Source organism: Tachyglossus aculeatus, chromosome 23 (assembly GCF_015852505.1).
Source record: "Tachyglossus aculeatus isolate mTacAcu1 chromosome 23, mTacAcu1.pri, whole genome shotgun sequence".
NCBI classification, from domain to species: Eukaryota; Metazoa; Chordata; class Mammalia; order Monotremata; family Tachyglossidae; genus Tachyglossus; species Tachyglossus aculeatus.
This window is the reverse complement of record NC_052088.1, coordinates 26200981-26273069: the sequence shown is the minus strand read 5'-3', so window position 1 is coordinate 26273069 and position 72089 is coordinate 26200981. Positions and strand designations below refer to the sequence as shown.

Below are 72089 nucleotides of genomic sequence, written 5' to 3'. Positions count from 1 at the left end.
CTGTCACCCCAACCAGCTCTCTCTGGAGCTGAACACTTTTTCCTTTGGCAGAAGATGACTTTGGGAATCTTTTAATGGGATTACGCTGGAAAATTAATCTCCTTTAGGCTTGGCTCTAAGAGTGTCTTCTTCCCGTTGCCCTTCCCCTCCTTTCCTGTGGCCTGGCAGTACCCACAGACTCCTCTCGTCAGGGGCGAGTCTCTCCGGGGGTCCCCGCCCCTTCTTCCTCCCTAGCTCTGGTCCCACCCGACGGGCCCCGAAGTCCGTCGGCTTGGCAGATTCGATCCATCCCCGCCTTCAGGACTCGCTGAGAATTATCTCTCTCCCCTTAGCCCAGTCTTGCTCCGCCTTTTCCGTCCCTAGGTTTTGTCCGGTCCATCCCTGACCTCTCTCCCCAAGTTCTGCCCGACCCTACCCTGTCTCCCCGAGTCCCGCCTGGCCTGTCCCTGTCCTGTGTCCCCAAGACCAGCTCCGGCCCCACCCGGCCCTATCTTGTCTCCCCAAGTCTTGCCCTGCCCGGTCCCGCCCTATCCTGTTTCCCCAAGTTTTACCCTGTTCGATCTGGCCCTATCCCTTCTCCCCAAGTCCTGCTCTGAGGGCCCGAGCGCTCCAGGGACTTGGGGCAGAACTGGAATAGAAGATCTAACTGGCAGCCCAGGGAAGGACATAAAGAGCTGGGCAAGGCCCTTTCCCCCTCGTTTCCCCCCATACACACTCTCTCCGTCTCCCTGTCTTCCGCTAAACTGCGATTGTTTCTCAGAGGGACGCAGAGACTCATCCAGCTACCTAAAAAAACTCCCACAACTCTGGACTTAGATTTTCCACTTTTCTTCGGGCCCGTGTCTGTCTTCGTCTCTCTGGCTCCAAATGTCTCTGTTTCACTGTCTCTGTCCCCACCCCTTTACTTCCCCAACCGCCAACTCTCCTCTCTGGGGTATAATTTCCTCTCTGTCCCATCCCGCCTGACCTCCCGGCCCGGATTACAGAGGTCGGCAGAGGCAGCAGGCCGCCCAGCCCGGAGGCCGAGGGATCTCAAGGAGGCCTCATCAGGCTCCCTGGGCAATCTCTCGCCATCCCCCAGCTCAGAAACCGATTTCGATGCGGACTGGCTCTTTCAGAGAGAAGCATCTTGGCATAGTGGAAAGAGCACGGGCTTGGGATTCAGAGGTCGTGGGTTCTAATCCCGCTCCGCCGCTTGTCAGCTGTGTGTTTTTGGGCAAGTCACTTAACTTCTCTGTGCCTCATCTGTAAAATGGGGATTAAGACTGCGAGCCCCACGTGGGGCTCTACCTGATAACCTTGTATCTGCCCCCGCGCTTAGAACAGTGCTTGGCACATAGTAAGTGCTTAACAAATACCATCATCATCATTATTTCTCCACCTGTCTGCTCTCTTGGTCGCCTGGTGCCCGCCTGGAAAGGGCTTGGGGGTTTCTGGGCACTGCAGACCCCGGACCCTCGCTGGCTGAGGGCGACTTCCTTGGGGTGGGTATCTCGGGAGCCCTGGAACTAGACCTGCTCGCTGTCCACCTTCGGGGCCTAGTGGGTGGGCAGGGGAATCAGAAGTGCCTGATCTCGCTTTAGTCCCGGCCCCGCCTGGCTGCCCATCCACCAGCCCCCTCTCTGGATGACCTTCCACCTCCACTTGCCCTCCCACCTGTTCTTTCTGCCTCGCTGCCACCAGGACGGGGGGCTTCTTCCCACAACCTTTCCCAATTCGGAGCTCTCTCTCCTCTCCTCCTTCTTTTAATACTACTACTAAAAATGGCATTTGTTAAGCGTTTACTATGTGCCAAGCACCGTTCTAAGCGCTGGGGTAATAAACAATAATAATCATAACAATAATGATGGTATTTGTTAAGCGCTTACTATGTGCCAAGCACTGTTTTAAGCGCTAGGGATAATAATAATAATGACATTTATGATTAAGCGTTTACTATGTGCAAAGCACTGTTCTAAGCGCTGGGGAGCTTACAAGGTGATGAGGTTGCCCCACGGGGGGCTCACAGTCTTAATCACCATTTTACAGATGAGGTCACCGAGGCACAGAGAAGGTAAGCGACTTGCCCAAAGTCACACAGCCGACAAGTGGCGGAGCCGGGATTACAACCCACGATCCCTGACTCTCAAGCCCGGGCTCTTTCCACTAAGCCACGCTGTCCAAGGCTCAGAGGAACTAAAGGCTTTGAAGTCAGCCTCCTCCAGCTCCCTCTTCAGCCCCTCCAATCTTTTCCTTGGGCTCCATCACCTCCTTAGCCTTCCACTCCCTCCTTATCCCCACCACCCTTTCCTTAGCCCCCCTCCTTAGTCCCCCTCCATCCCCTCCTTAGCCCCCCGTCAATCCCCTCCTCATCCCTCTCCATCCCCTCAGTCTGGCCATCACCTCCTTAGTCCCCTTCTCTAGTCCCCCTCTTTAGCCTTCCGCCATCCCATTTTAGCCCCCTTTAGTGCCGCTCCATTCCCCTTCTTAGCCCCTTATCCCTTCGTTAGCCCCCCCTCCTTAGCCCGCCCTCCATCCCCTCCTTGGCCGTGAAGTTGGAGAGAGAGCAGGTGTTCCATTCAGGGGGCTGGACCCTGATGCAGGGGGAAGCCAAGAGGGAGATAGAGATAAGGAGGTCCAGGGATTAGGCAATGCCAACAGCCAAATGCCGGGATGGGGGGTTCGGGAAACAACAGGGAACCCTGGATTTAGGGTTAGGGGTAGATGAAGGCCCAGATAGATCAGGGTCCGCTCGGCGGGGTTGGGAGGAGTTGTGGAATGGGGTGACCGTCAGTAGGACTAGGAGGAATGCTCGGGGCAAGTTGCAGGCTGGGAGACGACCCCTTGGAGAGGTTTCCCAGTTGCTCCTACAGCTTCTTCCAGAAGGGCGGCTGGGAAGGACGCTGCACTCGGTCTGCAAATGTGCCCAGGTGTGGAGCGGAGCGGGCCAGGGAGGGCCAGGCCCCGTTCGGGAAGGGTCAGGGAGAGCTCGCCTTTTCTCTGCCCTCGGGGGGATCGGGGTTCCCGCTTGGGCCGGTTATAGCACGCGGCCGGCAAGGAGGAGGCGTCAATTCGGTTGGAAAAACCCATGGGCGAAGCGGCGACTCAGCTCTGCAACAGCAGCGGATTTCACGGGGAGAGGTTTTGGGAGACCCAAACTGAGGACTTTATCCAGGGACAGTTGTAATCCTCCCAAATCACAGAGACGGCATTTATCTCGCCACCATGAGCTGAATAGTATCGTCCTTCGGACAGGGATTGAGAGACGGAAATACTCCCCCCTTCCTTCCCCCACCTTGATCCCTATCCCTCTATTCCCATCCTTTTTCGACGCCCCCCCATTCCCATCCCCCACAGCCGAACTACTCTGAGGACTGATTGCCTTAAACTGCTGATCCAGATGTTGCCCCAGCGGCGCTGCAACGTGTGAGCAGGTAAAGCGCGGAAGAGTGACATTGTTAACAGAAAGAGTCTAATTAACAATGACTTCATTTGATTGGAAGGATGAAAAAGCTCTTTTAAATCAATCCAGATTCACGGGACTAAGCCTAGCCAATTTATGAATATGGAGGCCGAGAGGGGCCTGCTTTCTTTCACAGATGTCATCCGAGGAGTAATAGCATAGGTGAAGTCATTTGGTTACACTGTGGAAACTTTTATAGTGCCTTCCTTGGGAATTTGATTCAGGGCTTCTTCATTTTATTAGGACCAGACCAACTCCGTCAGCCGAGTACTCCCTGTTTAGAGACAGGGCTGCTTGAAGCAATTAGGCTCACCAATTAGCATAGTTTGACTGACCCCGGCAGCCGGATCGCTCCTTGGATTATCCATTTCTTCAAAGTTAGGGGAGAGCTGCATCAGACATGCTCTCCAGGTGTCCAGGGTGGGGAAACCAGGCCCAGACAGCGGCTCTGCAGAAGCGTCCTGGAGACCCCCAGGGTTGGGGGGTGGGGGCGGGGCAGGGATGAGGCCTTGTACTCCTTTTCCGGACTCTGGTTCTTCAGGGCACATGGATTTTTTTTTAAACTTTGGCAAACAGGCGGACAAGGAGAAGGTGAACATGCTAGATAGTAGGGCGCAGGGACTGAGCAGGTTGGGTCCTGGGGAGACACGGAAAGATTGAATGAATGAATGAATGAATGTCTGAAAAGAAGGAGAGAGAGATGGGCAATGACAGAGAGGGAGAGAAAGAATGGGAGAGTGAGAAAGAAAGAGATGGAGAGAGAGAAGTAAGAAGGAAGAGATGGAGATTGGGAGTAGGAGAGAGAGGAACAGAAGGAAAGAAACAGGAAGCACAGCCCAGAAAGATCTCCTAAAAGACTGTGGCAAGTATAGGATGAGACACTCTTTTTATCCCATCCACTACTCAGTGGTGGTTCATTCATTCATTCATTCAATCGTATTTATTGAGCGCTTACTGTGTGCAGAGCACTGTACTAAGCGCTTGGAAAGTACAGGTTGGCAACATAGAGACGGTCCCTACCCAACAGTGGGCTCACAGTCTAGACGGGGGAGACAGAGAACAAAACAAAACATATTAACAAAATAGAATAAGTACGTACAAATAAAATAAATACATAGAGTAATAAATGCGTACAAACATACATACATATATACAGGTGCTATGGGGAAGGGAAGGAGGTAAGGTGGGGGGAAATAATGATAATGGTAATAATGATAATGATAATAATAATAATTCATTCATTCAAACGTATTTATTGAGTGCTTACTGTGTGCAGAGCACTGTACTAAGCGCTTGGGAAGTACAAGTCGGCAACATATAGAGAGGGTCCCTACCCAAAAACGGGCTCACAGTCTAGAAGGGGGAGACAGACAACAAAACAAAACTCATAGACAGGTGTCAAAATCGATGCAGCGTGGCTCAGTGGAAAGAGCCCGGGCTTTGAAGTCAGAGGTCATGGGTTCAAATCCCAGCTCCGTCACTTGTCAGCTGTGTGACTTTGGGCAAGTCACTTCACTTCTCTGTGCCTCAGTTACCTCATCTGTAAAATGGGAATTAAGATTGTGAGCCCCACGTGGGACAACCTGATCACCTTGTATCCCCCCAGCGCTTAGAACAGCGCTTTGTACATAGTAAGCGCTTAACAATTATTATTATTATTATTATTATTATTTATAGCTATAATAATAATAATGGTATTTAAGTGCTTGCTGTGTGCCAAGCACTGTTCTAGCCACTGAGTGTGTAATGGACACTAGTATTAAGGGACACCAGATCACTTTAGCAGGGGGAAGTATCTGTAGTTCTAAGCCCCCTGGAAAATGAAACGTTCCTTCTCTTGTCTGACCTGTATGGAGGACATTATTACCTTAAACGTTTCAATCAATAATGAAAGTTGTAGGTCTTTGCTTCTTTTGCTTTTGAAGTTGACATTTGGGTCTCTTTCCAATGCCTCTTCAGCTAAAATGGGAGTTACTGTAGAAGCAGCGTTGCCTAATGGTTAGAGCACGGGCCTGGAAATCAGAAGGATCTGGGTTCTAATTCTGCCTTTGCCATTTGCCTGCCGTGTAAACTTGGGCAAGTCACTTAACTTCACTTTTCTTCTCTGTGTCTCAGTTCCCTCATCAGTAAAACGGGGATTAAAACTGTGAGCCCCATGTGGGACATGAACTGTTTCCAACCTGGTTACTTTGTGTCTACTCCTGCGCTTAGAACAGTGCCTGGCACAGAGTAAATGCGTAACACATACCATTAAAAACCAAAACACATACCATTAAAAAGGAAAAACCAAAAAAACCTCCCCACAAACCCATTACAGGCTAAGTAAAAGTAACTCAAGCAACTTGTTAATTGTGTCTCTTACATGCATCCTACTTAGATGAAAATTTCATTAAATCAAATTGCTGACAATTCATCATCATCATCATCAGCAACTGTAATTCTATTAACCTTATTAAATCAATAAATACCAGACCTATGCATTGAAATAAAAATGCATCAACGTGGCGAGGAATTGCAATTATGCAGCCACAGACCTGGGAATCAAATATGCCATTTATATGCTGGCCAGCCAGTGTTTATTTAAAGCCATCTCTCTTTCTTGCCCGGGGTCTGGACAGCAAATCTATTCTGAGGAAAAAAAAAAATTCAGAGATCTCCCCAGCAGCTTTTTGATATCTTCAAAATTCTTTCCAACAACTATTTAGATTAACATTTGGATTTAACATTAGCAATACTAGGTGGCTTGGATATTTATTTCTTCTCAGGTTTGCATTACATTGAAAAACAATATGTTCAGAACATACATGATTTCCAATTTAACAATATGTTTTAGAAACATGCTAGAATGAATGCTATTTCTTACACATTGATAATTGCACCACTATGCACATAAAATTACATTTTTAAATTTATTCTTTTAGCAAAAAAGTGTGCTAAAGTTTATTGAGCTAGATGTTAAAGGGCTATTTATCTTATAATTTTCCAGTTATTTATTGGCTTTGATTTACTTGCTAGAATTTTTACTGAAACTGGAAGAATTGAGTTTTTTGAAGACTTAAACTTCACAAGTTTATTAGGAAAGGACCTATTTGTTTTGTTTTGTTGTCTGTCTCCCCCTTCTAGACTGTGAGCCCATTGCTGGGTGGGGACCGTCTCTATACGTTGCCGATTTGTACTGCCCAAGTGCTTAGTACAGTGCTCTGCATACAGTAAGCACTCAATAAATACGATTGAATGAATGAAGGAGTGAATATTTGAATTGTTCCATTTTTTAAGTGGCTGGGCTTCAGGAAAATGGTCCGATTTAGACTAACTAATCAGTGATATTTACTGAGTGCTTACTGTGCATAGAGTACTGCACTAAGGTTTGGGAGAGTTCAGTATAATAAAGTAGGCATGATCCCTAACCACAAGAAGCTTACAGACTACAGAGGGAAATAGATATTAAAATAAATTACAGATGGCTATTTACATAAGTGCTGCGGGAGTGGAGTATATATCAAAGTGCTTGAGGGTTACAGACCCAAATGCATAGGCAACACAGAGGGGAGGGGAAATGGGAAGTGAGATTTGGTCAACAAACAGGTTATGGGAATAGGTTCAGTTATGCTATGTGCACTGAGTGCATTAACTGCCTCCAAACTGAATGAAAAAAAAATAACCAATCTTATTATGCAGACCGGATATCTGACCAGGGTGGCTAATGATGCTAATTCTTTCTTAAAATATTCACACCCTATTGATGTAAGCATATCCCAGAGTACTGGAGACATAGCTATTTACCCCTGGGTTCACAACAGTATGGAAGAAAAATCTTTATTCGGCAAAATAGGCAATCAACTGAAATCTATCCTCTTTAAATAAACTGATTCCTCAGTATTTTCCCAGTGTTAGTGTAAGTTGTTGTCTGTGATGTCCCCCAGGGCTTTTCTTCTGCTCTCTGATTTGGTGTATAAAAGCAGTGCTGAATGATGGATTACTGTGTCATTGCAGTCTGCGAAGGATTAATTTGTTTCATTGATTTCTCTTTAGGCAGATTGCCAGAATTTGCCGCTTCCCACTTTTCCCCAAGACTTCCAGCAGTAATAGACAGTAATAGCCTAAGACAAATCAGCCTGTTCTTGTAAAAATAGATTCACAAAACCGAAGAGTCCCCAGAAAGCCTCAGCAAACTTCTTTCTCATTTCATTGGAAGAGGGCAGGTTGCTGTGTTTACTTTATAACTGTTTGCTTCTCTTTAAAATAATATCAGCTGTTGCTTTATGGGGGTGCTGTTTGTATTTATGTTCACCACTTGCATAAACGTGTCTATTAAAGGTTTGTTAGCAATGGGTGCTATCAAACTATCTTTCAAAATTCAGATTCTGGTTAGCACAAAAATAGACGCTAATTCATTAGAAAAAAAATGATGATCCCTGCCTGCCTATCCCTTCATTATCTCTTCATTTCTTGCTTCCTTTCTTTGTATTTATGTTTTTCTTTCTTTCTTTCTTTCTTTCTTTCTTTCTTTCTTTCTTTCTTTCTTTCTTTCTTTCTTTCTCTTTCTCTCTCTCTCTCTCTTTCTCTCTCTCTCTCTCTCTCTCTCTCTCTCTCTTCCTCTTCCTTTCTTCCTGTTTTCTTCCTGTCTGGCTGTCTACCTGCACATCTGGCATGAATTCCTATTTTTTCAGTTAGGCTTTAGGCCTCAAATAATGTGTTGAGATAGTACTATTTCAAGTGCCTACTATAGTGCCAGGCACTTAGTACAGTTCTCAGTGCAATGTAAGCACTCAAACACCACTGATTCCAAGTCAATTTGTCTATAAGTATTAATAGGATCACTTTATTTCAAAGGGATTTTGAAAACTTTGGCAGGTCAAAGTGACATTGTAATTAATATTACAAGGCATAGAATAAAGAGTGCCCCTTTGTTTGGAAGTCAACAGTAGCTTTTTTGCATATTCTGAACTTCCAAAACCACTTTACCTGCTGCAGATGTGGAATAAGATGGCTCTACATACCTATGTGTTTCTTTTTTGTAGTGTTGAAAATGTGATTGATTTAAACTTATCTGGCTATTCTTTTAATGAAATTGGTAGGGCTTCAAAAATAATTTTGTCACATGCTAATTAATGCCTTTATTCCTGGATTGTTTTTTTCAGAATGAGCAATCCTATTCATAATCCATCACATTGCTAACGATTAGTTGCTATGTAAGTGTACAGTTAACACAGTTTATAGAATAAACTGTGGGAATGTATATGCAGAGTTTGGGAGGCTGATTTAGAGGAACTGTAGTTTTACTTAAAAGTTAAATCTGCCATTTAATGCCTCTGTATAGGAAGACTTCCACTGGTTTTAAGCATATTATAGTCATCTTTAAAGAAAAAAGTTGATTAAAACAGATTTTTCAGTGTGATTTAAGAAAATATTTCTTGTCAATTGCTAATCAAATGATCAAAATCAACTTTCAAATGATCTTAACTGCATTACTAACAATACCAGACATTATTGAAGTGAAAATCAAATTCACCCTGCATTATTTATGCCATTTGTTTACTTTTTACGTCTCACTCAGCTGGAACACTGGGAATAGTTACATTTTTGTTTACAGCCAATTTCACTTTCTCGATTTCCTGCATTAACACAGCACAGTAATGTTTAGATTTCAAACCCAGCAGGAGAATGTTTAAAGGCAAACAGACAACTATTTCCAATGACCTTTAAAAATTCAGGGAAACATTTCTTTTTATCTTAGCTTTTGGTCAAAGAGATACAGTTACTACAATTCTTTCTTTTAAATAAGTCCGAATTTGAGACTGCATCTATACTTCTTTCCCAACAGTATCTTTGGCTTCCTGTGCTAAGTGATGCATATGTATCTAGCTTATGACTTGGCAATTGAAGTTGGGAAGCATTGGGAAAGTCACTGATTTTTAAGACTTTTTTTTGGTGGTGGTGGTGGGAATCATTGCAAAATGCCTTTGGATATTGGCAAATGGTTGAAAAGAAATGGCCTCTCTCTGCTGGAAATGCAAATGTTTTGTCAAGGCTCCTATGTTCTTCTTAGATGCAATAAATAGCTTTTCTTTCTGCTGGGAATGATGTATTTTGTATTAGGTTCCTTGCCCTGTGGTTAGTTTTCTGCTGTCTTTAAGGCAACCAAACCTGGAAGGTAGAGACATAAAATATCAGTCACTCTTAACGTCTCACTTTTTGTTTTTGGCTGCTTTTCTGGTGGGAGCACAACGGTTTCTCATTGAAGGGTAGTTTTGCTTCTCATTTTTATTTAACAGCAAACTGGTACCAGAACTTGGAGCTGTAAATAGTGGTGTGACTAGACCTTCTTTGTTGTTTTTGTTTTTATGTAATATTTGTTAAGTGCGTACTATGTGCCAGTGCAACTGGGGTAGATACAAGTTAATCAGGCTGAACACAGTCCCTCTCCTGCATAGCACTCACAATCTTAATCCCCATTTTGTAGTCAGCCAGTCAATCTTATTTTTTGAGTACTCACTGAATGCAGAGCACCGTCCTAAGCCCTTGGGAGAGTACACTATAAATGCAAATGAATGAATGAGGGTAAGTGAGGCCCAGAGAAGTTGTGACTTGCCCAAGATCACACAGCAAACAAGTGGCAGAGGTAGGATTAGATCCCAGGTCCTTCTGACTCTTAGATCCATGCTCTACCCACCTAGAGCGCACTGCTTCTCAATTCTTAGCCATTTCTGCTGAGAAGAGCCCCATTTTCAAAGCGCAACTTGGAATTCCACACCTGTGACTTTCTCTTGCAGATTTTCATTTTGCCAGACTGAATTCACTCACAACCGGTAGCCTGAGGCTTCCTGGGCAGGTGCCCATCTCCTTCCCTAGTAGTAGAGAGTGAGGCCACGCTTGTGTCTAGCAAGATTCCATGTCAGTGGGACAGAAATCACTTCTCACGTCCATAGCAGATTTGATCTCTGTTTCAGTCAATTTACCAGCCCTGCTTCCTCCTCCTTAATCCAGATGGCCCCATCGCCATGGATTTCTTGGCTCCTCTCTCACACCCCAAACTCATCCTCCTATTTCCCTTTCTATTCTGAGTCTATTTTTGTGACTTTCATTTCTTTCAGCAGCTCTAAGGGGACTGGCCAATAGTTGTTGATCCAACTGCTTCTTTCCAGCTGTTCCCACTGTGTGGAGGTTCCTGCCCTTGGGCCTGCAAAGTTGTGTGGGAGAAACTGAGGCTGGTATTGGACAGAGCAGAATGAGATGAGAGCAGGAGGAAAGAGGAAAAGGAGGAAAAAGAGGGAAGGAGGACAGGGAAGAGGCCTAGGTGGTCTCTCCCGAGCCCTACCACCTTCTCCAAATTCCCCACCCCAACTTCTATTCTCCCCTTCCTTCATTCTTTCCTCCTTTTCTTCTGCCATGCCTCTCCTTTTCTCACCCTGATATGGCCTCAGCTCCCTGATCTTTTGGACTCAGGAGAGGAAACCCCTTCATGTGTGCAGAGACCTAAGGCAATGGCTGTGTTGAGATCTGCAGGACCAGAGCTGGTGAAGACCATCAGGCTGCAGCTGTGGAGAGAGAAATGGAAGCTATAAGAGGGGAATTGGAGAGTGGGAGGGTAGGACCCGATGAAGGAGTGCTGTGGAAAGGTCTTGTGCGGAACCCTAGGGGAGGGAGAGGGAAGGAGACATGTGCAGTTTGGGACAAGCCTAGGTTTAGGGAAGAAGCAGCATAGTCTAGTGGATTAAAGCATGGGCACGGGAGTCAGAAGGATCTGGGTTCTAATCCCAGTTCTGCCATTTAATAATAATAATGATGGCATTTATTAAGTGCTTACTATGTGCAAAGCACTGTTCTATGCGCTGGGGTAGATACAAGGCGACCAGGTGGTCCCACAGGGGGCTCGCAGTCTTAATCCCCATTTTACAGATGAGGTAACTGAGGCCCAGAGAAGTGAAGTGACTTGCCCAAAGTCACACAGCTGACAATTGGCAGAGTGGGGATTTGAACACATGACCTCTGACTCCAAAGCCCGGGCTCCTTCCACTGAGCCATATTTTTGCTTGTGTGACCTTGGGTAAGTGACTTCACTTCTCTGTCCTCAGTTACCCCATCTGCAAAATGGGGAATAAGGCTGTGAGCCCCCTGTGGAACAGAGACTGTGTCCAAACTGATCCCCCCCGCCTTACCTCCTTCCCCTCGCCACAGCACCTGTATATATATGTATATATGTTTGCATGTATTTATTACTCTATTTATTTTATTTGTACATGTTTATTCTATTTATTTTATTTTGTTAACATGTTTTGTTCTCTGTGTCACCCTTCTAGACTGTGAGCCCACTGTTGGGTAGGGACTGTCTCTATATGTTGCCAACTTGTACTTCCCAAGTGCTTAGTACATCATCAATTGTATTTATTGAGCGCTTACTGTGTGCAGAGCACTGCTCTGCACACAGTAAGCGCTCAATAAATACGATTGAATGAATAAGCTTGTATCTACTGCAAAACTTAGTACAGTGCCTGGCACATAGTAAGTGCTTAACAAATAAAATAAAAAACTGAATAACTAACTTTGGAATGAAAATTGCTCCTTTGGCAGGTAATCAAAGAGTGGTAATCACGAAATGCTTACCATGCGCAGAGCACATTACTAAGTGCTTGGAAGGGAACAATACATCAGGGTTGGTATCCACAAGGAGCTTACAGTTTAGGTAACTTTCTGCATTATTTACTTTTTCATTCTTGGTTTCCTCATATATGTAATTATTTTGTATCTCTCTTCCTAGACAGATTATAGATTCCTTGATGATAGAGATCATGCTTTCTAACCCTACTGTGCTAACTGTAGTGCTTTACACACAGCAGGTGTTCAATATATACTATCAGTTAATTTATTGATTGCAATACTCTTCACCTACGAGTCCTCTAATGGTCATTGTATTTACCTGAGGGCCAATTTACTATTAATCCATCAGTGATATGCATTGATCACTTGACTGGGTGCAAAGCACTATGCTAAGGTTTTTTTTAATGGTATTTTTAAAGTGCTTACTATGTGTCAAACACCGTTCTAAGTGCTAGGGTAGATATAAGTTAATCAGTCTGGATCCAATCTCTGTCCCACAGGGAACTAGCAGTTAAAGTAGGAAGGAGAACAGGTATTGAGTCCCCATTTAACAGGTGAGGAAACTGAGACACAGGAAATTTAAGTGACTTGCCCAAGATCATACAGTAGGCAAGTGACAGCGCTTAGAACAGTGCTTTGCACATAGTAAGCATTTAATAAATGCCATCATAATTAAGTGAAAGAGCTGTGATTAGAATGCATGTCCTCTGGCTCCTAAGCCTGTGACTTATCTACTAGATCACATTGCTTCCCATATGGGATGAAGCGTTTGTGTGTATTCAATACAAAATTGTTGGTAGACACAATTGCTGCCCACAAGATACCAGGACACTAGGTTGATAAAACCCAGTCTCCCTATGGAATTTCCTTTTTTTTGAAAAATAGTACTTGTACTGCTTGCAGGTTGAGTATTAAGCGAAGCAGCATTGCTCAGTGGAAAGACCACGGATTTGGGAGTCAGAGGTCGTGGGTTCTAATGCCACTCTGCCACTCATCAGCTGTGTGACTTTGTCACTTACCTTCTCTGTGCCTGTTACCTCATCTGTAAAATGGGGATTAAGATTGTGAGCCCCACGTGGGCAACCTGATCACCTTGTATCCCCCAGTGCTTAGAACAGTGCTGTGCACATAGTAAGCGCTTAACAAATACCATCATTATTATTCTGTTAGTAATTTTCCTAAACTCACCTTACTTAAATTAACATTTGAAAATGGAGACACCGAAAATTTGCTTGGAAGAATCTTTCATTGTAAAATGACAATGCTACTGATACTTTTTTTTCTAGCAGTTTGCCTTCACTATACAAAAAAGATTGAGTAGATACTAGTCTGTCTATGTGGGGCTCCGCAGGGAACCTTTTTGGCTCTGAAGACTTCCAGCCAGTGAGTCACCTTAAATTTTCAGGAGGATTAGCCTCTGGGGGTAAGATTAAGGTAGAATTTGAGGCCAGTGATAATTGATTGGATCCAGGTTTCCTCCACTCCTATATTCTTCTACGTTGGATTTGTGGAGAAGAATACGAAATCAATCAAGCAATCAATCTATCAATCAAAAGCACTTATTGAATGCCAATTCCTTTTCCTTGTTTCATCCTATCTGCTGAACCTGGTCTGTGATGGTAGTTACCAGATCTGATTTCATTCAGGGCTAGAGCCAGTGAGGCCCCAAAGCAATTGTATAGGGATATATTGCCCATCCATTATATCATTTGGCTGACTCCAGTGCCTATTTGTGGGAATGAAGTGTGGCCTAGAAAGGTTAAGTGACAGGAAGTGGTAAACTTTTTTTTTTTTTGCTGCGCTACACTTCCAGGATTAGGCGATTTAAAGTTCTGCACTGCTTTCACTCAGCTCTCACTGACTTCACTCAAATGGGTGAGATTAGCTCAAACTCCAGCACCGAGTTTTTATTTTCCATTGGCTAAAGCCCTACCAGGCTCCAGCTGTGACCTCATGACCAAGCTGTCTGGGAATAAAGGGGAGAGTTTCTTTCTGCCAACATTGGATTTACACATGGTAAAACTCTACTCACTCTCTGCTTACGATGTGCTTTGACTTCCTAGGTCCTGGTTTCTTCCAGAACTCACTTTGGGAATAGCTATGATCTCAGATGAAGCCTTTGCACTTTTAAAATTTTTAAATAAATAGGCCTTATTGTTCTAGGTAAAATACAATTAGACTATTAAAATAATCTCTTTATAGGAATATATTTTTGGTTGATTTATTTTCACCTCAAAGGAATATAGTATTTCTAAAAAAATTACATCTTTCATATGATATTAATATGCCCAGGTCAGGATATTAAAGGGTTTGAAAAACAAAATAGAGACTTAATTTATGTCCAATTTCCCATCCAAAGACACATTTCTCCACTCTTCTCCTAATTTTTTTTTAATGGAATTTGTTAAGCACTTACTATGTTGCCACGTACTGTACAAAGCGCTGAGGTGTTTACAAGCAAATCAAGTTGGATACAGTCCCTGTCCCACATGGGGCTCACATTCTTAATCCCCATTTCCTGGATGAGGGAACTGAGGCACAGAGAAGTGAAGTGACTTGACCAAGGTCACACATAAGACATACCACACAAACTAGGGCTTGGCTCTGAAATTTTGTGGACCCCTCCAAGCACTTAGTACAGTGCTCTGCACACAGTAAGCATTCAACAAATATGACTGAATGAATGGGTTTTACTTGTGCTACCTGGGTTGATTTATGTAAGAACATAGATATTTTCTTAAAAACACATTTACGCGTTTTTCCTTGATTCAGTTTCCAGTTTGATTTTCCTCCACAGATACAAAACATAGCACAAAAATATGTATGTTCTCTAAATATAGCCAATTTGTGCTTACAAAGTGCTTACAGTTCTTATCTTATTTAGATAATGAAGTCCAATGGACTTAATATTTGAAATAGACCATAGGTGATTAGTGTTAAAATTCTTTTAGACCAATGTTAAAAAAAAGAACTTACATTTTTCTCGACCACAGTCTATCTCTCTTTATTAAATATGGATACATTTATTCAAATAATCATCAAATAGCTTCTTTGTGAACATTTTGATGTCAAGTGGTGGTTAATGGTGGTTAATACTGCACTATGAACTCTTTGTATGACTCTACAGAGCCCAAGTGGAGACTTGAGGAATCATTTGGCAAATTTTATTGATGTAGACAGCCAAATGTTGATTGTCAACCTGGAAAATCCTTTTTTTTTCCTTCAGTAATTCCTCATCTTCCACTTCATGTGCAGTTTTAGCTCAGAAATATGATTTTCTAAAAACCTCAAATTTATATTCTATATGAAGAATGCATACAAAGAATAGTACACCATGAAAAATTTTGTTTTGGGTTCGGGAAATGTTTGCAGGAATAATACATGTGTCCAAATGTATTCATATTTTGAGTAAGTAAATGGGGATTTTAGTTGGCATGAGGGCAACACAATCCATAAAAAGGTACATTTTACAAGGTGGCAGAAGCCATATATGACTGGAGTTACATTCTCATAACTATTGTAATTGGCTCGACTAAAGCTGATGAAACTATGCTCAGCTATAGCTAATTACATCAGTTATTATTATAGGCCCAGTGATTTACTGAATTGAGCTCTGAATGTGGTTTGATAGGATAGCCTAGAGCTAAGACTGAACTGCCTTTAATGCCAGGTATTTGAGTATTTGCCTTCAGTCTTGATGGCTAACCTGTGCTCTTTCACAGATGGGAAAGTAGTTATGGTTGGGTGTCAAAAGTCTCTTCTGACCCTCCTCTAGACACCTCCGTGCAGTGACACTAGGAGAAGCAGCATGGCTTAGTGGAAAGAGCACGGGCTTGGGAGTCAGAGGATGTGGATTCTGATCCTGACTTTGCCACTTGTCTGCTGTGTGACCTTGGGCAAGTCCCTTAACTTCTCTGTGCCTCAGTTACCTCCTGTAAAATGGGGATTAAGACTGTGAGCCCCATGTGGGACAACCTGATTACCTTGTATCTACCCCAGTGCTTAGAACAGTGCTTGTTTCATAGTAAGTGGTTACCAAATACCATAATAATAATTATTATTGTTACTAGCATTCATTCTTGGAAAACCAGCCTGTAGACTTCCCTGTTCCCAGCAGTAACATCCCCTAGAAGTCTTCCTGGGCCCTTGTCATCCTGGAGATTTTTCCTACATGTTGTATGGACTGTGAGCCCATTATTTGTTAGAGATTGTCTCTATCTGTTGCCGATTGTACTTTCTGAGCGCTTAGTAAAGTGTTCTGCACACAGTAAGTACTTAATAGATACGATTGAATGAATGGATGTAATCTAACCTTTTGGCACTTTGATTTTTGGACAGAGAGAGCGAGTGAGAGGTACACAATGATGAACGCAAACAGCTTGAATAATAACCAGCCTTCCCTAAACTTCAGCCAACACTATCAAAACATTCCTAAATAATGTTCCTAAATTATCAGCAGAGTTGCATATAATCTATTGAATCTACTGAAGGCAGTATTTTAACTTAGTGATCCTTCAGTTTCAAGTTGGGACATTTGTCACTCTTACTGTTTCTCAGATTCCTGCCTTGTTCAGCAAGTCTTGAAGTTGTTGCGTGTGACTGCTAAACACTTGCAGGGCAGGGAGATGGAGAGATGGGGGTATGAATAAGTGAAGAAATGGGCTTTTTATCTATCATTCTTGATTTGCTTCCTCCCTTGATGTAAAATGGGGAATCACACACCATTTACTTAATTTTGGACACCTTCAAGCTATCCTGGGGTATATTTGACCTCCTAAGGGAAGTTTAAAGGTGGAAACCTATCAAAATACATTATAAAATATACAGAATCCTGTCTACAACAACAAAACTAATTCTAGAAAAATATAACTTTTTCATAATCTGAAGAATTTTTTTTTCCAAACTTCTGGAAGTATAGGAGCAGTTTTGGCTCCAGTCCCATTTTAATTTAATTTAATGATGGTATTTATGAAACATTTACTGTGGGTGAAGTACTGTTCTAAGCACTGGGGTAGATACAAACTAATCAGGCTGGACACCATCTCTGTCCCAGATGGGGCTCACAGTCTTAATCCCCATTTTACTGTTGAGGAAACTGAGTCACAGAGAAGTGAAGTGACTTGCTCAGGTCACACAACAGACAAGTGGCCCAACCAGGATTAGAACCCAGGTCCTTATGACTCTCAGGGCTTGGCTCTATCTACTAGGTTATGCTGCTTCTCATTTAGTAGAACTGATTCACACTACTGGGCATATTGCTTCCATTAACCAAAACAGCACCAAAACGGTTGATGAGGGATGAGAATGGGTGACATACTTTTATCAATCAGTCAATCAATGCTATTTATTGAGGAATTACTGTGTGCAGAACACTGTACTTGGCCTTTGGGAGAGTACAATATGTTTTGAATATTATCATGACACATTTTAGTCTTTTCATTTCAAAAATAATCTTCATTTTATTAAAACAACTGAATATGTCCTTCAGTTAAGTGTAGAACTTCAGGCACAGGTTATCTGCTTTTTTATGGATTCCAAAGCATTGATTATGGATGCTTGTAGTATGCACCCACACTATATACATATTTATATATATTGTGTTTATTTGTGTGTGTTTGTCTGGATATATAGCTCAAGATTTAGTCGTTTGAGGAAGTGCTGGGATTAGACTGTGAGCCCACTGTTGGGTAGGGACCATCTCTATATGTTGCCAATTTGTACTCCCTTAGTGCTTAGTACAGTGCTCTGCACATAGTAAGCGCTCAATAAATACGATTGAATGAATGAATGAATGAGGGTGACCCAACGCTATTGTTGCCCTATTTATCCCTAGATTGGTGGTGTATCCTTGATGAACTTGAGCTGCTCTGTTTGGAGTAGTTTGTTAACTCTACTTCCAATAGTCATTTACTGGGATAGGTATTCTGTGGGCTTGTCATATTCAAGCATAAATATGAATGGCACTGGCTTTAGATCTCTCTGAATATACACCTACAAATGCAAGGGGATAAAAATGTGTTAAGTGCTTACTATGTTCTTGACACTGTACTAAGCACTGGGAAATACAACCTAATCATGTTAGACACAGCCCATGTCCCACATGAGGCTCACAGTACTAATTCCCATTTTACAACTAAGTCCGCTGTTGAGTAGGGACTGTATCTATGTGTTGCCAACTTGTACTTCCCAAACGCTTAGTACAGTGCTTCACACACAGTAAGTGCTCAATAAATACGATTGAATGAATGAATGAACTGAGGTAATTGAGACCCAGAGAAGTTAAGTGACTTACCCAAGCTTCCACAGCAGATATGTGGCAGAACTGGGATTAGAACCCAGGTCCTTCGGTCTCCCAAGCCCGTGCTCTATCCAGTAGATCATGCTGCTTCTCCTACAGAAGGTATTCTGTAGGCAATAGAAGGCAATAGCTATATTCATAGATTGTACAGGCAGCATTGATACATTCACATAATTTTAGGCACCTAGATTTGGAAGTCTCAAAATCCATTCCTTTCCTGAGGCAGGTCAAGAAGTAAATCATCAAATGGAGATTAGTGTCTATTCTAGGGTCTCCCCCTCCCCACAAATATGTGGTGGAGATAGGATTAGAACCCAGATCCTCTGGGTCCCAGGTCTGTAAATTGCTTCTCAGTATCACCAATAGTGTTGATAATAATAAAAAAAATAATGATGGCATTTATTAAACACTTACTATGTGCAAAGCACTGTTTTAAGCACTGGGGAGGTTACAAGATGATCACGTTGTCCAACGGGGGGCTCACAATCTTAATTCCATTTTGCAGATGAGGTAACCGAGGCACAGAGAAGTTAAGTGACTTGCCCAAAGTCACACAGCTGATAATTGGCGGAGCAGGGATTTGAACCCATGACCTCTGACTCCAAAGCCCGTGCTCTTTCCACTGAGCCACGCTGCTTCTCTTGAAGCAATGCTAGTGTAGTACTACTGGTATTAGTATTAATACTAGTAGCAGCATCCACTACTAGTAGTAGCAGTATCCACTGAATGGCTGCTGATTGCAGTGCAGTATACTAAGCCCAGGGGAAAGTACAACTGAAGTCCAAGCCTTGTTCTGTGCTAACTAGCAGCTTCACCATCTGCAAGAAAAATGAGAGGGGTGACTCTTAGTACTCTAAATTACCGTTCAAATCATAGCCTGAGAGTTCTGGACAGGTTACTAAAGAATATAGTGAATATGGAGAAGCGGTGTGGCTCAATGGAAAAAGCCCGGGCTTTGGAGTCAGAGGTTATGGGTTCAAATCCCAGCTCCACCAATTGTCAGCTGGGTGACTTTGGGCAGTCACTTCACTTCTCTGGGCCTCAGTTACCTCATCTATAAAATGGGGATTAAGATTGTTAGCCCCACGTGGGACAACTTGATCGCTTTGTATCCCCCCAGCGCTTAGAACAGTGCTTTGCACATAGTAAGTGCTTAACAAATACCATTATTATTATTATTATTATATCATTAACTATGCTTTGCTTGAATGGCAAGGAGAGGTTGGGCCATAGCACAGCAGACATGACTGTATTTGCAGGAGACCTGATCTTTGCAGCCCAGAGAAGTGCAGGTAAAAAACCAGACCTGAACCGAGATCAACCAAGACCCTTATAGAACTAACACAGTCACGTGACCTGGGTTTAATCCAATTTGTCTGTCACCAGATTTGAAGTTCACCAAAACCACAAATTAGTCAGTCAGTTGTATTTATTGAGTGCTTACTGTGTGCAGAACACAGTACTAAGCTCTTGGGAGAGTACAATATAACAATAAATGGACACATTCCTTGCTCACAACGAGCTTATAGTCTAGAGGGAGAGCTTACACATGATGGTATGGCCAATCCAGTCAGAGTTGGAAGTGCCTCATCTGACCCTCTCCCTGTGGGACAGGGACTGTGTCCAACCTGATTTGCTTGTATCCACCCCGACACTTAGCACAGTGCCTGGCACACTGTAAGTGCTAAAACAAATACCACAATTATTATTATTTATTAACACTAAAGTGTGGTCAGCCCAGTGCCATTCAACCTCTTTAATGCTGCTGTATTTGAGAATGTAACAGGGAACCTGGAGGCTGATGTTAGAATACTCTCCTAATCCATAAGGAAACTCTCCACTCATTCACTTAATGAGTCAGTCAATTGATGGTATTTATTGAGCACTTACTTTGTACAGAGCACTATACTAAGGGATTGGGAGAGTACAAAACAGATGGCAGACTATGATCCTTGCTCTCAAAGAGCTTACAGTGTATGATAAGATGAAACAGACAAGACAGGCAGGTAGGGGAAGAAACTGAGTGTAAGGATATTCATAATAATTATGGTATTCATTTAGTGCTTACTACATGCAAGACACTCTAGTAAGCACTGGGGTAGATACTAGAAAATTGGGTTTGACACAGTCTCTGTCCCACGTGGGGCTCACAGTCTCAGCCCCCATTTTGCAGATGAGGTAACCGAGGCACAGAGAAGTAAAGTGACTAGCCCAAGATCACACAGAAGATGAGTGAGTGGCAGAGGCAGCATTAGAACCCATGACCGTCTCACTCCCAGGCCTGTGCTCAATCCACTATGCCATGTTGCTTCTCTATTGCCACATATTGGCATAAGTGCTGTGAAAGTGGGAACAGGGGTTAGTTATCTCAGCGTGCGTGGGACTAAGTGTGTGGGAGAGGCAGTAGAGAAAGAAAAAAGAGTGGGGGATGAGAGCTTAATCTGAGAAGGCTTCCTGAAGGAGATATGATTTCAGTAGGGCTTTGTAGGTGGGGAGAATGTTGGTCTGTCAGATACGTAGGGGGGCAGAATTCCACACATAAGCAGGGGAGCCAAGAAAACACTTTAAAGACATAAGGAATCACAATCTCAAATAATGTGGTGTGTGAACTAACTGCAGCAGACGGTGCCAATCAGAGAGGGGTTGCTGTCTGTGAGCTACAGCTTTGGAAAGATCAGGAGACCAACAGGCAGATTTGAAAATAAGTGATTGCTTCTGAAAGGGCAAGTACATTAGTATGGAGAAAATATTGTATTTATTGTAAATAAAAAATTAGTATGGATGAATTGATTGTAGAAGAGAGTTTATAGTGTATAATGTATAGTTATTTCACACATCCGCATGTTTGGATAGGATCTCGTTGTCAGTAGCCTCTTTTTTATTTTTTTAATAGATATAGAGGAAGTGATCATACATCCACACCCCCCCCACACCCCCTCCACACATGCACACACGCACACACACACACACACACACACACACACACACACACACACTCATGTCTATGTAAAAAACACAGGTATAGCTCACATCATAATGGACTATTAATAAGAGCTTCAAATGCTTTTCTGAAAGGAGTTCCACATTTTTTAATCAATTCATAAAATATGAAAAGGATTCTTCTGGTAGACGTCAATAAATCAGTGGATCTGATCTTGTTGCTTTATGTTCAAAACTCCTATTCAGTTCACTCTATGTATTCCTCAAAACTTTTCTGCCCCAGGTGCTTAAATAGTTAATTTTATCAGGATGACAAATTCCAATGGGATTGTAATAATATGCCATATTTAACATAATTTAATAATTTCACATTTCATATAAATATGCATATATCACATTACCCTTTCAATAGCTTCTATTTAAGATTTAGTTTGGTTTTACATTTCTTTTATAATGCAGCAGGATTATTGTAGTTAGAGGTCAATATGCTTTGCCTATCAGATTATAGCATATTTATAGATGTATCTGAGGAAATCTTGTAAAATGATGATATTAAAAGGCAGCTTAGAGCTGCTGATGTTAGCTAGACCCAGGTATTTGAATGACATTATCTCTATAGATATAAAAACAACTTAAGGAATTGCACTGTATCAGTAGGATCTGTGATTCAAAAAGAAAGTTGGGGAAGGGAGGGAACTGATTTTCATCTCATGTCTTAGACTACAAAGTTTCTAGGGAGAGAAATCGAGCTTTTTAATGTTGCATACTCTGGTCATTTCATTGGTTTTTTCATTTGCCTACTAAACAGTAAAAAATATTCCTCTGAGTAAATATGTGCACTTTAATTTGTTCTGCTGATAGAAAGACAACGATCAGAAATGGCAATGAAAGTCTCATAATGAAATAAGAATACTAGAAAATCCAAGGATCTTAGTATGCCCCATTATTCATTCAATTCTTGGCAGCCTTTATGATTACAAATCACTTGATTGACTAACTAGACATTCTCAAAGTGAATTATGAATCAGCTTCATTTTTCCTGGTTGATAGTTGGTACATGCTGTAATTCTTCCACTTTGTGATATATCAAGTCCTTGTAACAGTAATAAGAGATCTAATCAACCCTTTATTTCGGGACAAATAAATTGCCTTTTCAAAGCTGAAATGAGGTTCTAACATTTTAACAGTGCAACGTAATTCCTGCTTGCTCTTTTCGGGAAGAAATCCACAATGGTGACGTAGGTTTTGAGATTGTTACTCGGCCTAACACAGACTCCCATTGACACCAGTTCTATGAGTGGTTGAGGGCAGTTTCTTGGGCCTAGGTTGTACAACAAGCCACATTCCCACCCACGTGGGTGGATTTTGAACATCGGACACAACCATTTGAACTCACATGGAATTACCCCTCAGGAAAGCATGCATAGTAAGACTAAGAAGTTGTAAATGCAAAGAAGGTGGACTAGTGTTTAGGGTTGTCACATAAGTTGGATCTCCATTGGAGAAGATGAGATGGCTCCATAGTCCATAAATGAAACCCTGTGGCAAATTTTGCATTCAAAAGCATCCAACCCCCGTTCAATTATTTATTTCACTTTTTAACTATCCATAACAGCAATTCAGTAGCGGAATTTTTTTGGGGGTGGTGGTGGGGGGCACCATTCCCATTGAAATAATTGAATCCTGCACACTGAAGCCAAAGAAAGTTTTAAGGAATAGGGGTATTTCTGAAATAGTAGACAAAGTTGGAAAGTATACTAATTTAGCTAGAGGAAGGAATATATTGGTGAAAAGTTAGACTTTGTTGGGGATATCTTTGTCTATGATAATGCAGGGTTAAGCCACTTGGGGAGATTAACCTAGGGGCCATTTGGATTTAAAAAATGTAAGAAGCATTTGGATATGAGCAAACTTATGAAGTAAAACTCATTAAAGTTACTAGAAGATTTGTCTGTGCAAAGAACACAGAACTGGGGCTTCTGCATTTTATTTTATCTTTTGTAGCAGAGCAACTCTTGACTCCTAAATTTACCTCTAAATGATTCATTGCCTAAAAAAAGTTTGGTTGAGCCAAAAAGTTTTACTGAGTAATATCTTTGCCCTGTTAATTTTTATAAAGACACAGTATGTGCAGAAACTGATATATACACATATATGAATCTGACTATTTTTGAAATTCTTGGCACGGAACTTTATTTCAGTTCTTTCAGAAAAAATCTAAAGTCCTTGAATTTACCCCGTGGCCCCCTTGAAATCTCTATCATCCTTAATTATCTACTCAGCAGTTTAAATTGCTAACCATCTTTTATAGGATTATTAGCTTTATTTCTGATTATACTCTGAATATATTATCAAATACTGCACCCATTTTAAAATTTCAATTAAAGGCTTTAATCCCCCAGAGATATTTGTAACAACATAAACTACCCAGCAAAATTGAAAAGCCATGGAATAAATTTATTAATAAAAATATTCATTCATTCAATCATATTTATTGAAAACTTACTGTATGCAGAGCACTGTACTAAACAGAAAAACAACTAACCTCCAGCTTTTATAACTTTTAATCCAGAGAGTAAAGGGTATAATAGGAAAAGAGGAGAACAGAAGTCAAGGATTAAAGTGTAAATTACACATGTCATTTGCTAGGTTTAAATTTAGTACTCATTCTTTTGACCTTTGAATACCCCTTTCTGAAAAGGAAAATCCTGGTCAAGTCTTCAGAGAGCATTTTCCTCTCATTTTTCCTACCATCTCTACCTATTTTACCCCTTTCCCAATGATTGCTCTTATGTTAGAAGTTATTATGTAACTTACTCAATAACAGACTTATAATTGCTATAAAACAAATGCATTATTGCGTGGCTGTATTTTCCAAAGATTATGTTGGAGAGCACAAAGATTAAAGCTATTGAATTTATTTATAGCATCATAATTTTCCCCCAACCTCAGTCATTAAAAAGCACCTCTGCATCTCTATGCCAATTTTTCTGATGAGATCTCTAAAGCAGTACCTGTACAAGCAAAGAGAAGCGGAAAGTTAAACTATTATTTCATGACTTTAGTCAATGTAGAAAGCCAATCTGTGTAATTGATGTCAACAACCCTCTCTCTCTTCAGTAAAAGAGTTTATTTTATTGCGCCAGAGTTATCTGGGTAATTGCCACCCTGCTGCTCTTCACTAACTGAAAATTTGGGGACAAAAATTACTAATCAAGTCATGGAAGAATTTGCCATGTACGTGAACTTTTCGGTTCAGCAGGGATTACATAGAAAAGAAGCTGGGTTCAATAGCCACTTCAGATAGGGATCAAGATATCACTGTTTAATAAGAAAAGCTCACCAAACATATCGCTGTGGAGTTCACAAAGTAGAAGCTATCTTTCTCAGTTTTCTATGATCATTCCACAAGGAAGACTACTAATTGATGTGTCCACACAGGTAACTGTTTTTCAAATCATTTAGAGAGAACCATTGGCAGGTAATGGTTTGCAAAATAAGTCACAGAATAAGAACAAAGTAATTCAGCATAACCACTCAAAAATAATGTAATCATTTTCCTTGTTTCCTCTCCTGTAAATTAGCAAGCAAGAAAGATAGGACACCGTCTTTGTTGTTAGGGCTGCTAAATATTATTCTTGTTTGCCCCCTTCTATTCAGCAAGTCTGCAGCAGACATACAATTTTAGGATGCTAGTGATTGATCTTCCGTACAATTACATGTCCCAGGTCTGCACATACTATACATGCACAAAGCTGTTTTAACCTAATATGACTTGAGCTGTGTATCTAAGACATAAGGGCAGCAAGAAAACTAGATAATGTTGGAAGCACAATAATAAATGTGGTATTTGTTAACCATTTAATGTGTGCCAAACACTGGGGTAGATACAAATTAATCAGGTTGCAGGGGCCCAATGCAGGGCTCATCTAAGTAGGAGGGAGAACAGGTATTTAATCCCCGTATTGATGATGATGGTGGTGGTGGTATTCATTAAGTAGTTCCCATGTGTCAAGCACTGTATTAAGTGCTGGGTTAGATACAAGATAATCAGGTTGGATGCAATCCCTTTCCCTCAATGGACTCACAGTGTAAGTAAGGGGGAGAGCACATATTGAAACTCCATTTCACAGAAAAGAAAATGGAGGCACAGAGAAGTTGTTGACTTGCCCGAGGCCACTCAGCAGACAGGTGGCAGGGCTGGGATCAGAACCCGGTCCTCCAACTCCCAGGCCTGTGCTTTTCCCACTAGGCCGTGCTGCTTTTCAAAAAAGGCAGGCTAACCTAGGATAACATACGAGATAAAATGGTACACTTGACTTCCCTTGGCTTAAAGTAAGTTAATATTATGAATGTATGTTGTAATAAAATAAATTGACATAATATTATACTGCCATATTTTTAGACTTTTGGCCTGTCATGCACTGCATAATTTGCATGTCCTGATCTCATACTGCAGAAGAGAGCCATATAAGTGCTCTGTGGGCAGGAAACCAGTCACTTTGTTTTATACTTTCCAAGTACCTTTCACTCAGGGGTGCTCAATAAATGCTCTATTTACAAATGTTATCTGGGACATGGAGGTTGGCAGAAAGGCTGAAATTGCCACAAAGAGTAATGAATTACCTTTGATGCAAATTTTTGTATTTTCTTTTCAACGCTTGTATGTTTGACTTCGATAAAATATTGAACACTAATGATAGACCAATAATTATGCTTGGTTACTAACATTCTTTTGCAATATGTTGCTCATGTTGGACAATCTTAAGGGTAGAATTTGGACAATAAATAAAGGTAACTAATGAACAAGAAAAAACGGAGGTTTCTTGCCACTTTCTGGGACCAATCCTGCTTTATAGGCTATCTGGATTTCTGTTATTTTGAGAAAAAAAATGAGTAAATGGAACTCTTGCCTGCAGAGGCAAAGGAGGTGAAACACTTTTGTTCTGAAATTGCAGAATAGCTCAGTGTGTTAAGTTAAAGCAGTTCACAGTACATTACCCTGACATAGAAAGTACAGTACATCCTTGACATAATGCTCTCTTTTAGAACACTTCTTTCTGAAACAATGATATTTTGTCTCAATTCCGAGAAACCTCTAAATTTTTCTACAGCAAGATTAAAGGCCCTGAAGGGCCATGGACACCAAAGATTGTAGGAAGAGAAAATGTGGATGAGAAACAGTAGCTCTTGGGATTTAAACCCAAGCAGAGCACAAAAGAGGAATTTTATTTTGGTTTAAACTACTAAAATTCTGCAACAAAATATAATAGCATTATGTGTACATTATCTATCCACTCTTCAGTCATTAGGAGACTTGTGACAGTCATAATTTTATTAAGGCTATATTGATGAGTAAATATAAAAAGTCCTATGGGAACAGAAACACAACTATTGTAATGCACACAACATAGTAACCTACAGAACACATGGAATTCACCAATTCTCTATAAACAGTCCATTAAACAAAATAGATTGCTATCCACAATGGCTTAATTTTATTGCAAACTTCCTTTAATACAATATTTTCTGGAATTTGAAAATGTTTACACTTAATTGGTACTTTTATAAATAATTTATATCAGTGAGATTAATGAATTAGCTATAATCAAAATTATATTCATCCACAACCTCTACTCTAATTTCTACCATCACCACGGTAGCAAACTTTTCATTTTTAAGAACGCTTTCAAAAATGAGATTGTCTGTATGTGTTTCTAAATTAAATAGAACTGTAATAAATTTTCAATTGAGATGTCAATCTAGAAGTCCTAAAGATTCTTTAAAATGAATGTTTATTGTATATGTTCTCATATATTTATACTTGTTATTTTGATAATCACTCAAGTAGTCTTAAGTCAAAACATTACGTACAATTCACTGTTATCTGGATGATTTTTAAATATTCTTCTGAACTGAGAGGACTGTGATATCTAATGGGAGTTGTGAATAATACTAAATTGAAATGTCTATTTTCTGTCCCCCATGAAAGTTTATGTGGCAGCACAATAGTGTGTGCACTGTATAGCTTCATGATTTCTTTTACGATACCAGCATTTTTTCTACAGTCGAGAAACCTCTGAGTCTTGGACAGTGGTTCAATAGGTATTAAGTAGAATTTTTTTTTGGTTTCAAACTTTAGGGGACTGATGATCACCTTATGCTCCTGGAAATTCTATTCCACATTTTCTCAGTTATATCAAATTTTTTATCCCAACCACAGAGTTTCTTTTCATTGACCAGAAGATTCTTACTGATGTTACGCTTTCACATGGGGAAAGTATTTCAAATTATTTTTTCCCAAACTGAGAGGCAGAAATCACCATATCTCTTATTTTAACCACTTCTGACAGTCTGTTCTCTGCATTTGTCTTTGTTTCCCACACACATGCTCAGTTATATACTGCCTCCTGTTTACATTTGAATCCCTTTGTCTTTTTCCCATTTTGCAGGAGAAAGATTAATGGACCAGATTGAACACCACAATTCTTTTACCTCATTTATCTAATGTTTTTATATGATGCATTACCCAATGGTCAAAAGTGATGCGAGGGTGTTCTATGCTTTGTAAATCTCGGTTCCTTTTAAGGGAGGACTAGATAAACTTATTTTGGCATTTGTGTTTCCTGGACATGTCAGCCGAGTAGTTTGGAATGTATGCCATTTCAAACTCGAACCCTTAATTTTCAGTTGGAATGGTGAGTTCCTGATAATTTCACTGCTCACTTTATCAATACGACTAAAGCGATCAGTGTAAATGCTCAGAGCAGAGTAAATGAAAAAATACAGATGGTATTCCGGTTGGTGTAATTGTGCAAGTTAAACATGAGTTTTGCTTCAAGGTTTAGGATTAGTTCTCTCAAAGCAATGGAAAGTCAGTTACAATCACCTCTCATTGTATGGCTACTATCGAGTGCATTATAGTCTTAAATAGTATGAGGAGACACCGAAGCATAACTTCAAAACAATGCTACTTCTGGAAAGCCACTGTGAATACACTCCTAACCTCTTATTTTGCTGTTAGAAATGGGGCGATTCTTTAAGTAAAATCACTCTGCAGCCTATGAGTTGGAGAAGTAGCAAGGATGCTATAAAGAACTGACATCTTGCAGTAACACGTGTTTATAGAATGGGCTCTGTTTTCTTGCATGCCTTAGGCAACCCTTTACCACCCGTGAGAGGGAGAGAAACGTCTCCCTCATCTCCCTACCATATTTCCTCTGCCCTGCATTTTCCCTTTGACACAGACTCACAATCAAAAGAGGAGTCACTCTCCTGGCTGCCCCAGGAAGTGTGCTTTAGGGTTTGTGGACTAATGGAAAAGCTTTCTTTATGTATAGATTTTATTTCTTTTGGGGTGTTTGGGTATGCAGGTTTGCAGTTATGTGTGAAGATGTGGGCAGTGCCATAGAGCACAAGTGTGTCTGGGAAACATGCTCATCTTGCTTGGTTAAGTGAGTTTGCTCTGTACCAAAGGTGAAAAAATGAGCTCAGTATATGTGAAGTGCTCGAAGATTGACTATTAGCATGTAAATACTGTGTTAATCTGTGGATTTATTAGGCTGATGTGTAAGCATTGACTATGACCTCACTTATGAACAGAATAGTGAAAATTGCCCAAACATTTACATTGATTCTTTCCCAGTGCGTTCCTGAATGTGAATGGGGAGAATCAAGTTAAATCAAGCTCCATGCTCTTTAGATTATGAACTCCATGTAGGGTAGGGACTGTGTCCAATTTAATTATCACATATTTATCCTGCTCTTAGTACAGTGCTTAGCACATAGCAAACACCTAACAAATACTACAATTATTATTATAGCACTATCCAATAAGCCATGAAGTAGTATGGTTTAGAGGCTAGAGCTTGGGCTTGGGAGTCAGAAAGACCTGGGTTCTAACCCCAGTTCCACAACTTATTTGCTGTGTGACTTTGGACAAGTCACTTAACCTCTCTGTGCCTCAGTTACCTCATCTGTAAAGTGGGGATTGAGGTTGTGAGCCCTATGCAGGACAGGTACTGTGTCCACCTGTATATATCTATATCACCTGTATATATGTATATATGTTTTTATGTATTTATTACTCTATTTTATTTGTACATATTTATTATATTTTATTTTGTTAATATGTTTTGTTTTGTTCTCTGTCTCCCCTTTCTAGAATGTGAGCCTGCTCTTGGGTAGGGACCGTCTCTATATGTTGCCAACTTGTACTTCCCAAGTGCTTAGTACAGTGCTCTGCACACAGTAAGCGCTCAATAAATACAATTGAATGCATGAATGAATCCTGATTAGCTCAAATCTATCACAACACTTAGTACTGTGTCTGGAACAAAGTAAGCACTTAACAAATACCATTAAAATAACATAAAACCACGATATAGCCTCACCCTAAAAATCTCTGCTCTATTCAGACTTTCTCTTCTAAGTATTGTAAACTAGCAACCAACTTGAACTCTCTCCAGTCAATTTTTGGAGAACACAGAGAAATGTGTGAACATTCTATTTGTTGATCTCAAAAGAATATCTATTTTACTTGTGGAAAAATTTAAATGTGTGGGAACTAGGTGAATTCACCTATATATCATAATCAAATAATAGTATTGATTCAACTCTAAACTTAGCAAGCTATATTATTTTCCCAGATCTAAAGGAATAGCTTCACCCCCAAAAAATATCTCAATTGAATACATGTGTGTGTGTGTGTGTGTGTGTGTGTGTGTGTGTGTGTGTACGTGTGCGCACACATATGTGCCTAGAATGATTAACCTAAATTGGACCAATGCAGTATGGAAAAAGTTTAGGTTTGCAACACAATGAACCACAAGAAACATTATAAATCAGATGGCAATGATAATGAGTCTTATCTATACCAAAGACTATCAGCACTGACCAGTTGTTTCTGGTAATTTTATATTCCTTTTCTTTTTCTTAAGAAGGACTTGTCTGCTGAATAGAAGCTCAGCAAATTCTATTCAATTTGGACTCAAGCAAGCAGCATGGCCAACAAGTAGGTGACTTGTTTAAATGAGATTTAAGCCAAGGCATTTATTTTTGAAGCTATGTGATAGCTAAAAAGACAAGTGTGAATTTAGTGGCACAATGATTTGGTCCCTTAACAGGAAATAAAGGTCAAACATTTGCTGAAATTAACTTGTGAAATGGAGGTTAAAAACTTTTTTTGTCTTTTCTTTCATTCATTCATTCATTCAATCGTGTTTATTGAGCGCTTACTGAGTGCAGAGCACTGTACTAAGCACTTGGGAAGTACAAGTTGGCAACATATAGAGATGGTCCCTACCCAACAACGGGCTCACAGTCTAGAAGGGGGAGACAGACACCAAAACAAAACATGTGGACAGGTGTCAAAGTCACCAGAATTAATAAAAATAAAGCTAGATGCACATCATTAAAAAATAAATAGAATAGTAAATATGTACAAGTAAAATAGAGTAATAAATCTGTACAAACATACAGATGCTGTGGGGAGGGGAAGGAGGTAGGGCGGGGGGATGGGGAGAAGGAGAGGAAAATGGGGGCTCAGTCTGGGAAGGCCTCCTGGAGGAGGTGAGCTCTCAGTAGGGCTTCAAACAGGGTAGGTCCTACAAGGTCTTATAGTTTATGTATGACCACCTTCATATTTCATGTATTAAAATTTCAGAAAAGTTGTAGCATAAAATGAATTGATGACAGTCCCAACCAGTCAAAATGCTGCAGTTTTGGCTTAACCACAGGAAGGGTATGCCAATTTGTACTTCCCAAGCGCTTAATACAGCACTCTGCACATAGTAAGCGCTCAATAAATACGACTGACGATGATGATGATGATGATGTGACAATCCTAGGTCAGGAGAGTTGGATGTGTCCTTCCAAGCTGTGCCTGTGGAATAAATAGGTTGTTTGTAAACAGATTTAAATGTGTGGGAATTAGGTGAAATCATCTATATATCATAATCAAATAATAGTATTGATCTAACTCTAAATTTTAGTGAGCTATATTATTTTCCCAGATCTAAGGAATAGGTTTTTTGTCCCCAATAAATATCTTGATTGAATACTTGGTCTTGTGTGTGCATTTGTGTGTGTGTGTGTGTGTGTGTGTGTGTGTGTGTGTGTGTGTGTGTGCGCACGTGTGTATGCGCCCAGCACATCAACCTAACTTGGGCCAATGTAGTCTGGAAAATGTTTGAATTTGCAACACAATGAATCCCAAGAAACACTAGATTTCAAGTTCACAAAGGGTTGAAGGTGAAAGGTGATAAACCATCTTGGATCTGTTCTTGTGGGGAGTCTTTGGCTGCCATTCAGACTGAGGTCTTGGAAACAGGCCATAGACAAGCCTCTTGCCAGGGAATTTGTTACTGAGAGAGCTTGGCTTAGGCAGGATTTTATTACAAAAATTGCCTCAATTATTGGCTGGTTTATGAAGGTACCAATAAAGAGTTTTTTAAGTAAGTCAGTATAAAACATAAACAAATTAATTTTCCACTCATAATATATTTAGAAGGTTTTCTTTTGGCATGGTAGAGATTCAAATTTGTGAATTATTTATCTGAAGTAACAACTGCAAATGTATTTCCAAGCTGTATTAAAAAAAGTATATTAAGATAATGAAAATTGTTATAAATATTGGCAGTCAACTAGGGATTTTTGCAAATATTTTAGAAAGCCATTTATTCTTTGTCCACCTAAACCAGCAGAAGCAGTAACTTTCACGAAAGGCCTAAGGAGATATCACAGCTAATGAGCCCACCCACTGTTGTATGTCATACTTGTCTTGAGTATGAAGACCTCGTGTGCATTATGAAAAAAAAAAAGGAAGAGTTGGCTGGCAAAAACTTCCTTGCTTCCTTTTAGATTCATTTTTGCTGTTGCCTAGAATTGGAATGCATACTGGGAGAGTCAAACACAAAGTAAATGTTAGGTTTGGCTTTTCTGGGATTAGGGCATGACTTTAAAAGATCACCCTTAACCCCTTGAGTTCCAGGCTTGTAACTTTTGGTAGATCTGTACTGTATATCAGGAAAATTTTCAGAGTAATGTGAATGTGAAGGTCTTCACATTTAAGCAAAATCTATGTCTGTGGGTTAGCAATAGAATACTTACTCTGGGTAGCACAAAAGTCATTTCAAGTTAGACCAGGGATGAATAAGGCAGAAAGTTGTCACAATCAGAAGCTCATGTTAAGAAATTGAGTAGTACAGAAATTATGAAAATGACTATTTTAAAAGCTGTACATTTTATTGAAAAAACCCACAATGCGGCTGGTGAGTAGTCAATAAAACACAATTATTCCAGCTGCATGTAAAGTTGAGAAAGGAATGTACAAAACCCAAGTTCAGGCATTGGAGTTATTTATTTGTGAAGCAATAAAGCTTACAATTTTTTTTTCAGACAAAAGTTGAGTGAAAATTTCCAATTTTCCTATTCCTGCTCCTACTGACTTCCTCAAGGTAATCCAGGATCAACACTGTAGGATGGAAAAATGGGATAGTAACTACAATCCCTTTTAAAGATCTATTGGTCCCATGAGCATATCTAATACAGAAAGCGTTGGGCAATTCAGTCATTATATTGATCTTGTAATAATAATAATAATAATAATAATAATAATAATAATAATAATAATAATAGTATTTGTTAAGCACTTGCTATGTGCCAGGCACTCTTCTAAGTGCAGGCTTGGATAGAAGCAAATTGGGTTAGACACAGCCCCAGTCCTCAATGGGGCTCACAATCTTAATCCCCACTTTACTGATGAGGTAATTAAGGCACAAAGAAGTGAAGTGACTTGCTCAAGGTCACACAGCAGACAAGTGGCAGAGCTAGGGTTAGAACCTAGGTCCTTCTGATTTCCAGGGCCATGCTGTATCCACTATGCATGCTGAATTTCTGTTCCAGCACCCAAATTAGCAAGCCCCTTCTTCCTAGCCATAGTTTTCTCTCCTGATTCTGACTATTGGATCATGAATCTTTCCCAGGAATGTGAAACATGTTACAAATTAAAATTTAACCCAGCTGAAACAGGAGAAGGATTTTTTTCCCATGAAAACTCCAATTAGAATGCAATAGTTATGAGGGATGTTTCAGGGTTTCTCCTCTTGTTTTACTGTTAGGTTTTAGATATTAACCATGCTGTGACAAGGTATATTGGGATTACTGAAAGAGCTTGGTGTATGGCACTTCCCAATTTTTTTTATTATCTTTGAAGGTCAACTGAAAATGACAAAAATGAGATTAATTGTTTTTAATCTGCAGTCAGAGGCAAAGTATAGGAACAGGTGAAAAATTGCAGGTTTCTTCAAAACAGAAGAAGTTCTTGCCTTTCTTTTCAATACCTGGGAATGTCATTTCTATTAGCTGAGCTGTAAGGTGAGCAGAACTGGACTCAGGGGTGCAGTGAGTATAATACCATCATATGCATTGATAGGCATACAGCGGTATTGTCTGTCTGAGTAGCCTAACATATTATCATTGTAATCATGAATTACTTTTCATGACATAGGTAAGCCTCAGATGGAGAGAATTATATGCCTTATGATGTTTTGGTTTATCCTATGTAGTAAGTGAGACCCCCTGTATAAAAACCTGGGCAAAATTCTAGTGGGGAAGCATGAACTGAACATTTTTTTCAGAGAAATGATCTGGCCAGCAGAGAGAGATATGGATTGGATTGCGCAAAGATAGGAGGCAAGGAGGTAAGTAAGGAGGCTGTTATGGTAATCAAGGTGGGATAAGGTCAGTGCTTGGATTATCATGGTAGCAGTTTGGATAGAAAAGAAAGGGTGGATTTTAGTGATGTTGTGAAGGTGGAACTGACTGACTAAACCCTCATTTCCATTACTCCCTGTGCCTTGTGCAATGAATTGCCCTTGCACTTGGATTTGTAATCTATATTCATCCCACCTTCAGCTCCACAGCACTTACGTACATATCCTTAATTTATTTTAAAGTTTCTCTCCCCTGTAGACTGTGAGCCCGTTGTTGGGTAGGGACCGTCTCTATATGTTGCCAACTTGTACTTCCTGAGTGCTTAGTACAGTGCTCTGCACACAGTAAGTGCTCAGTAAATACGATTGAATGAATGAATGTAGACTGTAAGCCCCTTGTTGACAGGGAACATGTCTACCAACACTGTTATATTGTACTTTCCCAAGCACTTAGTGTAGTGTTCTGCACAGAGTAAGTGCTCAAAGAATACCTTTTGATTGATTGAGTGATTGAGGTAGTCCAGCCCCTATAAGCAAATTGAATTATTTTTAAGAATTTAAAATAGGTTTTAAATACTGTCTTCATTCATAAAACTCATTGGAGAATTACTCACTTTTCTAATTCATTTTGCTCATAGACAAAAACACTTAGTGACTTGACCTGAACAAGGGAAAATCCGTAATCATTTGAATGAAAACATTTCAAAACTAGTGTTCAGTATATCCTGAATGCCTGTATTTATTCACTCATTCATTCATTTGAGAAGCAGCATGACCTAGTGGGTAAAGCATGGCCCTGGGAGTCAGAAGAACGTGCGTTCTAATCCTGGCTCCCTTACTTGTCTGTGTGACCTTTGAAAAGTCACTTAACTTCTCTGTTTCTCAATCACCTCAAAATAAGGATTATGACCGTGACCCACATGTGGGACGTGGACTGCATCCAACCTGACTAGCTTTTATCTACCCCAGTGCTTAGTACAGTTAAGTAATTAACTAATTAGAGTAACCTAATTAACTAATTAACATATTCCAAAAAAATCATTCATTCATACATTTATTCAGTGTGCATATTCGGGTAAAAATGGATTTTCTAGTGAAAATATCATTTTTAAAGATTTGCTTAATCTGTGCAGACTTGCCCAGGAGGTTATTGGCAAGCTAAGAATAGGACTGGGTACTTATACTTCTCCATCTTTTCTCCTGGGAAATAAGAGGTTTAGCCTACAACTTAATTAAGGGCATAACTGATACCTGTGCCAGCCAAAGCTAGTATAAACTTAATTTTCCTTCTCTTCCAGGTAAATAAGCACTTCCAATGGAGTCCTACTTCTTATCCTACCCATGGAACCTTGGTTTGTTGACTGAGAGAGCATTTCAGATAATCTCACCTGCCATCCCAATCCCCATTTCTGATGGGTGACATTAAAGAAGTTCCCTGAATCCAGGCTGAAGCAGTAGGGAGTGCTAGTACAGCATCCCTGGACATGTCAATCACTTGGATTTGAGGCCAATCAACACCTACTTTCTTATTCTCCGTGAGTACCAACTTCCTTTTCTGGTAAACTAGTACAACTGCACTGGAAGAACTCAAGTTATCAATTGTCCTTTCACTATGTAGAAAGTGAGATTAGAACTGTACTACCTAAGACAACTGGAGAAGCTGGGTGGCCTAATGGAAAGAGCGTAGGTCTGAGACTTGAGTTCTAATTCTGACTCTGCCATGGTCCTCCTTTGTGACCTTGGGTAAATCACTTAACTTCACTCTGTCTCAGTTTTCTTATCTGTAAAATGAGAGTCCAATAGCTTTTGTCCTTTTTACTTAGACTGAGTCCCATGTGGGACAGATACGTTGTTTAACCTGATTACCTTCTATCTATCCCACTGTTTGGCACATAATAAACACTAGACAAATATCACAGTATGACATATATCACCTGCTCAGATTTTAAAAATTGCCACTTTTTCTATTTACCTGGTATAGGCCACTTGTGGATTAGCATTTAATTCTTATCTATACAAAAGATTAAGTATCTGGCTACCTGGATATATGGTTTCTTTATTTAAGCTTACCCCAACTGGCCATTTCAGAAATAACTCAAATTATATTTCTTGTAGGAATTGCAGCACCAAATCAGCCTAACCAATGTATGTTTTATAGAATAGTTTTATAGCCACAGTGTATTTATTCAAAATTTATTTATTCAAAATCTCTTTCCATTTGCTCATGTTCTATTCTGAATTATGAGTCAACAGTAGAGTCCAGTAGTACTGTTTTTTATCTTCTTTTTTGACATTTTGCATAAAAATGAATTGTTTCACTCTAGAAATTCAGAGGGAGTTTGATAATATTTAGAACACTGCTAATATTTAATAGTAAATTGTTCTACCTCAGTCTCCATCAGAGCAGTAAATGAACACTATACATATTGAATTTTAAGAATACTGAGACAAATATGGATATCATATAGATATCATACCTACGCCAGGCAGACATATTAACTAATGGAATATTCCGGGTCCGTGCTAACTCTGATTCCAAGGTCTTAGTGCTTTATGTGGCAGTGGGTGGCATATGCAACCAAAACATTGTAAAGGAGGAACTCACCGCTTGTCCTTCTTCTGAGGTCATCCCCAGAGTTGTCATTTTTCTTGACAACTAGGGAACACTTTGGGATTTTCAAATGAGTGACCTAATGCCTCTCATCTTCTGTTGCAGGTTCAAGTGATAAAACATACCAGCCAGGTGTTTCTAAAAAAATATATTGATGAGCTGAAGACTTCAAGCCTCCTAATAACTTGGTCCTACAAAAGTCCTAAATTGACTCTTGATGAAGATTGGTGCAAAGATACTTCTGCACCTGGTAAGGTAAGATAAATTAGTTTTCCTTCTCCTTTCATTCCCAAATGCTTTTGTGTACCCTTACCCTCAAATCTGTTCAGCAGTTGAACTATAACTATGTTATCCATTGTTAACTATGGATTTGGACTATGGACTTGCCCAATCCCAACGACCAGGTAATTGGGAACCAGGACCTAGATTGACCTCGGTTAGCTGTAGATGTGATATGGCAAGTACGTGAAGCAAAATTACCCTATTACTTATCAGTTATAGGAGTGATTGGGTTCTCTGGAAGGAAGGTGCTTTCAGTCAGTTCATTTTTGAACTTCTAAAGATGGGACACAATGAGTTAATCAATCAATCAGTGATATTTATTAATCCCTTATGAATACAAAAAAACACTATACTAAGGACTTGGGAGAGAAACACAACAGAAGAGCACATTCTTAACATCTTCAGAAGTTCACAATTTAATCGGGAGCAGAAAGACAAATTATTTCCTAATAGTGGGAGCAGGAGGAAGAACTTAAGTTTTAAGAAGCAGTAGTTCAGATGTGTCAGGATCAAAGAGCTGAATAAATAATTGAATTTAAAAATATATCAATCAATTGCACTTACTGAGCACTTACTACAGTGCTTTCAAAGCAAAGTACTAAGCCTTGGGAGAGTACAAGATAGCAGAGTTGGCAGATAAGTTCCCTGGCCACAACAAACTTACAGTCTAGAGGGGCAGACAGACATTGATATAAATAAATAGTTTATAATATAAATTATATATTATATGTACCTAAGTACTTTGGGGTCAAAGGTAGGGCAAATATCAAATGTGCAAGGTCACAAATCCAAGTGCATAAATGATGCAAGAGGGAGCTGGAGGAAAAGAGGGCTTAATTGGGGAAGGCCTCTTGGAGGGGATGTTATCTTGTATACATATACTGAGAATAGAACTAAAATGAACATGTGTTAAGGGTGACTGTGTCTGACTTGATAAATAATTTTTTTTATTCATATTGATGCCTATTTGTATTGATGTCTGTCTCAACACCTCTAGATTGTGAGCTCGTTGTGGGCAGGGATTGTCACTCTTTACTGCCATATTGTTCTTTCCCAAGTACTTAGTGCAGTGCTCTGCACACAGTAAGAGCTTAATAAATATCATTGAAAGAATGAATGATCTTGTATCCACCCCAGTGCTTAGCGCAGTGCCTGGCACAGAGTAAGGGCTTAACAAATACCATTAAAAAAAAGCACAGGACTGAGAATCAGAAAACCTGGGTTTGGTCCCCGCTCTGCCACTGTTTGTCCTTGGACAAGTCACCTATAACTTCTTTTTACTTCAGTTTATTATCTGTAAAATGGGTATCAAAAAGCCCATTTTCCCTCCCTCTTAAATGATTCCAATTACTGACAGATACTATGCAGATCTGAATTTCTTGCATTTACCTTAGTGTTTGGCATACAGTAAGTACTTAATAAGTGCCACCATCATTATTATTCACACTACATAGGCTTGGAATCTAAAGAGAATAAAACTTCTGCTTGATCATTTTAACACTGATTTTTCCTTTTTTCATTCAGTACCGCATAGATTGCCATTTATACACGTGCTTGGAAAAAACAAAACTTTCCCCTGGATTTTTCAATTCTCTGATGTGCACCTGACTCCTAAGGGACACTTTAAATGATATTCTCCAGGAATGAAAAGTAAGACAACAAAATAATTACACTCCCGGGCTGAAACTCTACCTCCTCAACAATAAAAAAATCCTATGGAAGTGTTAAAAGTAAGCTAAACATTCTTAACTACTTTTATTTGTTGAGTTAATTCTCTTCCAAGTTATGTCTGAACTTTGAGTTCAGAAGGTCTAGGGACACCTTGGACAGAATATCTGATGTGACTTTAAAAGCAAAACTATTACACTGTCTTCAGGCCAGACTAATATTCATACTGACTTTCCATAAAAAGCAAGGATCTCAAAACTTCTTGCTAGGAAAAATGTCAGTTATATTTAGTCAGCTTAAATGAGTATTTCTAGAGAGTCTTTTTCTGTTTTCAGTTCAGACTTTATTCCAGTTTTTAAAAAGTAATAAACAATATTTCACTCAGTACCCATTTGGGCAAAATGAACTTGTAGATACATTTGTAACAAAGAGTTTTCTGGAGAAAACAATTTCTTTGAATATTTTTTAACATTTTTACATTTAACATTTAACATTTTTAAAACATTTTTTAACATTTTAAATGTTAAATGCACACCGCTCTCCACACCAATTAATGCGAAACAGTGTGGTCTAATAGAAAGAGAATGGGACTGGGAGTCAGAGGACCTGAGTTCTAATTTCGATTTCACTACTTGTCTGCTATGTGACCTTGAGCAAGTCACTTAACTTCTCTGTTTCTCAGTTACCTCATCTGAAAAGTGGGGATTAAGACTGTGAGCCCCATGCGGGACGTGGTAAGTGCTTAGTACAGTGCTCTGCACACAGTAAGTGCTCAATAAATACAACTGAATGAATGAATGCCTGTGTCCAACCTAAATAGCTTGTATCTACCCCAGCACTTAGTTCAGTGCCTGGAACAAAACAAGTGCTTAACAATATCATTAATAATTATATATATACATATATATACACACATATACATATATATTCATTCAATTGTATTTATTGAGCGCTTACTGTGTGCAGAGCACTGTACTAAGAGCTTGGGAAGTACAAGTTGGCAACCTATAGAGACGGTCCCTACTCAACAGTGGGCTCACAAACTATAAGGGCTCAAAGTCTAGAATATGTATACATATGGCTATATCCTGCTGCATAGATCAATCAAATTTTTGAAGGACTGCTCAGCTCACATCTCTCCTCTCCTTAAAATCATCCACTGGCTTCCTGGATCTCTCCACATCAAACAAAAACTCTTTACAATCAGCTTCAAGGTTCTCCACCATCTGTTCCTTCCTTTCCTTCCTTACCTATCTGATCTCTTCACCTCCTATTCTGCAACTTGGTGCCTTTGTTCCTCCCATGCCAACCTTCTAGCTGTACCTTGCTCTTGATTCTCCCACCCTCATGTCCTGCAGCATGGTCTTGCCCCATTTGGAACTCTTTCCAGTATCAGATAGTCACAACTTCCCCTCATTCAAATACTACCTCTTCCAATAAGCTTTCCTGAGTTTATTTCCCATTATCATAAGCATTTATAAACTTATTTATACTATTCTTAATGTTCATGTATATATGAGTATTGCATTATTTATTTTGACTACTGTAGTTGTGAATATTGTGTATATGTATATATGTGTATATACATCGTTTGTCTCACCGATTACAGTGTAAATTTTTTGTGGGCAGGGAACGTCATTATTTGTACTTCTTAAGTACATTACACTAAATAGTCAATAGTTGCTACTACTACTACTATTACTATTACTGCTATTTCTTCTATTATCATTCCTACCCAAAGTCTTTCCATTAGAAATTTATACAGGTCATGTTCACTTCCACAGATACACACTTTTATGAATGAATAATAATAAAAAATAGTAATAATAATAATAATAATAATGTTTTTAAGCACACCAAGTGCCAAGCACTATACAAAATGCTGGGGAAGCTACTAGATAATTAGGACAAACAGTCCCTGTTTCACATGGGGCTCAAGTCTTAGGGAGAGGGAGAACAGCTATATAGTTCCCATTTTACAGATGTGGTAACTGAGGCACAGTGAAGCTATGTTATTTGCTCAAGTTCGTTCAGCAGCCAAGTCCTGGAGCCAGGCTTGAAACCCAAGTCCCTTGACCCCAAGGCCTATGCTGTTTCCACTCAACCTCACTGCTTCTCCAGGGATGAATGGTGAAAGTGGACAGAAAGGAAAGGTATCTCCCTGCACCCCTAGTATGCAATCACTTAACAGTGGCTGTCTTATTTAATGGGGATCCAGCTGGGATTTCTAGAGAAAGTAAATTTCATTTGCACCTCTAAATATTTAGAAATCTGCATCCTTTCAGAATACATATATATATATATAGATACGTATTCAGAAATATCAGAGTTTTGATGTGAGCCACATGGGTTCAATTCCTTCCAATGATGATTTACCCAAAATTTCTCTGATTAACTTCAGGGTGATTTCTGTGTTAGGTGTGAGATTTCCATTGTTGCTTTCCACTTGGTTTTTTTTTCAGGTTAAATATCATGTTCATGCGGTCATTTAACTGAGTTTTTTTTTTATAATTAACCCAAAGCAAAATCAAGCAGAAAGCAGTTCTGCAAGCTGAGAGAAACATGGAACACTTCCAATGTTGCATCTTGGTTCAGAGTTACTTCCTGGATGCTTATAATTTGGTTACAAATGGTTATAAATGGGTTATAATTGGTTGCAACTGAATATAAATATGCTGCTATTATTGGTAGTAAAATGGTATGCGATAGCATTTCAGATAAACGCAGTGTGCATGTATATTCTGTGACCAAACTTTGCTTCTTTTCTGACTGGAAATTTCCTGAAGTGGGACAGGGTCAAAGGCTCTGACTGTGGTTACACAGGTGACTGAGGAACCTGGGTATGACAAGTCTTAGAGTGCAAGGAAGATGATGATGATGATGGTATTTGTGAGCACTTACTATGTGCCAAGCACTGTTCTAGGCACTGGGGTAGATACAAGGTAATCAGGTTGTCCCACGTGAGGCTCACAGTCTTAACCCTGTTTTACAGATGAGGTAACTGAAACATGAAAGTAACTGAAGGAAAACTGATCTCTTTGCCTCATGGAGTTTTTCTACAACTGTGAAAGATACTGTTCCTTGGTTAGGAGGTGAAACACTGTGATGTTTTACCAGTGCTGCAGGAAGTCTGAGGATTCCAGGGCCCTATTTTAATATTTCAATCTTGTTTCTCTCACCGGTGACCCCTTACTCCCGCCCTCCTTCTACCTTCCTATCTGACAGACCACCACTATTCCCTTCTTCAAAGCCCTACTAAAATCACTTCTCCTCCAGGAAGCCTTCCCTGACTTTTGTCTCATTTACCTCCCTTATTCTTTCTCCCTTCTTCATTGCCTATGAACTAGCATCTATACTCAGTAAACACTTTGATACTCACCCAACCCAGACCTTTAGAGCACTTGTGTACACATCTTCACACTCTGCTCTTTCCCTGATCTGTAGTTTATTTTATTGTCATCTCCTAACTAGGTTATGAGCCCCTTGTGGAAAGGGATAATAATAATAATAAAAATAATAGTGGTATTTGTTAAGTGCTTACTACATGCCAGGCACAGCGTGTCTACCGATTCTATCATGTTGTAGTCTCCCATATTTTTGGTACAGTGTTTTGTACACAGTGCTATGTTGGAGAAGCAACATGGCTCAGTGGAAAGAACCCGGGCTTGGGAGTCAGAGGTCATGGGTTCTAATCCCAGCTCCGCCACTTGTCAGCTGTGTGACTTTGGGCAAGTCATGTAACTTCTCTGTGCCTTCAGTTACCTCGTCTGTAAAATGGGGATTAAGATTGTGAGCCCCGTGTGGGACAACCTGATTACCTTGTATCACCCCAAGCGCTTGGAACAGTGCTTAACAAATGCCATTATTATTATTATTATTATTATTATTATTATTATTATTATTACACAGTAAGTGATCAATAAACACCATTTATTGATTAATTCTACAATAAATACAGGGGGCTTGGGTTGAGTCAGAAATGGGACCTAAGTATCCCCTTCCTCCTCTGTACCTCAGTTTCTATGTTAAAATTCTCATATTGAGATTCAACCCCTTCTAGACTGTGAGCCTGTTGTTGGGTAGGGACCGTCTCTAAATGTTGCCGATTTGTACTTCCCAAGCGCTTAGTACAGTGTTCTACACACAGTAAGCACTCAATAAATATGATAGAATGAATGAATGAATAAATTCTCCCTTTGAGTACTAATTGCATACAAACTATACATACACATTGAATATTTATACATACTTTATGTATGTATACCTGTATATGGTCAGTAGGTTTTGAGGTTCAAAAGTCACAGCTAATGAGTGTTTCCCTCCTTTAGTGTTTGAAAACTGTGCAAATTTTTAAGCCATGAAACAGATGTGTGGTTACTAACCCAGACTCTCACTTCCTTTTTTACCCTTTCACTAAGGGTGGGGATAAAGGTCTCGGGGACCAATTTGTTGGTTCCATCCACCCCCTCCCCCAACAAAAGTGGGATATAAACTAGATTAGCCTTGACATTTTAAACTTTATGGCAAGAATAAAGGAAAAATTTAAGCTAATTATTATTGTCTATAGTCTTATTAGCTAAGAAAAACACAAACCTCAAGTTCTCCAAATTGACTCCCTTTTCTGAAGAGACTTCCAGGATCTACTGCAATTACAGGAGTTATTTTTTTTCTTAATCATGAATATAATGTACTTTGAAGCATTGTGGTCTCACCCTAAAATCTAAAATTAAGCACCTAAACTAACAATAAGGTAAAGCCATTACTGGGAAAAGCTTGGAGCGGAAGTATATAATCAGATAAATGAGAAGAAAGTTTTGAGAAGGATTGCAGAGGAGAAACAGGAGATATTACCAGTGTGTTTCTTACTTCATTGTTGTTTTCTTTCAGTAAAAGTTCTATCAGCTGGGGAGAGTTGCTCTCTTCTTTGAAGTTAGCTCCTGTTTCTCTGAAATCAGATTCTGAACTCCCAGGGCTCTGCTCAGCTAAGCCAGCACAAACATACATCAGCAGCTGCAGAGCCCTTTAAAGAGTTAGCAAGAAACTATCAAACAATCACTTATTCGATTTTTAGATCCTCGACTATGTTCTTTTACTTCAAGAAGTTAGATGTTTAGGGAGGGAGAACAAACACAGAGAGTTTAGAAAAGTTTGTAAAATTGAAAATAAAAGAATAACAAATGCACGATGAAATTCAACCCTGGGAGGAGTTCAGGAAAAACAGATCATCAGACTTCTTTATGAATAAACTCCTATGTAGTGATTTGGTTGAAGATTTTAACATGATGAACAAGATGTGTTTTCTTATATGAATTCGGTATTTCCATTCAGAGGGGCTATTCTAGTGATGTCAGCATTAGGCAGGGCCATGTTAGGGTCTTGAACTTATTGAAATTGAAGGGGTAATATCTTGGAATTACTGAGAATGAAGGGGTCACATTTCTTATGAAGATACGAAGCCATCAGATTGGACCATCCTGGTTTTTAGATCTCTGCAGGGAGCACAGATTGTTCAATATTTAGTACTGAAGTGATACTTTTTCAAACAGCGCTAAGTGCTTTATAAATTATTTTCACACTAGTCCCTCATGACAACCCTGTAAGGAAGAGACAAACATTACCCTCTTTTTGTAGACATGCGAACAGCCCAGAAAGGTTAAGTGATTTGCCCATTGTCTAACAGCAAGACAGGTCTTTTTACTTTCCAGTACATAAAATCCCAGGGCTCTATCTCCCTGATCCTGCTGCCTTCTCTGACTAGTCTCTCTCTCTCTCTCTCTCTCTCTCTCTCTCTCTCTCTTTTTCTTTCTCTCTCTCTCTCTCATTGCCATGTTAATCCCAAGATTTACACCAGTCAAGCTACTTTAGACCTTGTCTGTTCTGCTCAGCACTTAGATTTGATTAAATCTTAGTCTTGATTAATAATACAGATATTACAGCCCCTAAAATGTATATCTGGATCCTACATCCAGATATACATTGAGAAGCAGCATCACTTAGTGGAAAGAGCACAGGCCTAGGAATCAAAGTACCTGCGTTCTAATCCCAGCTCTGCCACTTGTCTGCTGTATGACCTTGGGCAAGTCACTTAACTTCTCTGTGCCATAGTTCCCTCATCTGTAAAATGGAGATTAAATCATCCTCCTTCCAATTTAGACTGACTGTCCTGTGTGGGGCAAGAACTGTGTCCAAACTGATTGTCTTATATCTACCCCAGTGCTTAGAACAGTGCTTGATACATAGTAAGCACACAAAAAATGCCATTAAAAAATTGCAAGAGTGGAAGAAGAGGGTGTATGAGAAAAGTGGACACAAAACAACCAAAAAATGATGAAAAGTTTATATGAAGGTCCTCCAAATTAGTAAATTACCTGGGACTCCCCTCTTGTAGACTGTAGCACTATTAGTAATAGTGAGAAGCAGTGTGGTCTAATGGAAAGAATATAGGCCTGTGTGCCAGAGGACCTGAGTTCTAATTCCAACTCCACCATGTACCTACTGTATCATCTAGGGCAAGTTACTTAACTTCTCTGTGCCTCAGTTTCCTCACTTACAAAATGGGGATTCGATACCTGTTCTCCCTCCTAAGTAGACTGGGAGCCCCAAGTGGGATCTGATTATTTTATATTTGCTCCAGCGCTTAGTAGAATGCTTGGTACATAGTAAGCATTTAACAAATATTATTATTATTATTCCGATTCATAGCGACTCTATGGACAAGTAGTAGTAGTAGTAGTAGTAGAATTGCAGATTACCTTACCTTCCCACCTTCCATTATCTGGTCATTTTTCGTGAGAACCCTAAGTGGTATATCGATATGTTTGTTTTTATCAGTGGGGAGGAAGGGGGCATGGGTCAGTATTTCTACTCTGATCTAATATCTCTTGTTAGATGTTAACCTTGCCAAATAATCTCAGATGACAATCAGAAATCCCACTCTGTACAGACAAATCCACAGGAACTGAAGCATTAACAGGTTCTTTAAATAATAATAATGGTGATATTTGTTAAGCACTTACCATGTGCAAAGCTCTGTTCTAAGTGCTGGGGGAAATACAAGGTGATCAGGTTGTCCCACGTGGGACTCACAGTCTTAATCCCCATATTACAGATGAGGTAACTGAGGCCCAGAGAAGTTAAGTGACTTACCCAAGGTCACACAGCTGACAAGGGGCTGAGCTGGGATTTGAACCCATGACCGCTGACTCCCAAGTTCACGCTCTTTCCACTGAGCCACGCTGCTTCTCAACTGGGAGGGGCTCTTTAGAAGCATCGAGCATTGTACATATCTTAAAAGAGTAGTACATATTCACAAGCTAAAGTTTAATTCAGAGGAGGACTGAAATTCATAGAGAAAGGGAAAACAGATAATGGGAAAGTTCCCGAACTGTTTTTTCTGGCCTGAATTTCTCCCACAGAAGTTAACCAAGTGAAGGAGGTGGCAAAGGATTATCCACATGTGCATATAGACCTATTCTCAGAGACAATGGCAAGATAATTGATTACAGAAATACCTCAGGCACCAGATGAGAGCAGAGAGGCAGAGAGCAAAATGTTCCATTTTATCCTTTAAAAGCTCCCACCCCGAGCAGATAGGAAGTTCAGGGAAAGGTCTTCTGGATGGCCTGCTATTTCGGTTGCTGCTTGGGAGCAGCAAATGACTTCTGCTCTTTTGGAAATTGTCATTTCCTTAGAGAGGAGTCCTAGTCCAGACTCCTCTTCCTGTGAGTATCTTAGCACTGCCTCCAAAAGGAGAATTTGAGTGTGTGTTTGCAAAACAACACAGTCCAACATCTCTAAAACAGCAATCGCTGAAATCTTCATCTGAGGTAGAAGATAGCAGGGTCCACCCACTGCCTGTAATGCAACTACAAATACAATGCAAATACAGATCCAAATGATAGAGATGGTTTTCATCTTCAAAGTCTAATCTCCTTTGAAGAAGAAGAACTTTTTTATTATTACTGGGGTTGACTTCATAATTACCAAGCATGGACTTAGCAATAAAGATTTACTAAAGGGAGAATGGAAAATCAGTTTCTGAAGGATAAGATACCTATACACTTAGGTTAACAGATGGAGCATGCTTCTCTTTCCAGCAGGCCTGATATTTTCACTGTGGAACCATACTTTGCTAGTTTATTTAATTTTCAATAGCTCAGATGAGTGCATATTTGAATAGTGAAAAATTAGTTGGGGTGAAAAATGTGTGCATAACCGCTCAAGAATTTAAAACACTATCTTTCAGTATATGGAATGTTATTTAGAACTTTTGATGTTGAGGACTGTAATAAAACTTTGGAGGATGTAGTCTTCTGTTGCTGTTGGAGCCTTAAGAATTTCAACCTAGCAAAGAATAATATTGGCAATGAGATTTGGAAAAATAACATGAAGGATGAAACAGGGCGGTCTATTTGAAAACATGACTTCACTATACACACCAAAATTTGTTGAAGAGATTCCTTCTTTGAAACACATTTTATGCCCAATTCTCATCCCTTCCACAAATGCAGGCTTCCGGCAGGCAAATTATCCTTTAAAGTTCATAGGAAGTACAGAATTGTAGTTAAATGGAAGGATGAGAACTGTGGGACTCTTGTTTGAAGACAGATTCCTTTCCTGAGATATTAACAGCTATTAAAAAGGGATGTTTTTAGGAACTTTGTGTTCAAAAACACATTTCCTCCAACAGGCCTTCGCCAACTAAGCCCTCATTTCCCCTTCTCCCACTCCTTACACCCTTTATGGACCTCTCCATCAGTTCCATAGCTCATGTGTTCATACCTGTAACTTAATCTATTAAATATTCGTGTCTGTCTCCATCTATCTCTAGATGGACTGTTTAGCTCATTGTGGGCAGGGGACAATGTCTACCCACCCTGTTACATTGTACTCTCTCAAGCACTTAGTAAAATGCTCTGCACACAGTAAGTGCTCAATAAATGTGATTTATTAATTGATTAGGGTGCTGGTTTACTTTTTATGTCACTCAACTTGGACAGAAAATCAAGTCAGTTTTTTAATTTGAATTCTCTTTTAGTCAGGGATAAGCCCAGGTCTGAGTTTTTACTGTAAATTATAAAGGGTTGTCCAAGCATTTCTGGTTGTTATTATCGTCTTTAAAGTGCTTGTTCTGTGTCAAATACTGTTTCAAGCACTGGGATAGATTTAAGGTTGAGAGTGTTCCTTTAAAAATCATTTTCAGTTATTTTGGGAACTGTTTAGCCATGTAATTAACTCTCTGCTGAATTAAATTTGCAACAGTGTCAAGGTTTCTTACTTTTTGTTCTTTTCTGGCTAGAATGAGCCAATCAATCAATCAGTAGTATTCACTGAGTGATTTGCATGTGCTGAGCACTGTGCTGAGGGCTTGGGAGAGTAAAATAGTAAGTGTTCTTGCCCTCAAGGATCTTACAATCTATCAGGGGAGACAGGTATTAAAAAAAACAGTTGAGTACATAACAGGTGGGGGAAGCAATCAGATATAAAGATGTGTAAATAAGTGCTGTGGTCGGCGTGAGGGTTGGGGGGGAGTACATAAAAGTTTAGGATGTTTAAAAATACTAACCAAACCAATTTTAAACAATTTGATTCTTCTTCTTAATTTGATTGAGAAATATTCTTCAAATATGATTAAAAATGATTAAAAATATACATGTATTCACAATACTAGATGGCCAAGCCATGCACTCTGGGAATGCTGAGAAAACTGGGGAATGGAATTCCTGGATTTCTCCTTTTATCTCAAGCCATGCTCAATTCTCTCCAAGAAGAGATTTTTGGGTGTAAAATTGATTCTGGTTAACTGAATGTTTGCCTTTCATCATGTAGGTGGGCAGGGTCATCTCCTTTTTCTCCTTTGCTGGGTCATTTCCAGTTTAGATTGATCAAACTTAAGGAACAATTTAATAAACATTTAGCATTCAGAATTAGATATTCAGTTTAGTGGAAGTATTAAGCAGGAAACAAGAAGGCTGAGAGGCGGCATGACTGAAGTTTACAGGATCATTAAGGGAGTGTCCAGGGCAAACACAGACTTGTTTTTAACCAAATTCCATAACACCAGGACAAGGAAGCATCCACTGAAGCTTGAAAGTGGTAGGCTCAAAGCAAACAAAAGGAAACTCTTCTTCACACAGTGAGTGGTAAGCATTTGGAATTTTGTTGCCATAGGAAATTGTGCCTGCTGCAAATGTCAGTAGAGTAAGGAAGATTTTGAAGGAATTCATGTACTAGATATTCATGATGGGTTTCTAGAGGGAAGTTAGGTATGTAGAGAGAATCGCTGAGGGTATTAGATAATGCACCCAGTTCTTCTATAGTGGGGAGACTGTGATCTTGCAGAACACCTCATTAAGGTAAACTGAATCACGCTGGACTATTCATTGTGTCCAAGCCTTGTGGACAACCATTTCTTCTGAAATCACAGTACACCCAGACCCTCATGGTGTCAGCAGAATGTTCCTAATTCTGCCAATGCTTTATAAGCAAGGTGTTAAGTGAAAGAATGGGTATGACATACCTCGCTACTCTCCCACTACAATCCAATCTGCATGTCATCTATCTCACCATCCATCCCTCGCCCATGTCCTGCCTCTGGCCTGGAATGCTCTTCCTCCTCCAATCCGACAATGACTTTCCCCCCGTTCAAAACCTTATTGAAACCACATCTCCTCCAAGAGGCCTTCCCTGACTAAGTCCCCCTTTCCTCTTGCCCACTCCCGTCTGCATCACCCTGTCACCCTGACTTGCTCCCTCTGTTCATCGCCCTTCCCAGCCCCACAACACTTGTGTACATACCTGTAATTTATTTATTTATATTAATATCTGTCTCCTCAGCTCTAGAATGTAGCTGTTTATTGTTGTATTGTACTTTCCCAAGCACGTAGCAGTCTCTGCACACAGTAAGTGCTCAATAAATATGATTGAATAAATGAATGAATGAACTGCATTTATTCAATCAATCAATCAATCAATCAATTGTATTTATTGAGCGCTTACTATGTGCAGAGCACTGTACTAAGCGCTTGGGAAGTACAAATTGGCAACACATAGAGACAGTCCCTACCCAACAGTGGGCTCACAGTCTAAAATTCAATAACCCTGAGGTGAGCATTACTCTTCCTCTGAACAAACTTGTCATTGTCAGAGACATACTGATGGACTGGACCAGACATAGTATTTATTTATGTTCATAAAATGTTATTTTCTCCTCTCTTTTCTTTTCCTCAGACTTTCTGGAGTTTCTGTTCAAGTTCTCCATGTTGTGCTTTTAGAATCTCTCTTCAATTCAGTTTCCTTACATACCTGTGATATCATGGCCCCACAGCTAAGCTGAAGTGTGTGAAAATAGCGAGAAATCCAATAAGCTGGCCAGTAAACATATCCTCAAACAAACTGTAATCTTCCCTGTCAACTCTTGGGTAATTGTGGTCTCTTTAAGGGTCAACAGCTTTAACTAGGAAATTATGGAGCTAATTTATAAAACATGCACCAAACCTTTTTTTTTTCCCTGGGAAAGGGGACAATTTTTTCCTTCCTACCACAACCTTGGGTCTCTTAATTTCAGCTTTTCCCACCCTTTAATAAGATTCTTATGTCCTAAAAGAAAATCCCATCTTTTTCTAACCAGGTTTGCAAAGTTAATTTATCCCAGAAGGAATCTGTTAACTTGGGCTCAGGGTCTTTTGTGAAAGGCCAGAGGGGTCAGAAGGTTCTAGAATCAACCTTGCCCCCAAAGGAATAAAAAGGTAAATTCTCAGTCATCATTGCTACAGTAACTGTTAAGGCTGTGATTTGCTTTCCAGAAAAGGTTGCCTTTGGCCTGAAAGGCTCGACTGAATGAATGTAAAACATCAATCTTGCTAGTTGATCAGTGAGGAATCATAGTAGAATATCATCTTGGTCTCTAATTTTCTTTTTTGAACAACTTTCTAGTGTCATTATCTACTAAATATCTTACTGGCAAACTGGAAATATAAATGAAGTAAATGGACCCAATCCTACTAGCAAGTGTTTAGAGCTGCATTAATTCTGAAGCAACTAAGGGAGCATTTAGTTTATGGATGAGGCTATGTAATTCCTTAATAATGTTTATATCCTCCTTACTCTGGATAGAGTTGCCAAAATTTAAGTAGCACTAGGGAAACAATTAGAATTATTATTCAAAATAATTATGTCAACTCTGAAATTCCAGTCTTTCCAGTAGAGAAAAATGTTCTGGCTCTGATGTGGCTGTACATTTATGTTACCAACTATCATTGGGTTCCCACTCAATTCCATGACTAAGGATTCCTTCCTCATTAAAAATCTCCCTCTGTCACATTTAGTGACTAAACTTCTCGGTGACTGTTACCTCATTTGTAAAATTTGGATTAAGACTGTGAGCCCCATGTGAGACAGGGTCTGGGTCCCACCTGATAACCTTGTATCTACCCCAGCACTTAGAACAGTGCTTGGTACATAGTAGTGCTTAACAAATATCTCAATTATTATTATTATATAGAATCAGAGCCTTTTGATTGTTTTTGGGCAGGAAACATCATCAGTTGACTCATTTTCATTTACCGCAATGGGAATCCTGTGTATAAAAGTTAATGCTGTTGCCCATCTTCCTGCAGCTACAGGAGATCTCAATGCTTTGGGGTTTTTTGTTGTGACTATTCACTCGGTCCTCTCCTTGTGACAGGTTGCTTTCCCTCCTTTGTTTTCTTTTTGGTACAATTCCTTGGCAAAAAGTAAGCCAAAGGACCTCCCTGGAATAACAATTTTATATTGTACTCTCCTTCCCCCTTCTTTTCATAATGTGTCCCTGGCATTTTGGAATGCAGGCAAAATTCTACTACATAATTTCCATTAAGCATGGCGAGGGCAGGACACCAAACTCCGGCATGTGCCATCACATAGGACACCGAAGAAGTGGCCTCTTAGATCCCTTCCCCCCATTTCCATTGATTTCAGTAAGTAGGGGTTGTGAGGTAGATATGGCCACAACTCTTTTCCTCTGTGTTGGGAATTTCATTGACCAGAAACACTGGGAAGCAATAGGCTTCAAATTTACATCAGGGATTATGGAAATGCTTAGAACAATCATCAATCAGTGATTCAGTGGCATCTATTGAGTACTTACAGTGTACAGAGCACTGTACCAAGTACTTGAGAAAGTGTATACAACAGAGATGGTAGACAAAATCCCTGCCCTCAAGGAGAATAGTGCTTCATATTCAGTAGATAATCAATAAATACTATGATTGGTTGATTGATTATCCTGGGTCATCTTTTTCCTGTGTCCTAAGCAAAAGGATCATGATAATGAAAAAAAGTAACTTGTAAAAAATCCTGTGCAATGTAAAAGGCGCAGATGCATTTAGTTGAATCAATTAACTCTTTTTATTGAGTTCTTATTGTGTGCAGGGTACTGTACTAAGAGTTTGGAAGAATACAGTAGAGTAGTATAAGAGAGTTGGTGGACATGTTCCCTGCCCACAACAAACTTACAAATTTAGAGGAGGGGAGTCATATACATTTTTCATCATTTTTTGGCTATTTTGTGTCCACTTTCCTCGTCCACCCTTTTCTTCCACACTTACAATTTTTTTAATGGCATTTTTTGTGTGCTTACTATGTATCAAGCAATGTTCTAAGCACTGGGGTAGATATAAGATAATCAAATCATTGGGTATACAGTCTAAATTGGAAGGAGGAGGATTTAACCCAGTTTTACAGATGAGAGAACTGAGGCACAGAGATGTTAACTGACTTTCCCAAGGTCACACAGCAGGCAAATGGCAGAGCTGGGATTAGAACTCAGGCCCCCTGACTTCCAAGCCTGTGCTCTTTCCACTAGACAACACTGTTTATCTCTTCCCTGAATTTCTTCTGGACCCTTTCCTTGTTTTTAGCATAGGTATTTCCTTAAGTAACAGAACATTTATATTTGATAGATGAACATAAATGACATTTTTATTACAATGCAGTCAAAGCTGTTCTACAGTAAATAATAATAATATTAGTAACATACATTATGGTATTTGTTAAGCAGTTACTATGTGCCAAGCACTGAACTAAGCACTAGTGTAGATACAAGTTAATTAGTTTGGGCACCATCCCTGCCCATATGGGGCTCAACCTCAGAAGCAGAAGGAACAGGTATTGACTCCCCATTAAACAGATAAGGAAATTTTGGCCCAGAGAAGTTAAATGACTTTTCCAAGGTCACCCAGCAGGCATGTGGCAGAGCTGGAATTAGAAGCAGGGTCTCTGACACCCAGGCCTGTGCTCTATTCTTTTGACTTTGAGCATATTAGTGAACTTTTGGAAATAAAAATCTATAGGTAAAGTTTCAAGATCATTTCAAGAAGCTTAAAACTTTTAGAAAAATTATCTTTCCGCCTTTATGTTCTCTGACCAAAGTTGAATATTTTTGAGAAAGTTTGAAGAAAAAATGGTTCAGTATAAAAATATACTTTTTTCTAATTCTCCTGGGGTCATGCTTTTGCTGATGCAGCTAGAAAGTATCAGAAGAAGTCAACATATAGAATGATGGGAATCCTGAACTTTCACACGTTACATCAACCATGTTCATTATGTCAACTCAAATTTCTATGCACTTCATATGTAGAAGTACGAATATTTTATGACACGATTATTTAAAATTCTGAGGATGGGCAACGATTAATCAAATTCACCCAGCCGCACGTGTACTCACATCTGTAATGTGGTAAGACACGAATGCTCAAAAAGATGGCAGTGTCAAGTCTCAGTTGCTACTCATGTGCATAGAGATGTAAAATTAAGAGAGGAAGCTGTAGTGTAAACACAGAGAAAAAAGCTCATTTTTCCATTTAGTCTAATTTGCCAAAGCACGATCTCTCACCCACACACTCCAAACAGGAGCATGTCTTTTTTCACAACCTGCAAAACAGCTAGCAGAAAGATTGACAGCTAGAGGAAGAGAACGCTGCCTTACATTGCGTTCCAGGCAAACTGGGGTGGGAATCCCAGTCCCCGTGATGAGTGGATTGGGAATGCTGGCTTTTCACATGCTAACTTAAACATACGCCACATAATGTCCTCACTGCTATCCAAGCCATTTCCTGTTTCAGCATTCCTGCTGTCCTTCCTGCTTTGAGTTCTTTAAAAACTCAACTATCCCACAAGTCCTGGTGTCACTTGACAGTGCTGTTCTGAATTAACAGCTTTTGCATAAGGCTAGATAATGCTTCCTCTGATCACTGAGCATTTGGAAGAGTTCTTGTCCCAGGGAATAATAAGCACTCTGCTGAGTGCATTTACCAGAGAACAAGAATCAGCTGAGATGAGTTTCAAAAGTCCACTTATTTACTACACGTCAAAGCTGGGCTGGACATTTTGAAAAACGGATGGCCACATCTTTCCTTGAGGTTTCCCTTTCGGACACTGAAAATTAGTTTCATGTACCACAGCTGCCTGGGTGCGGAATGAAGAGGCATCTGCGTCTTCCTGTGAAAAACCGGGAAGGGGAAGGCAGATTCAGAAAAATACCCATGTATGGACAGATCTCTCTTCCTCTCTCTATTTCTCTCTCTCTCTCTCTCTCTCTCTCTCTCTCTCTCTCTCTCTCTCTCCTCATTCTTTCTCTTTTTGCCAAGAGTTTGACTTCCTCCAGCAATCTTCTAAATGGAGTAAAACAGAATAAAGTTTGTTTTGCTCTGAGATTCCAAATATGAATATTCCATTAACAACACTCCCACAAACATTACAAAAAGTCTGGTGCCCAAATTAAAGAGGCCCGGGGTAATTACTCTTGGTGGCAAAGTCAATGAGACATTAAAAATACCCCAAATTTCTTTGTTTTCAATCCGTGAACAAATAAATGTTGGAAATATGTTTGTCTGTTTACAAATAAATGTTGGAAATATGTTTGTTTAAGAGGGAAAACAAACAATTTCCTTCATTCATACATTAAGAAAAGATGCATAGCAGTTTCCCAACAGCCGCAGTAAAGGTATTTGGTAAAGAGACAGGAGGGACAGAAGGAATTGTCCTAAAGCAGGTCTGGCTAAGATGTGTGTTGGGGGGAGTGAGGGAGCGGGTGTCTCACAAACACTGAGCATTCTGCGTTCCACATGCTGATTTTTTGAACAGACCTCTTGCCAAGATAAATTTTCCTTGGACTCTAGAATTTATAGGATGTGCTTGGCTTGTACTGAGAACGCAGCAGTTTCTTCCCCGCACAAATAAGCCTGCTTGAGCAACACAGGATATAAACAGAAAGGATATTTTGCTAATTATTTACATAAAGACAAAGATAGATGCAATCTGGCTTTTGTGTTTATTTCATATTACTGCTTGGCCTGTACATGAACAAAAGCACTGAGAGTTTTCTTTTTGTTCATCTCATTCCGATTCTGTTAACTTTCAGGCTTGCCCACAGAGCTCCTTGAAAAACAGTTGATGGTCAGTCTTGGGAAGGTAATTCACTGATTTATTTCCTCATCTAACTCACCCATCTTTTATCATTTGGCCCCATCCCTTTTTAGATGTTGAGTCCCGTGGTCATAATGCGTAGCAGTAACATTTATTTTCTGTCTTCTAAAACAGAATTAGGAAATGCACTATTTGGTTTATATTAAGTGCAAAATGCTCTTTGCATGGTTTTTGGGTTGTAAAATAGATTTAGGAAAGCCAAGCATTTAGGCTGGAGGACACCATTTTCAGGGTTGCAAAAGGAAATTAGTGAAGCAATCGATGCTGACGTTAATGGGAGTCACGTAGTGCACAGATCCTTCAAGTGAGTTTACGGTACTTCGAGTTGGTTTTTAGATTTTTAAAAAGGCTAACGGTCTCTCGGTCAGTCTGGAGGATTTCTGAAGGGACCCTAATATGCAGGGCTCTGGTTATTCCCAGTAATTTAAGTGTATGAGTATTTATGTATGATATACATAGTCATATGTTACAGATACAACAATAATAATAATAATAATGTTGATATTTGTTAAGTACTTACTATGTACCAAGAACTGTGCTAAGAAATATAATACCATTAGATCAGACTTAGTCCCATCTCCTAAACGAGGTTCACAGTCTAAGGGGTAGATAGAACTGGTATTTAATCCCCATTTTACAGATGAAGAGACAGAAGCACAGCGAAGTTGTGACTCGCCTAAAGTTACACAAAAAGGAAGTGGCAAAATTAGTTTCCAGTAGACCAGGCACAGCAATCAATTATGTTTTCAAAATGAAAGTAAGGCCTAGTACCTGCTAAAGTAAGGTAGAATTTTTATTGCATTTCCACTACACCTTCTAAGTCCAATTTGGCACCTGTGTGGGTCTTTTGGTGAAAACCATCTTAGGATGTCACATCACAGAAGCATTTAGCAGCTTTAGAAGCTCTTCCTTGGACTATTTTCTAATCATGACCTGCGGGAACGATCATTCTTAAGGGCTGTGTGGAGTTTTGGTCCCTGTATTTTGATCATAAACCTAGGATCTTAGTGCTGCAAAAGGCTAGTTTGTAGCAACTGAAATTCTTTTTTTTACTTAATGATAAAGAACCCACCACCCCCTCCCCCACCAAAAAAAAAAATGGAGCAACCAGAAAGCTTAAGGTGTTCTGGAAAGAAGGAAAGAGTCACATCTGGGCAAACTGAGGAGCTACCTGAATGAATGTTTTCATTCATTTATTCATTCATCCATTCACTTGGTAGTATTTATTGAGCACTTACTGTGTGCAGAGCACTGTATCAAGTGATTGGGAAAGCACAATATAATCATAAACAGACAGATTTCTTGTCCATAGCGAGCTTACAGTCTAGAGGGGGAGACAGACATAAATAAATTACAGATATGTACATAAGTGCTGTGGGACTGGGAAGGGTGATGAACATAGGGAGCAAGTCATGGTGATGCAGAAGGGAGTGGGAAAAGAGGTAAGGAGGGTTTAGTCAGGGAAGGCTTCTTGAAGGAGATGTACCTTCAGTAAGGCTTTGAAAGGTAGGGGGAGAATAACTGTAATCTTCTAAAAGTGTCCCTGCCTCTATGAAGTATGACTAAGGCCCACGCCTACTTTTTTGTGGTATTTGTTAAATGTTTACTATGTTCCAGGTATTGTTCTAAGCATTGGGGTAGATTCAAGGTAATCAGGTTGAATACAATCCATGTTCCACATGGAGTCCATAGTCTTAATCTCCATTTCATAAAGATGAGCTAACAGACACAGAGACGTTAAGTGACTTCATTCATTCATTCAATCATATTTACTGAGAGTTTACTCAAGTGGCAGAGGTGGGATTAGAACCCAGGTCCTTCTGACTCTCAGGCCTGTGTTCTATCCACTAGGTCACACCACTTCTCAGCCTAGTGGAGCTGCCCTGGCGTCTGGTAAAAGTGATCCAGTCTTGTCTCATCCTGTTTGATGGTCAGCAACTCAGGTAAGTGACCTCTCTACTCTTGGGAGCAGAGAACTTAAGTCTTGCTTCTGTTGTATTTTCCCAAATGCTTAGAACCATCCTGTACACTCAGCAGGTATTCAATTAATACAATTTATTGGTTGACTGAAAAGTTTGGAGAACTGAGTTTACTCTGTAGATTTAGCAGAAAAGCTCACTCCCTACCTAGGGGCAGTTTCTAAGGCACATGACAGAGGGAAATGATTCTTTACTTTCAAATGACTGAAATGTCTGAAGAGAATATTCCTGAATAAAAATTTCCTGCTAATTCAGTTTTAGGCAAAGACTCAGTTTGTAAAGTTTTATCCTAGAAGGACAATTTTTGGGGGGTATTATGAGATAGGGATGGGAGGGCCACCTTTTTCTCTCCAGATCTAAGAGATCATATTTCCTACTTTAGTTACCCCTTTGAATCCTTAGATCACAGGCATCTACCATCCTCATAGAGAGTATGGGGAGTGTCAAACCCAAATGAGGATATGAGGTTCCAAAAAGGCCTTGCTGTCGGATACTGGCAATATTTTAGGCACTTTTTATTTATTCTGTGGACTCCAGGATAGAAGTACATCACCTGGCCACCAGAGCTCTCTAAATAAACCAGGTCCAAGACCTGGAGCCAGGTGGCAGGGAACCATCTTGTGAGTGCGCCAACAGGGGACAACATCAGCATCATTAAAAATTTCTTAAAGTAAAATTAAACTAAAATAATAATGATGGCATTTATTAAGCACTTACTATGTGCAAAGCACTGTTCTAAGTGCTGGGGAGAGTATACGGTGATCAGGTTGTCCCACGTGGGGCTCACAGTCTGCATCCCCATTTTACAGATAAAGTAACTGAGGCACAGAGAAGTTAAGTGATTTGCCCAAAGTCACGCTGCTGACACATGGTGGAGCCAGGATTTGAACCCATGAGCACTGACTCCAAATCCCATGCTCTTTCCACTGAGCCACGCTGCTTCTCATAAAATCGCATCTTCTCCACGAAGCCTTCCCTGACTAACCTCTCTTCTCCTCATCTATTCTCCCTCCTTTCTGTTTCACCTCTAACCTCTCAACTCCCCTCTCTTGTAGATGTCATCTGTGCACTTTTAAGTCCATTCCCCATAAGCCGTTTGATACTTACTCCTTCCCAAGCCTCACAGCACTTATATACATAACCTTCTGTTGCTTCTCCTAGCCAAATTTATTTTAATGTCTGTCTTTCCCCTTGGACTGCAAGCTCACTGAAGGCAGGCATTGGATCTGCTCTGCCAACTCTATTGTATTCTCCCAAGTGCTTAGTACAGTACTAACCCTCTCACTGTGCCTCATTCTCACCTGTCCCGCCATTGACCCCTGGCCCACACCCAACCTCTGGCCTGGAATGCCCTCCCTCCTCAAATCTGCCAAACAATCACACTTCTCCCCTTCAAAGCCCTACTGAAGGCTCACCCCCTCCAGGAGGGCTTCCCAGACTAAGCCCCCCTTTTCCTCGGCTCCTCCTCCCCTCCCCATTTCCCCTAGTCACTCCCTTTGCTCTACCCCTCCACCACAACACTTGTGTATATGTGTACTTATTTATAATTCTATTATATTAATGATACATATATGTCTATAATTCTGTTCATTTATATTACTGCTATTGATGCCTGTTTACTTGTTTTGATTCCCATCTCGCCCTTCTAGACTGTGAGCCCATTGTGGGCTGAGATTGTCTCTGTTGCTTAATTGTACTTTCCAAGTGCTTAGTACAGTGCTCTGCACACATTAAGTGCTCAAAAAATACACTGAATGAATGAATGCACACAGTGAGGGCTCAGTTAATACTATTGATTACATTTTTGAGCAGCCCTGGGACCCACGACAATAAGGGCTTATGGGATTTACATTATTCCAAAAGTTGAAGGCTGAGTCCTAGAGAAGCTTCTAATCTAGGGAGCTGTGTAGGCTGGATCAGGCAGAGGTGACAGGATAATGGGAGGGAGGAGGATACAAGGAGCCCAGTAGCAAGCTTAAATTCTATCCCTGCTGCTGCTGTCGAGTAGGGAAGGGGAGCACATTGACTTTATTCCATCTCCCTTATTTAGGAAGGCCATAAAGATCACTTCCCAGGCTACGTGCAGCCTGTGGGCCATATGTTTGTATAGGCCTACCGGAGGCAATGCTCTTTCAGTTAGCCAGAAAAGTTTTTGCTTTGGGCACTCTCCCGATTCAAATGGCTGATTCCATGCTGTCACTGCAGCAGTTCCAGTCTGTGCCTGCCTGAGGAGCAAGATCCCAGGATTGGAAAACAAATCAGTCTTCACGTGGTAGTGAAGCACACTACTCTTGACTGTATTGAGTCAGAGCTGAAGCGTAACTTTAAGAACAGGTGATTTCTAAAAAATGGGTTATTGTACTCAGGGTGAAGTTACAGACAGTGTAAATTGATAGAAAAGAATCCTACTCCATCCACATTCTCCAAGGAAAGAACATCAAAACTCGTTTTAATAGACCATTGTGAGACATCTAGAGCTCTGTTCAAAAATTTGACTGTACAATTTCCTTCTCCAAATGCCGCAGGTGATGATACCATTTTGCTTCACTAAAATGGAAGCTATTAACTAAAGTGAAAGAAAAACCTAATTTATACCTGCTTCTTTTCTCATCTAGTGTATGTTGAACTCAGCTAAACCAAGTTTTAAAATGAGGTACAATAAATTAATCAATCATATTTATTGAGCACTTACTATGTGCAGAGTACTGTACAAAGCACTTGGGAGAGTATAATATATGAATTAGTAGACACATTCCCTACCCACAATGAGCTTACAGTCTAGAGGGGAAGACAGACACTAATATTAATTTAAAAAATACAGATATACACATAAGTGTTGTAGGGATGAGGGAGTGGGTGAATAAAGGGTGCAAATCCAAAGTGTAAGGAAAACTTAGTAGGGAGTAGGAGAAGAGGAAATTAGGGCTTATTTGGGGAAGGCCTCTTGGAGGAGATGTGCTTTCATAAGGTTTTGAAGGAGGGGTGAGTGATGGATTATAAGACGACGATTTTCTCCTTATATAAAGTAGAATTTCATAGTAGATTATGCCCCCTGAAAATGGGGGAGTTTATAATGGAACTCCTGTCCCAATATTAATTATAGTTGTACCGAAGCAGCTACTGAATAGCATCTTGTTGTCTTAAAAACTACATTTAAAGATCTCTGTTTATTCATTATAATTACATGCCTAAATAATGATGATCCAACAAAAAAACAAATAGTTTTAATCTTTTCCATAGTTCTCCATATGACGCTAATGCACTGTACATTAGTATTGATATCTGAGTTTCATATTGCCTTCTCTGTCATTAAAATAGCTAACACCATGGTTTTGAAAATGTAAATCTGAATATTTAATTGTGCTGCTATAAATAGCACTCTTCTCTCACAGGCTTATTGACAGTGATGGGATGATTTCCAGTATTGGCATTTAAATCAATCACATTTTCTATCTTTCTAGAGTATACAGAGAGAAGTTCCCACCCGAGAATTTACCCAAGTTTTCCTGGTGAATAGAAACATGATTAGAAAATTGTTTTACTGGATTGTTGCTCAAATCAAGCTTTTGCCTTTATTCAACCTAAAGTACAAAAACACAGTCCAGCCTTTTTTCCTGCAGAATCTGTATACTTCACAGATTTGTAGTAAAAAATATGTATTTAATTGAGAAAACTTGCTTTTTGCTTGGAATTAACAAGGATAGCTTCCTTAAGAATCATCTTCTTTTTTCCTTGTAAAATGAAGGTGGGCTTACCTTTAATCAAGTAAGAGTTTGGGAGCTGCAAAAATTAAAGAACATATAGGTTATATTTTTGCTCTTGGGGACATCCACCCCTGCCGTGTACATGTGAAGTAATAATGAAATACCATAACCAAACAGTAGAAGATATGTGTCAGATGGTTCTTCAATAACATTAGAAAAAAAAAACCCAGCTGATATATGGGATATTGAAGACAGATTAAGTTGTTAATGTATATTAGTATATTCTTAATTTCCTTTTAATTGAAAAAGACATATTGACTTTAATTAGAACCATTTCACAGGAACTGTCAATTAGCACATGTCAAAGTAGTTAATTCAGAACAGAATTCTTTTAATTAGGGTCTGCTTTCCTTTAACTGTGGGGCCAATGAAATCAGCATTTCCTTATCAAGATTTAAATGTCTCTAAGACATACAATATAAATGTGTCTCTCATCTATTATTAGATGCACATATGGATAACCTTAAAATGATGATGCTGGCATTGTTCAGGCAGCACAAATCAGAGTCCCTTTATGACTGTTTAAAAAAATGGCTTTGAACAAAGACTATTTTAAATACACGGATTTATCCTACTTTGAAGAAACTACAAAATTTATGACACGCATGTTCACATTTAAAGTATTATTTAATATGTCTGCTCAGATAAATGGGCCTATTCAGACGTTTTGTGTGTTCTATCAGCCAAAGACACATAAAACATTTTCAAGCCATATAGCAACATTTCCCCCTTAAATGAACTGTAATCAAAGACTGAAAACAGTGGGAGTGACTTTTTATGACATGAAAATAGCACTGTTAACTTTCATTGCATCTTTAGATTTAATACCAAGGTAATATAGTGGCTGAAACAACTTTTTATTTATTGAGCACCCATCTCATGTGATGCACTGTACTAAGGGATTGAGAAGTACAAAATAATGAAGTGATTCATTTCCTGTACATAAGGAGCTTACACTCTAACACACAAAATATTTACAACACTGCCAAAATAAGTGGAAAGGACATTTAAAGCAACGTGGTCTAATGGATAGAGTATAGGCCTGGGATCAGAAGGATCTGGGTTCTATCCCAGCTCTGCCACTTGTCTGCTGTGTGACCTTGGTCAAGTCACTTAACTTCTCTTTACTTCAGTTACCTCATCTGCAAAAGGGGGATTAAGACTATGAGCCCTATGTGGACTAGGGATTGTGTCCGACCCGATTAGCTTGTATCTACCCCAGAGTTTAGTACAGTGCCTGGCAAAGAGATTCATGAGTGATAGAAGGGTACAAATAAGTACTCAAGTACTAAAGATGGCTGAAGGGATGATATGGCTCATAGAGCTGGGGAATTAATCAGGGAAAGCATGTTAGAGGAGGTAAAATTTTAGATGGGATTTGAACATTTGAAAAGCTAGGGTCTGTCTGATGTGGGGAAGAAAGGTGTTTCAGGCCTGGGACATTACCATGGGTGAGGAATAGAGATGGTAGTACTGAGAGCAAGGTACAGCTAAATATTAGCTTGGTAGGAGTAAAAATGATAGATTGGGAAATAGTGAGTGAAGAGAGCAGATAGGAACAGTGGGGCCAGTTGGAGAGCCTTGAAGCCAACTGTGAGGAGTTGATATGAGTTTATGTCGTCTCCTGGAATAAGACTAGTGAAATCCACATATTGTTTCCCGTTTCATGAGGTAACCTTCTGAAAACTATTTTGAATGCACCTGGTTTCAGGTGGAATGAGGAGAAAATGCCTATGACATGGGAATTATTTTGGGGTGAACTTGTGCTGGAGGTATGTCCAAAAGGAATGAGTCACTGTAGTGAGAGTTATCACAAAAAAAGGAGAAAGAATTAATGGGAAATTTTAGATTTAACTTTATCATGGGATGTTCAGCCCCAATTTTGCTGACATATCAAATGAGGGCTACAGATTGCAGCATCACAGAGACGCCTATCCGCGTGGCCTCAAGCAAAGGGCCTTTAGCTAATTCCAAACATGTAGACTATCTGAGGTCAAAGATCAAATCTTCTAACCCTGTTGTGTTCTTCCACATGTACAGTACAGTGCTTTGCACGGAGTAAGAACTAAATAAATGCCGCTGAACGAATGAAAGAATCTCATTTGTTAACAAGAAAAAGGGCTTGCTGCCAATCCATATTTCATTCAATAGAAAAGAAGCCAGCATGTTAAGGAACATCGGGATTCAATAATTTTTTGATTAGAACTCAGGTCCTTCTGGCTCCCATGCCTGAGCTCTGTTCACTAGGCCATGCTGCTTCTCTATTCTCCCCTTCTTCCCCATAGTTTCTCCATCTCCCTGTAGCTCACTTGAACCTCCTTTTGCTCCACAATCCCGTATTTTCTCGATTCCTTCAGTCCCTCCGCATCCACCCTTTTCTTTTCTCACTCAGTGTTGCTTTTGGAATTATTTTTACATTGCAACATGTATTTGCTTCTGTATTGCAACAGAAGCAGCGTGGCTCAGTGGTGAGAGCCCGGGCTTGGGAGTCAGAGGTCATGGGTTCTAATCCCAGCTCTGCCACTTGTCAGCTGTGTGACCTTGGGCAAGTCATTTTACTTCTCTGGGCCTCAGTTAGCCCATCTGTAAAATGGAGATTAAGACTGTGAGCCCCACGTGGGACAAGCTGATGACCTTATATCTCCCCCAGTGCTTGGAACAGTGCTCAGCACATAGTAAGCGCTTAACAAATACCATCATTATTATTATTATTTCCTGCCAGGGTGGCCCCATTCACAGTTCCAGCCCCTCTCATTCCCTGCTAGGATCACCACAGCTGAGGGGACCAAGTCAGACTTGTCAGGTCAGGGCAAAGAACTTCACTGCTCCTTCAAATTTCCCAGCTTGCATCCTTGGGATTGTCACTGGGTCAAGGAAGGGAGGTAAGATTCTGACCCCCTTCCCTGATCCTAGCTAGTTAGGACTAGTTCTGCTGCTATTGTGGAATCTCTTGGGCAACATCAATACATCAAACTAGTCCTATTACTCATCTTTCATTGATTGAATACTCACTTTTGGGAAACAGTGGTATAATAAATCAATCAGTTGAATTTACTTAACCCTTATTATATGCGGAGTACTGTAGTAAATGCTTGGGAGACTACAGTTTAACAGAGTTGGTAGAAACATTCCCTGTCCACCTCGAGCTTACAGTATAGAGGGGGATACGGACACTAATACAAATAAATTACAAATATGTACATAAGTGCTGCGGGGCTGACAAAGTGGTGTGTAAAGGATGCAAATCCAAGTCCAAAGGTGACACAGAAGGGAGTGGGAGAAGAGGAAATTAGAGCTTGGTTGGGGAAGGCCTCTTGGAGGAGATGTGCTTTTACTGTGAGCCGTTGTTGGGTAGGTACCGTCTCTATATGCCGCCGACTTGTACTTCCCAAGCGCTTAGTGCTCTGCACACAGTAAGAAAGTTAGAAAAGTAAGAAAGCGCATGAAGAAACTTCTGAATATGTAATTCAAGATCTTTCAATGATATAATACTATAATATATCCATGATTGCACTGGGTAAGTTGAACAAGACTGGAACCTGTGCCCAGCTCTGATTTACTGCATGGGTGATGGGAAATGATCAGATAAGGTTCACCAATTCTGAAACAGCTATTTCTTGTAATTAGCCTAGCTTCAAAAATTAGCTTGGCTTCAAATAAACTTTTTAGAGCAGTCAACACTTTCTGTCACAGAAAACATCAAATTATTTTGAATGATTAATACACTCTCTAGAAGTTTTGATGTTTCTTACATGTCTCCTTCACCTGACATGCAGCAAAGGTAATATTGCTCTTTCTTTTTGTGTCTGAAGCCACTATGTGATTTTGGGAGGGTATGACTAACAATATTATTCCTTACTGGTCCATGAGAACTCAGTCTAGGATATTATCAGCATGGAAAGCAACCAGAACCCATAGTATTTTCTGCAAATGGTTTTCTCCTCTTTCTTCTTGAAGATAGGTTAATGGTGGGTTTTAAAAAATCCCGTGCCATTTTCCTGGCTGTTGTGGAAAAACCATCTTTTCTCGGTAGATTTCATCAGATACACCATCAGAAATGGGAGCTTTGTGTTGTTCATGGCTCTAACTGAAAGGTGACTTCATTAAATGTTAGAGTATAAGCTACATACATCATTTGGGTTTGAGGATAATAGAACTGATGGTGAGATTCTATTTGGGTATGTGAGAGAGCCTAGGTATCAATTTAATGCATTGAATAAGGGTTTAGTCTGAATGTGCTTGATTGATAAAAATCACTATTGAGGGCCTGCCTCTGAATGGAAATTATATGTATGGGCACATATAAATAATTATATATGATCTAGGCCTATATATGCCCATTCATGTAAAATAAAACTAGACATGAATAGGGAGAGGAATTTTAGGATTATTCACAGTTCAAGATTATAGACCTTAAGCATTCAAATATGTTAGTTTCCCTTTTTAAGAAAGAAACTCTGATTTATGTAAAATTTTTGATGTTTTTCAAATCACCACTTTGATAATACCAAGTCATTATTGAACTCCAAAAGCACTTGAATTAGGAATGGAAGATCTTTACAATGCTCTATACAGCATCTTTCCAGTCCCATTTACTCCTGATCTTCTGAAGCAATATTAAGTCCCCGGCCCACTATGGTCTGTGAAAAGTGAACTCTTCAGGCCTATTTAAAAACTATGATGAAAATGTTATGAAACATGTATTAAACTTAATTTGGTAACCTATGGTTTAAGGACCTGATAAAAATTGTATTTTTATTTGGTCATATGAGTAAAGCACCAATCCTGTGTTATTCATGAATTAAACCAAGATTGTCTGATTAGCGTTAAGAAAATTCAATAGCTATTTAATTCATTATTTAAATAACTGTCACCGTGAATTCAAATCATTTTAATCCAAATAGGAAGACTATACTAAGCTTTGGAAGAACTCTATGAAAGAAACATAAATGTCAGACCAAACTTCTCTTTTGGTGGGGTTTTTCTTAAGGGTTTTAAAGGGGAAGTCTCTAATTAATTTTTTTCATCTTCCAGATCATCTATTATTTTGGAATTCTGAGGTGAAATAAGGTATGTATATGTGTGTGTGTGTGTGTGTGTGTGTGTGTGTGTGTGTGTGTGTGTTGGAGTTCATTCTGTTTTGTGAGTAAAGTGACTGGGGTAATTCACACGGGTTTGTATTTTGTTTCCTCAGTAAGGGTTTAGCCTATTTTCAGATAGTTGGTGACTATACACTTTCCCAGTGGTGATGATGATGATGATGATGGTATCTATCAAACACTGGTTCTCTAAGCACAGGGGAGATATAAAATAATCATCTGGGATTTACAAAAATGCAGTTTCAAATTCCTTGCTTTAAACTCAGATTATTATGCATTCCAATAAATCTGTTGCGGTGTCATTTAACAAACATAGATATGATTCTTTTTCCTTAACTTTGATAATAGTCACAGGGAAGCTTGCCTAGTACCAAATAAATACTTGTTTGAAAAAACTTCAGAATTAAAAATGTTTTTTCATAGAGCAGATATTTTCAGGCTTGTTTTCAATGAGCATTCACAGCTCATTTTTTTTTGTCACAAATGTGTTAAGGGGCTGAAATAGATCTGGATTTTCAAGGTAGTTTTGTTTTCTGTGATTGAGCATCCCTGTGCTTGGTTCCTGATTTGTCTGAGACTTTTCATGATTGACAGCTGCTTCACATGTTCCTAAATCTTTTGTTCTTAGCGGTTAAGGATTTATTGGAGTCTGCAATTAAGAACTGTGGCCATTGCAGCAGTTATCTCTTGGAAGGAGCCCTTAGGGGCTAAAGCTTTTAATAGAAAAGACATCTTTCATACTCACTTGGCTTACCTCCTTGATTTCCTACCTCAACCTAGCAAACTCATTTCTCTTCTCGTGCCAGCCTACTCAAGGTACCTACATCTTATCTATCTTCCCTTCTATCCCTCCCCACATCTTGCCTTTCCTGGAAATCCATCTTCTTTCATATCCAACAGATCACTAACTTCAAAGCCTTATTAAAATCACATTTCCTCCAAGAGGCCTTCCCTAACAAAGTCCTCATTTTCTCTACTCCCTCTCCCTTCTGTAACATCCTTGCACTTGGTTTTATACCCTTTATTCACCTCATCCTCAGCCCCACAGCATTTATGTACATATCCATAATTTCTTTTAATGTCTGTCTCCCTCTGTAAACTGTAAACTGTAAGCTCTTTGTGGGCAAGGAACATGCTTACCAACTCTGTTATACAGTACTCTTCCAAGTGCATAGTACAGTACCCCCTTTCCCACCCCACAGCACTTGTGTATATTCTGTACATATTTATTATTCTGTTTATTTTATTAATGATGTGTATATATCTATAATTCTGTTTATTTTGATGCTATTGATGCCTGTCTCCTTGTTTTGTTTTGTTGTCTGTCTCTCCCTTCTAGACTATGAGCCCATTGTTGGGTAGGGCTTGTCTTTACCTGTTGCTGAATTGTACTTTCCAAGCACTTAATACAGTGCTCTGAACACAGGAAGCACTCAATAAATACAACTGAATGAATGAATGCTCTGCACTCAGTGTACACTTAATATAGATTATTGATTGAGAGCTCACCTCCTCCAAGAGGCCTTCCCAGACTGAGCCCCCTTTTTCCTCTCCTCCTCCCCATCCCCCCGCCCTACCTCCTTCCCTTCCCTACAGCACCTGTGTATATGTTTGTACTGATTTATTACTCTGTTTCACTTGTACATATTTACTATTCTAATTTATTTTGTTAATGATGTGCGTTTAGCTTTAATTCTATTTGTTCTGACAATTTGACACCTGTCCACATGTTTTGTTTTGTTATCTGTCTCCCCCTTCTAGACTGTGAGCCCGTTGTTGGGTAGGGACCATCTCTATATGTTGCCAACTTGTACTTCCCAAGCGCTTTGTACAGTGCTCTGCACACAGTAAGTGCTCAATAAATACAATTGAATGAATGAATGATTCCTCAGCATTGAGGGTATGAGCAGATAGTATGAAGCAGTTTGAACAACTTATCCCAGACTCTTCTTTAGACTAAGCTTTTGCCATTTGAACAGTTGGAAGGAGCTTCTCTTAAGCAGCCGCAGTAATAGTAGCAATAGTAGTAGAAATGGCATTTGTTGAGTTCCAGCTTGATGTGGTATACTGCACTAAGTACTGAGGAAATGAAAAATAAAGAGACATGTTCTCTGCCCACGAGGAGCTTACATTTTAATGGGAAAGACAAATGTAAAAATATTTGCAACAGTCTGCTTGGTTGGTTCTGAGGTCGTCAGGGTGGTAGCAGGGTAAGGATCCCGTTTTCAGAATGGTGGAAAAGCATGAACAATCCATCAGTCAGAAGGAGGGCTGACATCATAGTTTGGGGAGAAGACTCAGAAACTGTAACTATTAACTTTTTCCTGCATGCAACAGATCCTGCTACACAATCACCATTATCAAAGGTTAAGTTCTCCTTTTACTGATTTGGTACCCAAATCTAACTGCCTTGCACAGACTCAGCCACTAAATTATTTAATTGGACTTTAGTGCTAATTTCTTCTCCACTTAAATGATCCCATACCCTCTCCAATTCTACAAACACAATTATTTGTAATACTAGCATTATATGTTACAAAAGGCATGCATTCAGGAAGGATAAAAACAGCTTATATTTTATTTTGTGGCAAAATAATAAAAATTGGAAAAATATGCTAACCTGATAATACCTAATGAGGGAAATGTTGTGTGCAGATGTCTTTTTGTCTATTAATCCTCAAAATGACTGCATGCTCTTATTTATGAGTTAACATCAGATACAAACATGTTACCGAGAATACATTTCACTTAAGAAAATGGATAAACACAATATGAGTTTAACATTAAAAAATCTGCTTTAAAAACTGATTTTAATGTTCATAAGTGAAAAGAATTGTGATTTAGAAAGTGGAAACAACACAGATATACGTGACACTTGTGAGTCAGAAGGGTTCTCTGTTGGTAAGCTGTTTTCAGTCTTATAAATGCAGTGAAACCAGGCGCAAAAGCCCTCTATCTTTTACGTGATGCAAGGAAGTATAATTTCATTTGTGTTATTTTTGAAGCCTCTGTCTAGGCACATAGGCCAACAATTTCATTTTTATTGCAGGGCAAGGATAGCAAAGTCCCATATCTTTAAGTTAATCTCAAGAGCACAAGGAAAGAAAAGAGAAAATATAATTTTCATTGTTGCTGTTGTCATTTGAAATTTCCATAGTGTCTGTGCACATTGGGCACCATTTCATTTTTATTGGTCTGCACTGAGAGCAGTGTCACATTGCATTAAGTTAACACCGAGTTAGTAAAAAAGAAAAGCAGAATATTTTGCTGCTGTTGTTGTTCAAGATTTTTGTGTTGTAGATGTGTAATTTTTTATGGTGAGAAGCTATTTCAGAACCCTGAATGTAGAAGAGGAAATGTGAGGTTTTCTGTAGGTTGCCAGGACAGTTACAAACCTAGGTTTAGGTCTATTCATTGCCTGTGTGATTCCTCTAGTCTATGAAAGAGTTTCATGTGAATGGCTCAGAAATCGCCTTCAAAGCAACTGACTTCCAGTGTAACCAACTCCAGTCACAATCATGTGGGTTTTCCTCATTTTTTGTGGAAGAGGGAAAAGCCTCATTTTGCCTACCCCCTGGAATGCCAAAGCTCCTTGCTGTTTCATTTTAGAAATAAGGAAAAGGTGAAGAAAGTAATATAAAATATTAGAAAATAAGCTTCTCAGCTTGCCAACTAGCTCAATAGATAGTCCCAATACAACAGTGTAGTATGTTTAACACAGGGCCTTATCACCGTCTGACAGAAACAGTTGTGTGCATGAAATTTCAGCTGAGACTAACTGTCTGTATGCATTTCATCATTCGTCAAATGAAGGGGTATTAATTGCATTGTGGCTTTTTCTAATTAAAGGAGGTGCTGATGACTCTTGTGGATCCATTGACTCTCTCTGCTATCGGAAGAATAAAGTAAAAGACTCTCAAAAACTCGCATTTTGCTACAACAGGCATTTAACCAACTATAAAACCAAGAAAGGAAAAATGAAGATGAAAAAAGAACTTGCACACCCTGCTCCTTTTCACATTATTCTTTTCACACTAAATGCTCATCCATGATGATGATGACAAAAATAATCACAGTCTTTACTATTATGCATTATTAATGTTATTATTGTATTTGTTAAGTGCTTACTATGTGTCAGCACTGTTCTAAGCACTGGGCTAGTACAGGTTAATCAGGTTGGACAGAGTCCCTGTCCCACGTGTTGATGAGATCGACATTTTTCTTGGTATTGGAAAGTCTTGTTAGCTTAATGATCCCTAGAACTGCACCGTGGAGGAACCAGAGGATGCCGTCAGGGAAGTGAAAAGTAATTGAATTAGTCCTCAGTGAGACTCAAAGAAGTAAAGCTGGTTTTTGTCCAGGTTTTGGCAGCCTCAATTTTATGGGCAGTTACATAGGAATCCATGGGCAGAACAGTCCTCTGTTGGGGGCTATGTGCCTTGTGTGACTGCAATGGTGTAACTCTGAAATGTTGTACTCTCTCAAGAGTTTAGTATAGGAATCTGTACATAGTAAGTGCTCAATAAATACAATTGCTTGCTTGATTGATTGATGTAGACCTGGGTCTTGCAGTGTGCTGATAAATATTCCAGGTCCTACAGAAAAAGCCATCAGTAAGATATGTCTTCATCTAACCATAGATTTGAAAGCCAAAGTCTTGGGTCAAAACTGGACATAAGGATTACTGAAGAGTCCTGTTGCTGTGAATCAAGGAACCCCTGAAAGCTAAATGTTTGAATTGTCTCATTGTATTTATTTGGGAGAGATGTGGAATGCAGGTGTTTTTATTCAATCTGAACTAACTTGCTTGCCCATTGCAATTTATCACTCGCAAATCACTTGCTAAGGCAACATTATTTCATTAGGCAGCTGAAGAAATGAAGTGCTGTGGCTGGACACCAAATATCTCAATTGGAAATCCTTGGAGATAGGAAACAATCAGCACCTCCAAGCTGTTACATGGGTGTTGGTCCATCCCAGAGCAACGTTTGTGATGCATTCACGGGGAAAACAAATTAAAACCTGTTTAAAGCCTCAAATGGACACACCTCCATCATTATTCATTTAATATAGAATAAAAAAGTAACTGCAAATATTCCCTTGTCCTTGGGTTGGAAACGAGAGTAAATCACATGCTTTGTCCCAGGCAGTCTTAGCAAATGACTAGCAACCTAGTTTAGTCTATCTATAGAACTACAGAAAGTCTGAGTCTCATAGTATCTTCCTTACTCACGGATATGTTAAAATTGCGGTCGTCTCCCTCAATTTGTGGTGAGGGGGTCCACACTTTTTCTTTCTCATTTAGCAGGGGATATGTTTTGGGGCATAGTGAAAAGAGCAATGGGAGCCAGGAGACCTGAGTTCTAATCCTGGCTCCACCATTTGACTGCTGGGGGACCTTGGCCAAGTCACCTAATTTCTCTGTGCCTCAGTTTCTTCACTTGCAAAATGGGGATTAAATATCTGTTCCCCTCCCTCTTAGATCACTAGATTGTAATATTCTTGAGAGCAGGGATCATGTCAACCAAATCTATTATATTGTATTCTCCCAAGCAATTAGTACAGTGCTCTGCACACAGTAAACAATCAATAAATTCCCATTGATTAATTGACTGATTGATTATACTGTGATTTTCATGGACAGGGATTGTGTCTAATCTAATTATCTTGTATCTCTTCTAGCACTTGGTATGTAGTAAGCAATTAACAAATATTGCTGTCATTATTATTATTATTATCATTATTGATAATAATAATGATGATGGCATTTATTAAGCACTTACTATGTGGAAAACACTGTTCTAAGCACTGGGGAGGTTACAAGGTGATCATGTTTTCCCATGGAAGGCTCGTAGTCTTAATCCCCATTTTGCAGGAGATAACTGAGGCCCAGAGAAGTTAAGTGACTCACCCAAAGTCACACAGCTGGCAATTGGCAGAGTCTGGATGTGAACCCATGACCTCTGTCTCCAAAGCCCGGGCTCTTTCCACTGAGTCACGCAGCTTCTCTTTATTATCATCCATAAAGTTCTTCCAGGGGATGAGAATTTGACTCCAGGATTTGAACTATGCAAATTAAGGAGCTGGAACTCCTACTTTCAATCCATTTCTCCTGAAATGGATCTATAGCCTTTGAAGACTTGCACAGCCTGGAAGGACACATGTTTTCAGATAGAATTATGAGTAGAGTTGCTTTAAGAATTATTCAAAGGATCATTACTTGGGGTAAAA

General features: G+C 39.6%; 1 long non-coding RNA gene across 3 annotated transcripts; it reads left to right on the top strand.

The window, feature by feature from the left end:
- Positions 1–30216: 30216 nt before the first annotated feature.
- LOC119944821 lies at positions 30217–69946 on the top strand. Of its 3 annotated transcripts, none has more exons than XR_005455968.1 (8): positions 30217–30291; positions 35290–35526; positions 36708–36852; positions 38409–38614; positions 54952–55001; positions 56868–56959; positions 65794–65829; positions 69708–69946. It is a non-coding gene; the product is annotated as an uncharacterized LOC119944821 (long non-coding RNA). The 3 variants fall into 3 exon arrangements; XR_005455969.1 differs by having other exon boundaries at positions 36708–36857; XR_005455967.1 differs by lacking the exon at positions 38409–38614.
- The last annotated feature ends 2143 nt before the right edge of the window (positions 69947–72089 follow it).